The sequence below is a fragment of the Cannabis sativa genome, chromosome 3 (genome assembly GCF_029168945.1).
Source record: "Cannabis sativa cultivar Pink pepper isolate KNU-18-1 chromosome 3, ASM2916894v1, whole genome shotgun sequence".
Lineage (NCBI taxonomy): Eukaryota > Viridiplantae > Streptophyta > Magnoliopsida > Rosales > Cannabaceae > Cannabis > Cannabis sativa.
In genome coordinates, this window is record NC_083603.1 from 50,977,694 (window position 1) to 51,049,782 (window position 72,089).

The 72,089-nt window shown below is 37.8% G+C and overlaps 3 protein-coding genes across 3 annotated transcripts; all 3 read right to left on the minus strand.

Annotated features, from left to right (window-relative positions):
• Nucleotides 1-15,096: 15,096 nt before the first annotated feature.
• On the minus strand, nucleotides 15,097-17,902 carry LOC115711504 (protein NUCLEAR FUSION DEFECTIVE 4-like). The gene is made up of 3 exons (XM_061112070.1): nucleotides 17,355-17,902; nucleotides 15,639-16,794; nucleotides 15,097-15,302 (listed from the first exon to the last, which is right to left on the minus strand). Exons 1-2 carry the CDS (start codon nucleotides 17,823-17,825, stop codon nucleotides 15,667-15,669), a joined length of 1,599 nt encoding a protein of 532 aa, XP_060968053.1. The 5' UTR covers nucleotides 17,826-17,902; the 3' UTR covers nucleotides 15,097-15,302; nucleotides 15,639-15,666.
• A 671-nt stretch (nucleotides 17,903-18,573) lies between these two features.
• Nucleotides 18,574-21,780, minus strand: LOC115711503 (uncharacterized). The gene is made up of 2 exons (XM_030639848.2): nucleotides 21,050-21,780; nucleotides 18,574-20,209 (listed from the first exon to the last, which is right to left on the minus strand). The coding sequence occupies exons 1-2, from the start codon at nucleotides 21,164-21,166 to the stop codon at nucleotides 18,992-18,994; spliced, it is 1,335 nt and encodes a 444-aa protein (XP_030495708.2). The 5' UTR covers nucleotides 21,167-21,780; the 3' UTR covers nucleotides 18,574-18,991.
• Nucleotides 21,781-27,206: 5,426 nt separating this feature from the next.
• Nucleotides 27,207-28,837, minus strand: LOC133035794 (small ribosomal subunit protein eS25-like). The gene is made up of 3 exons (XM_061112071.1): nucleotides 28,464-28,837; nucleotides 27,960-28,349; nucleotides 27,207-27,495 (listed from the first exon to the last, which is right to left on the minus strand). Exons 2-3 carry the CDS (start codon nucleotides 28,170-28,172, stop codon nucleotides 27,382-27,384), a joined length of 327 nt encoding a protein of 108 aa, XP_060968054.1. The 5' UTR covers nucleotides 28,173-28,349; nucleotides 28,464-28,837; the 3' UTR covers nucleotides 27,207-27,381.
• Nucleotides 28,838-72,089: the final 43,252 nt, after the last annotated feature.

Genomic DNA, 72,089 nt, shown 5'->3' on the forward strand with positions numbered 1-72,089 from the left:
AATTACTGAATGACATAACCATGCATTTCTGAATTCCATAAATAACAGTATAATAAATTATTTAAATAGCTATAAATAATTTTCATAATTAATCATAATTAACTGCTAATTTCCAAATTAACCTAAGCGGGCTTTACATGCAATATATATTTATAGAAAATTAAATTTGAGTTGTAAATTAATTAATTTTGTAACAACTTAAATTGAATATTTTTCTAAATATTTATTGGAAATTATTACTAAGATGGAAATAATTCATGTTATTTTCATATCCATCAAAGTAAAATTTATAAATATTAAATTAAAATTTATATTTAGAATTTTTCATTCTAAATTGGAAATTTTAATTAAATAAATATATATTTAAAATAAATATATTAAAATAAGTATCAAAGAAAATACAACTCTCTTTAAATAATGAGCTTTATTATTATTAGGACATTCGATCTCCATTGTTGGTCTTACAATAGTTAAATGTTTTCAATATAACCTCGAGAAGCTAGACTTCGTCCCCCTTATGGATAGTTATTCGTTGAACGCATTTAACACCGTAAGATCTCATTTGATAAGTGTTTTGTAAGTTTTCGTCTCTATTAGACTCTCCCCTACGGTGACTACTTAGAGATAAACTTATAAAACACGAAACAATGGTGGAAGTGTTGGAATTTATTTTACCATGATCTTAGATCTACTCACAAGTATGTTTATTAACACCCTAAATATGAACTTTCTAAAACGATGAAATAAACACATATAAAGTTTAAGAAACCTTACATTGGGTGCAGCGGAATTAAATGACTCCTTCCGTTTAGATATCTAGCCCTTGATTCCTTTCTGTAGCAGAGCATTATCAATATCTGAACCTTGATCTCTTTCTCTGAATCTTTGATGCTGAAACCTCCTTCTTGCTGAAAGTCTTTCTTCACGATCTTCCTCACTATGATTGAGGTATCACTTGCTGTGTGTGGGCACTACTCATACACTAAGGATTTCGAAATCTCAATGAGAAAGAGAGAGAGAGAGAGTGGGTTCGGCCAAAGATAGGGAGAGAGAAGGCTCAGTTTTTTCTGAATCAGAAGTGTCAGAAGAAAAGTGTAATTTTCCTGAAGCCTTCACTATCTATTTATAGCATTCCACTAGGGTTAGGTTTGAATTATTTGGCATTAAAATAATGAAAAAATCAGTTTAAATTTCTTACAAAAGTGGTTGGCCCTATACAAGTGGATTTGGGCCTCACTTTTTGCAATTTTGCAGTTTTATCTTTTCTGCATCTGATATTTTCATTATTTTAATGCCAAATAATTCAAACCTAACCCTAGTGGAATGCTATAAATAGATAGTGAATGCTTCAGGAAATTTACACTTAACTTTCTACTTTTTCCTTCAGAGAAAAACCTGAGTCTTCTCTCTCTATACCTAGCCGCCACCTTCTTCTCTCTCTTCCCTCTTGAATTTCGAAATACTTAGTGATTAGAGTAGTGCCCACACACAGCAAGTGATACCTCAATCATAGTGAGGAAGATCGTGAAGAAAGACTTTCAGCAAGAAGGAGTTTCAGCACTAAAGAATCAGAGAAAGAGATCCAGGTTCAGATATTGATAATGCTCTGCGACAGAAAGGATACAAGGGCTAGATATCTGGACGAAAGGAGTCATTATATTCCAGTACACCCAATGTAAGGTTTCCTAAACTTTATATGTGTTTATTTCATAATCTTTTTAGAAGTTCATATTTAGGGTGTTAATCAACATACTTGTGAGTAGATCTAAGATCCTGGTAAAATAATTTCCAACAGAAACATATAGAGCGTTTTATATAACTGAGAGTGCAATTCCAAGTTCTATGTATGGATGCAATAAGGAATTAATAAGTCAGTGAATTTACCTGGTAAGTTCTTAGTCTGCTTATTGGAAGCTCGGATATATAGGCCCATGGTCCTCATACTAGTTGAAACAATACTACTTGTAAGACTCAGTTAATTGATTTTGATTAGGCAATTATAATTGTAAAATTGGACTATGTCTAGTTTATGAATTTTCACTAAGCAAGGGCTAAATTGTGAAGAAAGAGTTTCTAGGGTTTATTTGTTAATTAAGAGACTTTGTTTAGTCTAATTAATAAATATATTAAATGACAATATTATTTAATAATTAATTTTTAGTTATTAAATAATTAGAATTAGCATTTAAATGGTTAAATTGGATAATTAGTATTTTTGAGAAAATAAGATGTAGAAATGATAAAACAACAAAATTACGAAAGTGGGGCCCATTATCCTTAACCATGGCGGGCCACTTATGTAGGGTATTTATCATTTATTTTTTTATTATTTTAATGCCAAATAAATCTAACCTAACCCTAGGTGGTTGACTATAAATAGGTAGTGATGGCTTCAGGAAAAAGATGATGCATCTCATTCCTTCAAGAAATCTCAAAGCTTTCTTCCTAAACCTAGCCGCCACCTTCTCTCTCTCTTCTTCACTTCTGAAAAACTGAATCCCATAGTGAGTGAGTGAGTGCCCACACACATCAAGTGGTACCTCAATCATAGTGTGGAAGATTGTGAAGAATCCAGATTCAAGAGAAGGACATTCGGACTCAGATCTTGGTGATACTCTGCGACTGATTGGATACAAGGGTTAGTGGAAGGAGACATTATATTCCGCTGTAACCTCTGTAAAGTTTCTCATACTTTATATGTGTTTATTTCATATTGTTTTAGAAGTTCATATTTAGGATGTTAAACAACATACTTGTTAGTAAATCTAAGATCCTAGTAAAATATTTCCAACAACTGGTATCAGAGTCATGGTAATTGATTTACTTTCAAGAAATTTGGACTTAAAACGATTTGTGTGTGATTTGGATGGTTTCATGTTGATTTGTGTGTTATATGATGATTGATTGATGCTTGTGAAATTTTATGAAAAATAATTGAATTTTTGTTTCTAAAATTATTTTTGTTGGATATTTTGGAAAATATTAAGCAATTCACTTTTTTACACTATAAAATCCAAAGGGGGTGAACCACTATAAAATTTAAAGGGGGTGAACCACTATAAAATTCTTGTATTTGTCTTTGGTGAATTTACTTTTGCAAACTGGTTTACTTTGATTAACTATTGTTTGTGTTCATCTTGCTCATTTTACGATCTTTTTAGATCCGTTGCTGAAAAACCGCATCAACAGTTTGGTGCTTTCATTGAGAGCAATGAACACAAGTGTTAATCACCCCTTACTATCATGGTGAGTACGAGACTAAGGAACTATGAGAAGGCGGACCATGATGATCCCATGAACGAAGGGAACACCACGAAGAGTACCAACCCGCTGAGCCCGCTGGCGAGGGGACCTCTCGACGTCCAGGCAAACAACCTATGCCTGACGACAAAGAGATGCGAGAAGCTCATCATCACCATCCCATGGTGTACGACGAACTACCAATGTCCATGAGGTGTTCATGGAAAACGAGGCATTGCACTAGCGTTTAGATGAAACTCTCAGACTCAACAAAGAGTAGTAAGAGAGATATGGAGCCAAGGAAGCCACAAGGCCACAACGAAGAGGAACCCGCGGGCATCCCAAGACGGCAAGAAGGGACGACACCGTGGGAGTTGTTCGACAGGTTACCCTCTCGAAGGCCAAGAGTGATATAGGTCACGAACAACCCAAAGTCGTGATACTAATTGTAATGCCATACCACAACAACCTTGTCGTGAGAACGACAACCATGGCAGGAGGAGTGAGCGTCCTCCTTCACAATAACGACAACGCGTAACAACCTTGGGTTATGAGAATAGGAGGAACAATGCACCCCCTCCTACACAACAACAAACTAGGAGGGACACACAAGGACCTACTACCCCCACAAGATAATGCTACACATTCCCCACGAGGAGGCTCCCGTGAGGAGATGGGCACAACACGCAACAATGGAGTCCTGCCATCTCAACCATCTCCAGCTCTTAAGGGTATTGGTGTTGATGAGGGGGGAAGAGACCATGTTCAAAACCCTCTTTCACCAATCATGTTCCCCCCATCACTAATAAGGCATCCTGAGCCTCCACGTACTAAAGCACCAGCATCACATCAACCAACAAATTTTCATTCTTTCACAGAATCAAATTCTTCTTTCTAGTTTTTGTCATGTGCAAATTAATTCTTTTTGTCCATAAAAGTGATAAGTGGCAAAGGGAAAGAAATGGCATTTAGACTTTAAGTGAAGACTGTGTGGCACTTATCCCAAAAGTATTTTTGGAAATCCTTGGACAAATGCAAGTCATGGCCTTTTCTACTTTAAATAATGCCTTTCCCCTCATTTGAATTACACATACCCAAAATTTCATTCAGTGTTTGTTGAAATTCCTAAGTGAGAAAAATATGTGTTTTTAGTTACTTTACTTGTATAAGCTTGTATAATTTCTTTGAATATGTTAACTTGAATGCTTGTATTGTTGAATTGTCTTTGTCTTGATTAAATAAATGACACATCACTATAAGAGTATTTTCTTGACCGAGAACCCCAATAGTTTGCCAATATTGGAATACTCTTTCATCGCTTGAAATTTATGGACTTTCATGGTGGGCCATGTCACGTCACCATTAGTGCCAATGGTCATTTCTATGAGCGTGCCATACTGCCACATGAGCGAAAGTTGAATGTTGTTGAGCATAAAACTGCATGGGCAATTTTGTCTTTCTTCTATAACTTTAGGATCACACATGGGTCCCACTATATGTGTTGCATGACATTTTTTGTGAAAATGCTTCTTTCTTAGTCTAGTGCGTTGTGTTACCTTTTCCAAGAAAACGGAGAAATTATTCATGAGACATATATTCCTCTTCTAACTTGCAAAAACTTTCCTTCTCGGGTTCTAACTTCTTTTTTATTTTTATTAATTTTTTAGGAACAAAAAAGAAGAGTTATGGGACCGGAGTCACAAATCATGTAGTGTAATAATGCTCCTGCAGATGTAGAGGACTCGGCCACTAGGGATCCTACCCAAAAGATTAGGATTAAGACTAAAGCTGCGGGGGTGTACTTTGAGGCAAGCTGCATCACCACTCCATTCAAAAACATTGACCAAGTTCGACATTCCCTTAAAGTTCAAGAACTTAGCTTTGGAGTGTGAATGCTATGTAGAACTCCTGTACCTGATGAGCGTAAGTGTACACCACCACATAATGACATGTACGCATGGGCACTTCTCTTTTCATGGCGGAGGTCATGCTTCCACTAGCACCATACTTTTAGAGTATATTTGGAGCTTTGGGACTAGCTCCGTTTCAATTATCTTCTAATAGCTATAGAATCTTGGTTGGTTTCTAGTCTCTTTATCACACATGGGGCTATGAGACCAAACACCCAATGATTTTTTATTTATGTATCAACCAAGGGCTAGTCCTGCCGAAAATGAAAGGCGTGGAGATAGCTTCCACTACCTTTATTATGTGACGAACCCAATGATACTACATGGTCTTCCTAGCAAGGAACCAGGCAAGAAGCATGAGTTCTTTTGGGTATGGAGCCTGTACAGAGATTATGCCTTCAAGCATATTGTTATTACCCCTTAGCAATTCAGCTCCATTTGTTTTTCTTCACATTCATTGTTGATGTAAGTACTAACTTGTACCTTGGTTTTAAGGGCTATCCATATTCCGCCATTGGACTAGTTAAACGAAAGGGTGACCTTTCTTCAAAATGTTCATATTTGTCAACGAAACCTTCGCCTTCTTCTTCATGACGACTGTCTTTGGGAGTGCGATCTCTTAGAAGGTGTAAAGAATACCGTAGATAGCTCCCTCAAAAAGGTGTATAATTGGGAGAGCTTAGTTGATCTGACCCGCTCATCTCGAAAATGGCAGGCCAAATTGGTGTTAACTCTTAACACTCCTATTCAAAACTTATGCCCCAAACATACCGAATGCGAGACTAGCAACTCAGGAGGTAACATGTGTGACTTGTACCTTAGACTTTCAAGTAGAGTTGGGGGGGGGTTCCCCACACTTCTCTAAAGAGCTTTCCACTTACTCCCATAAGGACTATAAATATGAATTTTCAATATATAGTGGAGTAGATGGGAAAGTCCATAGGTGGGACCATTGAATGATGATTGGGGAGATGCTTTATGCGAGCAACCCCATCATTAAAGTATTGTACGCGTCGAAATTGGATCAATATGACTCCAACCTTATGTTTAAAAAAAGATAACACTTTATTACTTCCTTTGGAGAGAGAAAATAGCTTTAGGGAAAATTCGTTCCTTTGTTGCCTTGCTTGACTTACTGACTTGGATATATATTTGTAGTTGTGCTATGTCTCTATGTTGCTTTTTATAATTATGACTTGCACTTCATTTATTTTTACATTCTTTGTAATAGCTGACACGTGGGGTTTCCCTTTGATCTTTTAGGAAATATGGACAACTTGGCAACCTCCACTAAACAGACAATAAAGAGACAAGGAAATGGATAAAAAAAAAGAATATGTCTCCTCCTTCGGCAAAGGGAGCTTCTTCGATAGTCACTCTAACTTAGGTGGCTTAACTGAGCACCCCAAGTGTGCCCGCAAAAGAGGCCCCGACATCTAAGGGTCCCTCTCCTGCAGCCATGTCACCATTGGGCCTGGGCCCTACTTGTATGCTGCCTCCTTCTGCGACCGTCACTACTCCCACTTTGAGAGGTGGGGTTCTATCCCCGGTGACAGTAGTGGCTTTACCTACAGGCTCACCTATTCAATTGGTAGCCCCTCCTTTTGGGCAGCCTCAGCATCTAGTCATGGGACCATCGCCTGGTGTTGCGCCGAATCAGAATATCCTTCAGCAACTAGCGCGAAGTTTTGCACTTCTAGGAGAAGCTTCCGATGCCTTTAATGCCTGGAGTGGGCAGGTTTTGATGAACATTGGCTCAAGAATATCTTTCTTCAATGCACCGACTAGGAGAGCCTTTGAGAATGACACTATTTCTTGAGTAAGCTTACCCAATGGCGTCTTAGCTCTCTTGCCATGGTATTTGGATTTAATCATTTTAGCTTTTGTTTCTCCATGTAAATCTCCATAATGTAGCTGAATGTATTGTGTAGTTTTTACAATTTCTATTTGACGAATTTAGCCTTTTCCATAGAATTAATATTTCTCACAACATCTGTGGAGAAATTCAAAGATATGGAAAAGTGCCATACGGAGACCATGTTGAAAGTTAAGGAACTTGAAGGCACGCTTGTTTCTTCTCAAAAGACATCCGAAAAGAAATTAAAAGAGGTGGATGTTAAGTTGAAAGCTGCTGAGGATGAAGTTAAGGCTAAAAATAATGATCTTGGTACTTTAACCGCCAATCTTGCTAAACTTAAGGCTGATTGAAGGCTTTAAACAACAAGCATGTGGTAGCCATTAGCAAGTTGAATTTGGAAAAGAAACAAGCTTTGGACATTGTTGAACAAATGAAGATGGCCAACAAGCGTGAGCTTGATCATCTTGAGAAAATGGGCAAGGAAAATTCTTTTGGTGTTGCATACTGTTATAGGCATAAATCTACCCTCCCCGCGAGAAAGACTTGTCTATAGAGAACTCGCTGTATTGAAGGTGGCTCGCAATATTATAGTACTCGCAGTACCGAAAGAAAGGATCTCGCAATATTAACTTAAAGAGACCTCGCTATAGTAAGAAAGGCACACCTCGCATATTTGGTGAACTCGCAGTACTAATAGGGAAAGGTGCAAATACATACACCAATTAACGGAAGTCAACAGTCAAAACATTTAAGGAGCATTCATGACAAATGTTACATATATTTATAACCGTTGTAATTAATTTGATTAATAAGCATATTATTGTTATTATTTTGTAACAGTCTCATTATGGCCATTATTTGTAACCGATGCCTACTACCTATAAGTAGGGGCTTCCCCCTCCATTCAAAGAGGGGCTGATCTGAATAAAGAAACAGAGCGAGAGTACTATTTTCAACAGTGGATTAGGCAGGCCAAGCCCGAAGCTCCTGCTGAACCACTATATTTTTCTGTGTCTATTTTATACTATTCACAATACTCGCGTATATTATACACTATATTCTTTGAGTACTCGCCATTCTAAGTGAGTACTCGCATATCTATTTTTTGGTATCCAAGCAACCCTTGGATACTCGCACAAAACTGGTGTTGTCGAAATTTGCTCGACAACAATTGGCGCCGTCTGTGGGAAACGATATTTTATAATATTTCTATTATTTTTGGAGGAAAATCATGACGCGATGAACTTAGTATACACAGAATCAACCTCAGTTTAATCAGAAAAAATGTGAGCAATCTCAGCCCCGACACTCAGAGATCAACCAAAATCAAGAGATCATCAACAACACTGTTTAAAGCAACATAAAAGATCCCAAAAGAAAGAAAATTCACATCAGCAAAGTCAAATGAACATCTCCGTTTGAGATTATCCACAAATAACCCCAACCTGAGAAAAATTCCATATCAGCAAATAGAGAAGAATCAGAGATATATAATATATTCTCCTAGGAGGGAATGACTTCAACTGCTCTCTCGGATTTCGGAGCTGCCCAGATTCTGAGGACGCTCTTATTTTGGAGCCGCTCAAGCATAGATGCATTTCTGTGACCCGTATAAAAATAGAGCATATATAAAAACAGGGCATGATCGCACAATCAAAATTATGGCATAAAGAAGAAGGTCGAAATGAGGGAGCAACCCATCGTTGTTCTCGCAGCCACAAAGAAGCGATCCCAAAAATAGCAACGAAGGCTCCAATATTCGCAAAATCAAGGCGTACAGTACATTCCGCACTTCGCACTTCAAACTCCGACGTTCCATTAGAGAAATGTATCTGGTCGTCACTGGAGGTCACGAAGCTCTAAATCAATGAATTGCAGATCCGTTTAGGGTGAATAAAGTGGATATTCATCTGGTATTTGGAGAGCGCATGGAGAGATGGAGAATATGGCATCGAAACCCACCTGATGGACTTTTCTGTCGCCAGAAGATGAAGCTGATCAGAGAATTCCAAATGACACCGTTGGGTCAAACCGAAACGGCTCAATAAAATCCATCATAAATGAGAAACCAAACGGTAATGAGTTTTTGATTTCTTAATCTGTTGGTCTGCCTCTTCAATGAATTTTTTGACTTTAATGTACTGCTTTGATTGAGCGACTTTACCGTGTACAAAGAGGAAGAACTGGGAGGAGCCTGAGTATTGAAAGGCCATTACCTGCTGCTACAAAAGAAACAAAAAGGAGATTGAAAAATACAAAACCGTACAGGCTCGCTGGGCCTAGTCTTTTCATTAGAACAATGGGCCCAATTCTTTTTGCTATTGAAATAGAGTCCAATGGCCATACATTGAATATGAAAATTCCCATGAATTTTTGTCACCACCCGTATTGTGTGCACAATAGCTTTTGTATATAAATAAAAAGAGCACGTGGCTTTGTATGCAAGGAGTAGAGAAGCATATAATATTCGAAAGTCATTTCGTTTTCGGTGGACTAGTTTCATGGAGCCCAATACTTGGCCCAAGCGAATGAAAAGTCTCGGATATACAAATTATATTCAGGTGCACGTATACTTTTCTTCTTGTCAGTTCATGCTTTCAAAAATTAAATTAATATATGCTAAATTAATGAGAGAAAATCTAGTATGTATGTGAAATTAATTGGTAAACACTATCATATATCGAAGCTAAACTTTACTATATTTGCAAATTTGCGAGCCCGATATGTGCTCATTCTCGCATAATTACTTAGCAAATTTATTATTGCGCTTATCTATAATTGCAAATGGGCGAGCCTAATATAGTGCTCATTTTTGCGTTATTATTTAGCAAAGCCGCTATTTTATTTCTATTTGCAAATTGGCGAGCCCTACGTGTGCTCATTTTTTGCAAGATTATTTGACAAGTTCACAATTATGCTTATGTACTCTCAAAGAGGCAAGCTCAAACACTCATTTATGTATGCTAAAATACTAAGTATTTGGCAAGCTCGCGATAGTGCTCAATTATTTTTACCCATTAGCACATCGCAGGTATGGCCAATGCCTCGCTTAGGCACCACTCCGATTCAATTGGGCAACACAAACCCAAAAGGTTTGCTGGCTAACATCTCAAAAAAAATGAAAGAATCGAACCCTACTGAAAGGTTCGGGCGATGAATTAATTACCAAAGGCAAAAGACTTTTTTGTCTCATTTTAGGGCCCGATGGCCCACTTGGTAAATACCACACTCTTATATATCGAATATATAAAAGTGAAGAGGTACGATACTTTAGAGGAACGAGAAGGAATCAATCAACGCCTGGACGCTATATGTGCGGATAGCCCAAACGCCTACAGATTACCAGGTGCACTTTTTCCTTTATTTTAATCAAGTCCAACACTTTGGTCAAATAATTATTCTATATTTGATAAATTATTATCCGTTAACTTCTAAGGGGAATAGAAATGCATCTGAATGCATGATAAAGCTATGTGCTCATTTTACTTGCAAAGTAGAGTGAAACATGACACTTATTTCTTGCATAATTATTTATGAGCGTATTGCAATACCTATTTTTTTTTTCATAATCACAAATTGGCGAGCCCAGTGTGTGCTCATTTTTGCATGATACTTAGAGCCAACTATAATGCTCATTTTTGTATACGCTCACAAATAATTGGCAAGTCGAAAATAGTGTTCATTTTTGCCCACGATTATGCTTATCTAATCGCAAATTGGTGAGCACTGTCTGTGCTCATTTTTGCATGGCTATTTAGGAGCCAGGTATGCTCTTCATACATATATTCGTTCATTGGCGAGCCCAATGTGTGCTCATTTTTTGCATAATTATTTGGGCCAACTATGCTCATTCTTAAGTAATCGCAAATTGGCGAGCTACGTGCGTTCATTTTTGCTTAATTATTTAGTGAGTCTATTGCAATAATTATTTTAATAATCATAAATAGGCGAGTCCAAAGACTCATTTTTGCATGATAAAATAACAAGTTTATTGCAAACCCCTGATGGTGCTCGGTACTTTTAATACTAGCACATTGTATATATGGCCAAATCTATGCCTTATTTGGACGATTCATGAAAAAATTGCCTCTCCATCCTAACGGACAGTACAGACTCCAAAGAGTTCTGCTGACAGGGCATCTTGAAAATATAAATGATGATCGACAGTCATTATGAAACCTCGATAAGGTAAAACTAAAGATCACCTGCAATGTGACAGATCAAATGTCCCTCGAGAAAAGTTCAACGATTAGACAGCAACATGTCATCGCAAGAACTAGGGGCATGATAGGAGAGCAATTCCCACAGTATTTCCTTGCATGATCGAAACTTGCGAGAAGGTGCGACCGAGATAGGGTCTAGTCGCACACTATGCATCGCATAGTAAAAAGAATAAAAGCGGGACGTAGAGAGAAGTTAGCACAGTCGAGACATATATCGAGTATATGTGATGACCCGGTGTTTCTCCCTCAAGCCTATGTAAAGACTGCATCTTTACCAGCATTTGGTCCGGATGATCAATGTGCACGACAACTCGACCAGAACCTGGGAGTTCTATGTTGTCAGCACACATGAATGCCCGATACGTGACCCGTTTAATCGCAGGCATTCCATGAGGTAAGAACCCCGAGAGGTTCACACATGAATGCTCGATACGCGACGCGTTTAATCGCAGGCATTCCATGAGGTAAGAACCCCGAGAGGTTCACACATGAATGCCCGATACGCGACCCATTTAGTCGCAGGCACTCCATGTAATAAGAACCCCGAGAGGTTCCTACACGAATGCTTGATATGCGACCCATTTAGTCGCAGGCATTCCATGTAATAAGAACCCCGAGAGGTTCGTACACAAATGCTTGATATGCAACCCATTTAGTCGCAGGCATTCCATGAAATAAGAACCCCGAGAGGTTCATACACGAATGCCCGATACGCGACCTGTTTAGTCGTAACCATTCCATGAGTTAAGAACCCTGAGAGGTTCGCACAACAAAACAAACCTCGAGAGGTTTGTGCATTTATTTGAACCCCGTAAGGTTCATACATCAGTGCAAACTCTGAGAAGTTCATGCATCAATTAGAACCTCACAAGGTTCATAAAAACCCCGATAGGTTCATACACCGATGAAAACCCCGCGAGGTCCATGCATCAATATGAACCACGAGCGGTTCACACATCCAAAAGAATCCCGCGAGATTCACATTTTTATTGTGCGATGGTCTTATAAGAAACCTGCGAGTTTAGATAACCAATCGAAAATGTGACGCACAACATGAATAAGGCATCATGATCTCCGACAAACGCGGGCTTGGACTATTTTTAGTTCTCCAGCACAGAGCAAGCTATACTGAAGAACTAGGGGCATGTGTTATAGGCATAAATCTACCCTCCCCGCGAGAAAGACTTGTCTATAGAGAACTCGCTGTATTGAAGGTGGCTCGCAATATTATAGTACTCGCGATCGAAAGAAAGGATCTCGCAATATTAACTTAAAGAGACCTCGCTATAGTAAGAAAGGCACACCTCGCATATTTGGTGAACTCGCAGTACTAATAGGGAAAGGTGCAAATACATACACCAATTAACGGAAGTCAACAGTCAAAACATTTAAGGAGCATTCATGACAAACGTTACATACATTTATAACCGTTGTAATTAATTTGATTAATAAGCATATTATTGTTATTATTTTGTAACGGTCTCATTATGGCCATTATTTGTAACCGATGCCTACTACCTATAAGTAGGGGCTTCTCCCTCCATTCAAAGGGGGGCTGATCTGAAGAAAGAAACAGAGCGAGAGTACTCTTTTCAACAGTGGATTAGGCAGGCCAAGCCCGAAGCTCCTGCTGAACCACTATATTTTTCTGTGTCTATTTTATACTATTCACAATACTCGCGTATATTATACACTATATTCTTTGAGTACTCGCCATTCTAAGTGAGTACTCGCATATCTATTTTTTGGTATCCAAGCAACCCTTGGATACTCGCACAAAACTGGTGTTGTCGAAATTTGCTCGACAACACATACATGTGTTGGTGCCAACACAATGACTTGGACTTCAAGTTCTTTGATGCGCTACAGGGTGAGGTGGAGGAGTATATCTGCAGGACCCATGCGACCCCTGCCAATACTCAAGGTACTACTGCTGATGGGGAGCTTGATGAAAAAGGAGAAGAGGCTACTTCTCACCCGGTCCCACGGTCTTGAGGAGAGGAGCATGGGAGAGCTGTGCCGTGATGGTAGTGCTTTTTCTCTTGGTGTGACACGTCATACAAGGAGTGGGGAACTCTCTTAATGCTTGACTTTGTGTCTTTATTGTTTTCCGAGAACACATTTATATTTGTGTCTCTTTTTGCTATATACACTTTTCTTAGTTGTGCATTGACACTTAAGTCCACATGAGTGGGTTTATTTATGTCCACTTGGCATGAAGTGCTTATTAGTTAGGACTAACAAGTCTTTTTCACATCTTTAGAACTTTTTAAGCGTATATAACTTAGTTTATTCCGTATCTTAGTGACTTTAGAACTTAAGTTTAATATATTTTTTTGCACTTATTTTATTTTGATACTTATTATCTTTGTAACACAGGGTATTTAAGATAACATTAATTGTTGCCAATGGTAACTTGCATTTTGCTAGTCCGAGCAAGTTATCGGCATGGACCTTAATACTTTGGGTACTCGATTTTAGCACGCAACCCACTTGTCAAAGTCTCAAATGTAGGCCATTTGAGATGTCTTTATTAAGTGGAATTTTTTGAGCTACGGCTCCTTGGAGCACCCTCACTTGACATTTTTAGGAAGCTTTGACTTATTTTTTTTTTTGAAGGTGAATCATATTTTGGGAGTCTTGGTACCCCAAAACCTAAAAACCCTAATGGGAGATCTACACTATCTTTTGGTGCCAAAAGATGGCACAGGTCGGCTAGGGCTTATGGGAAGCCCTTTATGGTGTTTCCTAGTTACTTTAGTCATATGAATACCAGAAAAATACTTTGGCCACATTAGTTCTTGGCCAATTGGTAGGAGGGACATGTGTCATCTTTTGGGACACAAAGATGGCACAGGTCAGCCATAGGTGTTCTACACCTCTTTGTGACTTTTCTCACTTGTATTTGATACTTTGATGTTGGAAATATATTTTGACCAAAGAAATTTCACTCCAATTAATATGGTCGAGCTGTGCCATCTTCTTGTGCAAAAAGATGGCACAGGTCAGATGGCACAGGTCGGCTAGGTGGTTTCTACACTGCTTGGTTTTAATATGTTGATGATGAAAAAGTATTTTGGGCACAAATGTCCTTCCCATTTGGTGTGGTCAACCTGTGCCACTCATTTGTGCACAAAGATGGCACAAGTCAACTAACATGATTCTTGGGTGAAAATAGTTTTTTTCACTTGTGTTGTACTCCTTGGTATTGAGGGACCACATTTAGACAAATCTTATTTGGTGTTTCGAAAGTAGAGACAAGTGCATCTTTTTATGCCAAAAGATGGCACAGGTCGGCCATGCATTATGGAGTGACCTTGTGCAATTTTAACTTTATATTCAAGTTTTAGTCATGATATGCCTAAATATGTCAAGTCCTTGTTAGTTTCCAGATTAAGGTTTCTAAGATAAAAATACTTGTGTAGGGCCATAAACCCTAAGTTAGGCACACTTGGGTGTGTAGGTCCCAACTCCAAATGGTTGATTAGTGTTTTCATAAGTTTCTTAAAAATGTCATGAAACTCTCAAATAGGATGTCTCAACTTATTTGGCCTTTATGAGTGTAAGTCAAAGTCGCGAGGTTGACTTTTTTGACTTCTCAAAAATTGAATATAACACATTAAATTTATTTTTTGTCATTTACTTTCTTATAAAAATATATGCAATTTTATTTTTTTTGGGTGAATTCTACTATTTTTATTATTTATCACAAAATCGCTATCATTTTCTAAATTTTAAAAGAAGAAAATTATTTTTCTAATTTTAATAATATTACTTTATTTATAATACACATCAAAATATTATATTTTAGATTATATCAGTCAATAAGTACAATATATATATATTTAAAAAAAAAATTATAAAATTTGGGCAAAACGCAACTTAATTCCTTGTTGATATAAAAACATATATGGGAGGAGATTAGTGACATATCAACAATTTGTTTTAATACAAATGAGATAATTTAACACATGCAAGCATGCATGCATATTTACACCGATTAACAATAGAGGTGTTGCCGTCACAATCTCAAGCATGGTTGAAGAATTTCCCAGGTCAATCATTTTGCAACTGCATAATTTGAGATACCTTAGTATAAGAGAGCTTGGATCTTGGTACTCTGAATCCATATGGATTTGTTATTCTATAATGGGTTAGTTTATCATAAAATTTACTAATGTCAAACAAACTAATATTAGTCAATCATTTCAGTTAATATTACTCTCTCAAGTTCAAAGACATAGATGATTGCAGTCTATTAGCCAAGGCAAATTTGCAATCTCTTTAAAAACTATTGATTATTGAGTAAATGAATTTTTGTTTCAGTTAAGAGTTAATTGTGTTTATACTATATTAAGAGATATCAAGCTGAAATAATTTTTGAGAAAGAGAGATTATAGCAATTACCTTCTTATTATTAGTAGCAGGAACCTCATTACTCCCTCAGAGAATGCATCATCAATCTTCTAACTATAACATGATTATAGAAATTTCTGGTCCTGAAAAACAAGCCTAAGGCAGCAAGGGATCCCACAAGGGTAGCAAATGCCATAATAAGAAAAGACAACATGAAACAATGTCTTCCAACACATGTATTTCCATCAGCTGATGCTTCTTTATCGTATATATACCCAATAACTCTAACAGAAAAGATGTAAGATCCAACCGGACTAGCAATGGTGATGGTATTGAATATAGTCCCCAGATGTGCCACTCCAAATATCTCAGAAGCAATTGTGGGCATCAATGACCATTGAGAGCCATAACAAACACCAACCAGTACCGAACCGATATATAGAGCACCAGGCAAACCAGAAGCAATCACTATATGTCCCACACTCATGGCTGCTAAAGTGATCACCATGAACAATGGCCTGGCCCATCCTCTGACATGCAAGATGTAGTCTGATACATAACCAGCTCCGAAACGGCCAAGAAAATTCCAAATGCTCCACAAAGAGACCAACGAACTTGTCTCAAAATTTCTGTAGCCGAGCGATCCTCCTATCTGACTAATGTTGTTTACTGTAGCCAGCCCTGATCCCAAACCACAAGCCATGGCAAGGAACAAAATCCAGAAGTCCACGGCCCGCATTGCTTGAAACAGGTTTAAGTTTTCTCCTGATTGCAAAGTCCTCTTATGATCAGCATCCATCTCTTGATTAGAGCTGCTAGGCATATCGTGATACTCAGCAGGATATTGTGTTCCATTACTATCGAACTCCATTTTCCAAGCTCTAATTGCAATGCAAATAGGGGAGCCAATCAATAAGATTAGCACAGCAAATGTGAAGGCACGAAGTATTGATCCAAGTGTAAGAACGTCACCTAATATAATGATGACCATAAGATAAGCAGCAAGAAGTAGAGCAATTAAGGAGAAACTATTGAGGTGCTTATTCTCATTGCCTTCATTTGTTTCATGAATCCTCACAAACCACATGAGCAATAAACAATTGATAGTTGGCAATAATGCCAGCATGAGAAGAAATGAAGTAGGTTTGTTATACAATATTGTTTGATAAACTTGAACTAATATTGCTCCACTCAGACCAAGAAACCCCTAAATAGAAAAAAAAAAACTTGTTAGTCATAAACAATTAGCGTGAGAAAACAACTTAAACATAGCTGATGTGTTAAAAATACACAGCTTAAAAAGAAGCACAAAATTGAATTGATTGGATTTCATTTCTGTATGTATTTTGGATTAATTAATCCAACCATCTAGAATTTGACTTTTTATATATATAAATATATATATATATATATATATATTTTTCTGCTCAGTATTAATTATCTGTAAATGTCCCACCTCACTCAATCTTTCTTCTTCATATTTTATTTTTTTATCTCTATAACATGGAGTCCAATCTTAATAAGGACTAAGCTTTATCTTACATTAAAATCGTTATGAGTTGGGGTGATTAAATATATGATTTGAAAGCAGAGAAAACAAAGCAAAAAAAGGCCCTTTTTATTCCAATAGCAACTTCTATAAAAAAATAATAAAATAAATTCACATAACTGGGTTCTCCACAAGAGAAAAAAAAAAAAAACGCAAAAACCTTCTCAAGAAACAAATACAAACAGAGCCGAAAAAAAAATACTGAAGTTTACTAGTACCTTCATGATACCAACTATGGTTCCACTATAACGAGGGAAGTTCCGAACACCGGTGACAACGTTGGCAGTATTGAAGAAGGACTGGGCATGGGCTGCCAGGAGCATGAAAAGGCACATGACCGGCACGTGAGGCCGGGGAATGAGGCCGGAGACAGCAGCCCACATAAGGAAATAGCCCAAAAAGCACTGGCCCGCCCCAACAAGGAGGACAAGCCAAGGCCCACGACGATAGAAGGAGGTAGTAGCAGTATCACAAGTAGCATAGGAGTAGAGAAGACCAGAGAGGAGGCCGCAATTGACACCGATGTCCTTGAAGACGGCGATGGTGTCGAGCGTTGACTGGTCGTAGTGTTGTGTAGTCTTGAGAGCCTGAGAGTAGATAGAGAAAGTGTAGAGCGAGCCACTCGTGGTTTGGATCCATAGGCTCGCCACTGTCGATACCCATTTGCTATTCAACACACTTTCTTCCATTTCTTCTTTTTTTTTTTCATTAGAGAGAGAGAGAAGTAAAGTACTAAACTAGTAAAGACTGCACAAACATTTTATTTTTTTTGGGAAGAAACAAACATTTCAATAATTTAGATATTTTCGTTGTGCTTTAAATAATTTACTACGTAATAATAAGTGTGAAACCTACAAACTAACTCACACCTGTCTGCTGATTCATTCTCTCTCTCTCTCTCTCTCTCTCTCTCTCTCTCTCTCTCTCTCTCTCTCTCTCTCTCTCTTTAAGATAAATTTAGTCTCTTTTTTGAAGAAACAGTTTTCAAATACTTTGTCAAATTTAATGTTGATATGCTCTGTAAATAGTCTTAAACTATATAAAAAAGATTCAGCAAAATTAATTTTACAACAACAAATACTGTAAATTACAATCATAAACTTGGATTTTTCCTTTTGAAAAAAAAAATGTTGGATTTTTCATGAAGCTTGTGTACAGATAAGAAATAATTTTTTTAAGAATATTTTTTAAAAATAAAATAAAAGATCAAATTTTTTTTTTAAAATAAGCAAAAGATCAATTTTGAAAATTGAGTCTTTGTTATGTTTTTTGCTTAACTAAGTCTTTGTTATTAAAATTATTATAAAAAGTTATAATTAGAAAATATAAGGAATAAATTAATAAATTATTTGTACGGATAGTTACTTTAGAATAAGAAAATTGAGAAGATAGAAGAAAAGGAATCTAGAGAGAGGACAAAGTAAAGGGAAAAAAAAAAACAAATGCTCATTTATTCAGAGTATAGTCTACAAAAACAAATCGTATAACTAGAGCTGTACTTAAAGATACGCACATAACAAATCCTACATCAAATGTGTACCTGGTAACAGCAACAACCTTAGCATAGTCCTGAACTCCTGGTCTGATATTCTAAAACCAGAATGACAAAAAAACCTTTTCATACTGAGACATAGAGAGCTTGACATGACCATATTCAACTCCAAGAAAAGCCAATTTCACAATAAACATTAACTGGTCCACACATGAGAAACCTTCACTCTCCTTTCAAACAATCACAAATTGTGAACACAATAAATCAATAAATAGCCATTTGTAGCACTAATAAATATGACCCCCTCTGCCAAGTACCAGCACTTTTTGCTTGCTACACAGCGAAGTTTATGTACATATTTGATCACTGCTGCAATTGTCTTGATGAACTCTGCAATCTTTTGAGAACAACCAACTTATAGAACCTTCTGGTTCTAAGGAACAATGCCAAACTAATTAAACACCCACCACAATTAACAGCAGCCATGATGAAAAAAGATGTCATGAAGCAATGAGTGCCAGTACAAATGTTTTCTGAAGCTTCTTTGTCGTATATATACCCAATTATTCTTACGGAATATATGTAAGATCCAACAGGGCTGGCTATGGCAATGGTGTTGAAAATAGTACCCATGTGTCTTATACCAAATATTTCTTTACAGATTGTTGGCATTAGTGACCACTGTGCACCATAACATATCCCCACCAAGATGGAGCCAACATACAGATTTCCCTGAACACCGGATGCTATGACAATGTGTCCAACAGCCATAATGGCTTGAGTGATGGCAATGAGCAGTGGCCTTGCCCACCCTCTTGTATGGAGCAAAAAATCTGACAAGTACCCTGCCCCAAGACGGCCAAGAAAATTCCATATACTCCACAGAGAGACAAAAGATGTTATCTCTAGTGTTGTATAGCCAAAAGAGTTCCCCAATTGATTCATGTTGTTTATGGTGGCCACACCAGCACCCATTCCACTAAACATAGCCAAAAACAACAACCAAAAGTTAACAGTACTTATTGCTTTCAAGAGGTTCATCTCTACTTCTTCTTCTTCATAATGTTGCAAAGTGGAATCTGAGGCAACCTTCACTTGACCCTGATCAGAAGTAGGTAGTTCTTCAGGATAATTTAAAGAACTTTCTTCATGAGCTGAGCTAGTTGATGATGTTGAAGCGAAAAACTTTTCGAGTAGTGGATTAGTATCAGTTGAAGATGTTGCTGCAGCTAGTTTTGACTCCTCACACTGTGCTTTGATTGCTATTCCAAGGGGAGAGCTCAAGAGAATCAAAAGAAGTACAAAAATAGATATGCGTGACCACATTGATAGAGTTAAGACATTTTCCAAGATTATTATTATCATGAGATAGACAACAATGACCAGAGCAACCACAGAGAAAGCATTCAGATACTTTCTCTCATCTCCTTTATTTGCTTCGTGGATTCTTACCAATGACATTAGTACCATGGAGACCAAAGTGGGCAAAAGAGCAAGCATAAGAAGAAAATTGCTTGGATTGTCTCTGCACAATATGTTATAAAATTGAACCTGTATTGCGCTACTAAGACCAAGAAAACCCTGTTACCAAGAAATAAAACGTACAATCATATTTCATATGTATTTCATTATCATTTCTACAACATGAATTATTCAGTAAAACAAAATGTAGACTAATCATGCAACAGAGCAAACAAAAGGTACTGTGATTTAAAACTAAAGGGCAATAAACATTTGAGACTTCTAATGAAAATCAAATATGTAACATTGAGAATGTCCTTAGTGTGAAATGAATTAGGAATAAAAACATGTTATGAGCCAAAATGTTTTGGTCTAGACTCTAGAGTGAAAAATAAAAGACATATCGATATCAGTTGCTGTGAAAACTAGAAAAACTAAACACGGCCACTAGAGTCTTGAGATGTAGGTGTAAGCTGTAGAAGGATACCAAACCCATCAATTCAAAATGGTACACATGTAACTGTAATTATCTAACATTTTCTCTTCAACTTGTCTGGGAAGAATTTTATAACAGCTGGTGCCTGGTGGATATTAATCCACAACCTAATTTTCTCTTGCTTGTAAGATTCATACTACACATTTCAAGTGGGCCACCATGACAGAGACTTGAAAAGAAAAGAAAAAGAGAAAATAATCACCACTTCTTTCTTTCTGAATATTTATTTTTTTGTGCCAACTACTTCTTTCGTATTGAAATTTAAGAAATAAACAAATAATAATCTTCAAAATTTCCAAACATATCCATGATCATTTTTTTTAGTCTTTCACTATCATTAGAAAAAAAAAAAAAAAAAAGGAATAACAACTTGGAAAGAACATTTAGTTGTAATAAATATAATTTAATAACAAAACCTATACCTATAGGGGATGGATGAAGACCAGGCCGAGTTATAAATTTACCTTCATTATACCGACGATGGTGCCACTATAACCAGAAAAATTGTGGGCTCCAGTGACGACATTAGTGGTGTTGAAGAATGTTTGGCCATGGGCCCCAAAGAACATGAACAAACACATAACGATGACTGGAGGTCGGGAAATGAGGCCGGCGATGGAGGCCTACATGAAGAAATAACCCACGAAGAATTGGGCAGCTCCAGTCGCCAGGACCACCCAAGGCCCGCTGAACCACCTGCCGAGGAACGAGGAACGCCATCGTTGCGTGGTAACGGCATCGTAGAGGAGACCGGATAAGATACCCGCGTTAGCACCGATGTCCTTGAAAACAGAGACGGTGTCGAGAGTTGATTGGTTGTAACCCTGGCTTGACTTGAGAGCGGAGGAGTAGATTCCGAAGGTGTACGATGCACCCACGATACACTGGATCCATATGCTGGCCGCTGTTGTCACCCACTTGTTGTTGAAACTGAGACGCCTCACCTCCACCATTTCATTCATTTTTTCTTTTCTTTCTTTCTTTTATTTGCAAATAATTGCAATGAAAAGGGGCTTTTATTCCCCATTCCTACGATAAAGAATAATAATTATAATATATTATACTTATTTTTTTCATAGAATATTTTATTTTATTTTATTTTTGAATTATTCAAAAACAGAACAAATACAAGGCAAAGACGAGTTACAAAAGCTAACCACAAAAACAAACTACCAATTACTGACTAAACTTTATACATAATTATCTTTCTTTGAAATAAGTCTTGTAGATTCCCAAACTCTCAACTTTTATCACATTTTCAATCTCCATATTAAGAACAACACTACATCACAAACAACATTAAATATTGTTAAAATTTGAGATAAGATAATGAAGTTTCATCTCAAAATTAATTGGTAATAGAAGGAGTAGTTCATTCATTTTATATTTGACAATTTATTTCTGTACATTAACAATGTAGGACTAACTCTATTATACCCTCCTCACGTTTGGACCTAAAAAGTGTGAGTATTACGAACGACTTTTAAGAGACCACAGGACCGAACGTGACATTTGAAAGAATCTCACAAGGCCAAATGTCGGGAAATTTATGGGTATACACGTCAAGAAATTTATGGATTTTGAAACAGGTCAAAGATCACAACACTGGAAACTGGCACACATTGGTCGAAAGGTCCCAAATAGAGGTTAAAGGGGAGACAGTGAAAGTATCTTTTTGGACCGGAAGCACTTTGGCTCACAACAGATCACAAACGGCTTTTTGTACCGGTAGTATTTGGGCTCACAACAGATCATAAGTGGCTCTCATACCATGTTAGAATTTGGGATAAGATGAATGAGGTTCCATCTCAAAACCAATTGACAATGGGAGGAGTAGCTCATTTATCTTATATGGCAATTTATTTTCACACATTAGCAATGTGGGATTAACTCTAATAAATATACAATCATTCATGTTCTTCCAAATCAAATAACATGCAGTAGCAATGACCGCATTTAGAATAGTTGAACTCATATCAACCTTGGGGGACAGATTCCTTTGTTGAAGCTCGTAGAGGTCCTTTGGCCAGTTTAGACTCCCCACCCAACTCTCTAAAATCCCAATTAGCTTTTTAGTAAAGAAGCAATCCATAAATAAATGATTGTGAGACTGAGAAAAGTCTACTCAAATGATCTCGAGTAAGAAGTTGATCATTAAAGATTTGCCAATAACTGAATCTATCTTTTGGGACAATAAGCTTATGCAAAACAGTAACATAATAAGAAACTTTAGTAGCCCCAATCAAAGCATTATAGAACATGTTAACCTTGAATTTACCTCCCTTAACAGCTTGCTTCAACATGTTCTCATTTGTCAAATTTGTTATCTTCAACATCTTCTTAAAGTACCAACTCGTATCATGTTTCATGGGGAAGGATTCTGACCCTTTAGGTAAATAGAATTAATCCATTTGACCTAAAGGTTATCTTGTTTGCTTGAAACACCCCACAAATACTTAGCAATCATAGTAGTGTTCCATTTCTTACCCTCTCGAAACCTAATGCATCCAATCTGTTTAGAAAGACAAACTTTTTCCCAGGAAAGGAGATGAAATTTGCTCCTATTACCATTTAAATCCCATAAAAAATCTTTACATCTCTTATCAATGGGAGCAATAATCTTCTGAGGTAAAATGAATAGGCTCATCTAGAACTTCAAATACCAAGCAAAACGGAGTGAATTAGTTGGGCACGACCAGCAAAAGAAAGACTTCTACTAGCTCATCCACTAAGCTTCAAGTTGAGTATATCTAAAAAAAATACCACAATTCAAGGCCTTCCATTTAGTAGGTCTTAGATGAACTCCCAAATACTTAAGAGGAAATGACCTCTCTTCCATTTGGGAAATCTCCAAGATCTTACTCTTACTCTCCTCTTAAACCTCCCCCCCCCCCCCCCCAAAAGATGTGAGATTTCTTTTTATTGGCAACAAGACCTGTTGCATTACAAAACTCTTGAAGAGCTTCAAAAACTAATTTCACGGAGTTCACATTTCCCTTGCAAAAAATCATGAGATCGATAAAGCAAAGATCGGTTAATCTCATATTCTTACAAAAAGGATAAAATCCAAATCCTTTTTTGTTCGAATAATGAGCTAACAATCTAGAAAGGTATTCTATTATTAAAACAAATAAAAGAGGAGATATAGGGCCACCTTACCGAAGACTTTTTTCCCCTTTAAAAGAGCCTTGTAATCTTCCATTAAGTAACAGAGAGTACTTAGTACCTCTTAAGCAGACAAGGATCCATTGAATAAATCTCGAGGGAAAGAAAAATTGTTTAGGAGATCTTCCACAAATTTCTAATCTACTGTATCATACGCCTTACTCAAGTCTATTTTCATTATACAATGAGTAAACACATTCTTCCTTGTATATCCTTTAAGAAGATCTTAAAATATTAGAATATTGTGGGCCAAAAGTTTATTTTTAACAAAAGCCCCATGATTGTTGCTTATTAGCTTCGGGAGGACTTCTGCCAATCTACTACAAATTATTTTGGATATACACTTATAAAGTGTGTTACAACAAGTTATTGGACGGTTTTCACTTGGCATCCTTAAGATTTTAAACCTTCAAAATAAGAGTGATCAAAGATTCATTCAAGGAAAAAGGCATGCAATCCTCCTCAAAGAAAGTCAAAATAGCCTTAGAAACTGTTGGAATATGTTTTACCAGGATCTAGATTTACTACCATGTATGTTATTTAACATCCTAAATATGAATCTCTAAAATAATGTAAATAAACACATATAAAGTTTTAGAAAACTTACAGTGGGTGCAGCGGAATAATAATGGCTCCTTCCGCTCAGATCTCTAACCCACCCTTGTATCCTGTCTGTAGCAGAGTATCACCAAGATCTGAGCCCGAATCTCCTTCTCTTGAATCCAGATTCTTCACAGCCTTACACACTATGATTGAGTACCACTTGATGCGTGTGGGCACTTACTCTATCACTCAAGGGTATGAAAATATGAAGAGAGGAAGAGAGAAGATTGGTTCGAAAATAGCAAGGAAGATGGCTCAGGAAATTTTGACTGAAGGCTTGAATTTCATCATCTTTTAGTGTGAACCATCACTATCTATTTATAGGCAACCACCTAGGTTTAAGTTAGAGTTATTGGGCATTAAAATATTGAAAAAATTAAATGGTAAAATAAGGGTAAGTGGTCGGTCATGGATATGTGGGCCCCCACTTTGCAATCTTGCCATTTTTCCAATTTTTCCTTATTTTCTCTAAAAAATGCCAATTTTCCCAATTCACCCACTTTAATGCCAAAACTATTTATTTAATAATTAAAATTAATTATCAAATAAAATTGCCATTTAATATATTATTAACTAGACTTAATAAAGTCTCTTAATTAATAAATAAACCCTAGAATCTCTTTTCTTCACATTTAAGCCCTTGCTTAGTGAAAATTCATAAATTAGACATAGTCTAACTTTAGAATTATAATTGATTAATTAAAATCAATTATCTGAGTCTTACAAGCAGTATGGTCTCAACTAGTATGGGGACCATGGGCCTATACAACCAAGCTTACAATAAGAAAAACTAGAATTTACCAAGTAAATTCCCTAACTTATTAATTCCTTATTGCATCCACCATAGAACTTGTAATTGCACTCTCAGTCATATAGAACGCTCTATATGTTCCACGATATAGATACGCTATAAACATTTAACCATCGTTCTAATCCTTATAATCAAAGATCCTCTATAGATGATTTACACCGAGTGGGGATAACTTTACCGTTTCACCCCTCAATGTATTTTATCCTTAAAACACTTAGCTTCCTATAAATGATATTTCAGTGAGCTAATATAATTACTGAAACAAGAGCTCTTCCATTTATCTCTATTAAGCCAAGCTCGAAGGAAATCATCGCTTCACTTCTATGTCTAGATAGAAGCTATAGATTCCATATCTATGTTTAGCGCTCCAACTCAATTGTACTATTATGTTCCCAAAATGTACGTATCACCTTGACCAAAAAGTAGGCTTAACTAACAAATCAAAGAACATGAATAGCACTCCTGAGATTGAACCTAAGCATGTCAGGATTAAGATCTTTTGATCTAAGATCAACCAGTGATATTGACTTGGTAAGATACAACGGTAAGATTATAATATCTTTACCAAGATCAATATCGGTCTCAATCCAATGTATACTCCATACATCTGAAACTAGCATACTTTGCCAATGTTCTGGAAAGAACATAACACTTATCCAAGGTGTAAGTACACTTTATCGCTAATTATCACATCAGTGTAAATTCAGTGCACTGATGAATCAGGGACATTGTCTTTTGAAGCATATAATCACAATCACATTCCACTATGTTGACATCAATGTAATTGTGAATAACTATATGTTTTGGACTTAACAAATTTTTTATATATTAAACCATAAACATGAATACTACATGTAAACATAAATAACTTCTAATCTTATATTAATAACAAATCAGATTAGATTGAAATGGGTTTTGTTTAGGGCATAAAATCCCAACAAACTCCCACTTGTACTAAGATAAAACAAGTAGTGCATTTCAATTAATCAATTGTCTTGATATCCAGATCAAGTGTAGTATATTTGACTAAACCCAAATTACAGGAACTGTAAGTTTGTGGTAAGCTACTGCTTTCTTCACCATTACTTCCTTTGTGTTCATTAAACATTATGCAACATTATAAACTATATGCATTACTGATCTAGGGATACTAAATTCTTTACTGCTTGTGAAGTGCATCTGAATATACAGAAGACAGATTTCTAATTCTATCCAAAATAGAATATAGATAACACAGTGTAGAACTTTCTTCAGTTGAATAACTTTCAGGTGTTTTCGAAACAACAAAGTTATTTATCTTCACTGATGGAGCTTAAATTATTATAGATGGGTTTTTACATCCTTCTAGAATAATTTCTCCACCCCCAGAGTAACTACCGTCTCAACACTACTAGAAAAATGGGTTTTAGTGACACACATTGAGTAACTCTAAATCTGTTTAGTGACACTTCAACGTGCGTCACTAATGAGGGTGACTAGAAAGATAGTTTTTAGTGACACTTCACACGTGTCACTGAACCTTTTTACATTCACTTTCTGCGCGTCACTATAGGCATATAGAGTCAGGTAAAAAGGTAATAGCCACACACATAAAGTGTCACTATATCTTTTTTTTTCTTTCTTTTATTTTTTATTAATGTGTATATGCTTTTTATATGTAAAAAAATTAATATTATTTTTTTAAAATTCGGATTATATATTATAAATTTATAAAAATAATTATATTAATAATACAATTTAATTAACTATATATTTATCAACTATAAATTAATATATTTTAATTTTAGTTATAAAATTATTAATAAACCAATATACATAAATATTATTTGATTTTATTCTATTTTAATTTAATTTTATATTATTAATAAATTGATAATATATTATTTTTTTTATATAATTCTAATTTTATATAAATTAATAATATATTAATTTTATATAATAAATTAATAATATATTATTTTTTAGATAGTAATTACCAGAATATTTGAACTCCTAAACAAAATTATAAAATACATACATTATACTTTATATCAAAATGTACATTTTTCAAATTAGTCCAATATTAATTTTCAAATCAATGAAGACAACGGGTTTTCTAAAATAGAGCTCTACTCATTCTAAAGTGAAACAACTCCACATAACAAAAAGTATAGTAACATTCAAACTAGGCAAACACATGATGATTTAAACTAAATAAGTTGGAACAAATAAGAAATCTTAGGTGTTTGTTGCTCTTGTGTAAATCTGCTGGCTTGCATGAGCAGACACCATCCTGATCAAACCTCTCGCCATCAAATCCTTTATAGCCTTCCTTACGAGTGATCCATTAATCTATAACACCAAACAAAATCCATATGAAACTTGTGGTAAAAGAAAAATTATCACAACATTGGAAAACATCTTTTTTAACAGAATTTCAATAATGTAGGTGTAATTCCTTAACACTAGACCGAATGGGAACAAACCAAGTAAAGTAGAATTATTAACAGACCCAAATAAAAACAAGAACTAGAGACCAGCAGGTTTAGGGAATACATTAACCAGAAATGTTACATGTAACATACAGTGATTTTGAAGCATTTATAAGCTAAACAACGAACTGTAACTTAATAGTTTAGTAATATATAGCATCTATTTTGGGAATCAGGGACTGCTTCGGATTCATCCTACAGAAAGTAATCTTTTGCAAAACGATTTAGAGCGCAGAAGATTTGAAAACTGTGAAATTGATGATAAAGAAACAAACAAAACCATTGGAATGAAACAGATTTTAAAATTAATAGATAAACAAGTACCCTCAAACGATCAGAAAGGATAGATGGGGTGATGAGCTTGTATTTTGGAGCCTCAGAAAGGAGCTTGTCGTAGGTAGCCTGGTCGAACAGCACCATGTTGTTAACCTTCTCCTTTTGCTTTCCCTTGCTCCACTTCTTTTTCTTCTGCTTGCCACCACCGGACTTGGCGGGCTTGGAGGATGGGGGAGGAGCCTTGTCCTTCTTCGGAGCCATTGTTTCGAATCAAAACGAAATATATCACAGCCAATATAAATAAAAAACAAATCAGAACATATAACAAAAAAAACCTGAAAAACTTAAAACAAATCAACCATAAATCTAGAACCACCACCTTCGGCCATTAACCCAAACCACCATCCTGGCGAAAAACCCCAAATTCCCTCGGTCCACCTACACAGCAAAAGAGAGAGAGAAACAGAGAGACAAACAAAACATCAAATAATCATACAAATAATAAAAAAAAATCAAATAAACAGAGAAGTAGAGAGAGCATCGCCATCTAGCCTGAGCAGGAGCTCCACGGGAAAGAAAAATAAAGAGGGGAAGAGAAGTGTGGTGCTGCGCTGAGAAGAGGAGAGATTGGGGCTTTGTTCTGGGCAGCAAGACGTCGAACTGAGAGGAGAGATTGGGGCTTCGAGGACTGAGGAGGGAAAGGCAGGCTTCGATTGAGAGAAAGAAGAGGCAGGCTTCGAACTGTTGTTGGTTGTCGGAGAAGAGGAGCAGTAGCTCCGATTGAGAGAAAGAAAGGGAGAGGCAGGCTTCGAATGTGAGAGAGAGAGAGAGAGAGAGAGAGAGAGAGAGAAAGAGGTATCGACTGAGAGAAAGAGAGAGAGGCTTCGATTGAGAAAGAGAGAGAGAACGACAATATTAGGGTTTCTCTTTTACTGAAGAGAGAGAGAGAGAGGCAGACCTTATTTTAGTTTATTTTTCATTTTGCTATTTTTTTTTAAGAAATAAACTCTCTTTTTATTATTTTTAAATTATTTTTTATTTACTATAATAGTTGTACTTTTTTTAAAAAAAAAAAATAGTTGTACTTTCTATTAAAAAAAATTAAGATTATGATATAGTGACGTGCCAAGTGAGTCGAGACATATATACCCAGTCACGCTTGGCGTGTCACTATAGACCAATATTTTTTAAATTAACAAAAATTAAATAATTTTGGGTTTTACTTTTTAGTGACACTCTATATTTTTAGTGACCCACAATACATGAGACTAACCCCAAATATTTAGAGTCTTATTGTGCATGTCACTAAAAATTACTCCTAACTTTTTAGTGACCCACATTTTTGTGCGTGTCACTAAATAGTGTCTCTAAAAGCCCAAATTGTAGTAGTGCGAATTGATTATGAGTTGGTGTAGATATGAGGATTCTAATATACACCCCTATCATCTAACATGTAGGTCACTTTCAGAGATTTCTTGACTGTCTCCTAATGTTCCTTTGTTTGATTACATCTTAGATAGCTCCCACTCAATAGTAGGAGTCTGGTTAAATTCATAGATAGAAGTACATTTAACCTCTTACTATTATTTTTCAAGGATATCTTGTTGTGACATATTATCTTAGTCTGAAACTGTAAGTTCCTTCTAGACTAAGTCATCAACATAGCAGTCTAGTATTAACATCAATGTAAAATACTTGCTTAAGATTAAGTAATCATTAGAAATACCATAAAATATTTCATGAGGATTAGGAATTTAGCCTAAGTCATTCGAATAGACTTGCAAATTCTCCTATCTTATCCTCAAAATTCTGATAAGTTATTTCTATCCATATGAATGGTTAGATTTACTTTCTCAATTGAATTCTAAAAGTCCTTTCATGATCATAACATAGTAATATCGCAAGTGTCATCCAAATGAAGATGGGCTTAGAATTTTAAGAGGCGTTTGGTTGGGATGAATGAAAATATAGGAATGGGAATAGGAATGGAATGGAATAAAATTTAAAATGCATAAAAAAATTGATAAAAAAATCATTAATTTTTTTTTCTTGTTACATTGGAATGGTCATTCCTTTTTTTTAAAAAAAAAAATGGAATAGTCATTCCACCAAAATGGTGAAAAGAGCATTCTATTGGAATGCTATTCCAATACTTTAAAATGCAACCAAACAAAGGAATGGAATAAAAATTGTTTCCTTTCCATTCCATTCCATTTCATTACCTCCAACCAAACGCCACTTTAAAATTCTCCCACTCATATAAGGTACTGTGATGCTATGACCAAGAACTTTATTGGTATCAATTACTATTACAGCAGTAATATATTAATTGGAACAAAAATGAAGATCAAGAATAAGTTCTAATAATTTTGCTAATTTTTTCATTATATTACATCCATGTTTAATCAAAATTTGTGTGCCATAGAGTACTGTGGTGTATTGAGTATAGTCTAGAGTTCAAAATGAACTACATATGTCAATAGCTTTATCCACCCCTAAGTGTTATAGAGATCATGTGGAGTTATGAATATAATCCAGAGTTCAATAGATATAAAAGATCGTTGAACTGCATATTATTCTTAATTTCTTCCACCCCTATCAGATCAAAAGATTCTTGTGTGTCATAGAGTACAATGGTGTATTGAGTATACTCTTGATTCTTGTGTCTTTCATTTTGCTACAGTTTGAGATTATTGGGGTCATAGACCAAATCCTCCTAAGCTTTAATAAAAGCTTTTTTTCCCTGCTTTTTAAAATGGAATAGCCATTCCACCAAAATGGTGGAAAGAGCATTCCATTGGAATGCCATTCCAATACTTTAAAATGCAACCAAACAAAGGAATGGAATGAAAATTGTTTCCTTTCCATTCCATTCCATTTCATTACCTCCAACCAAACGCCACCTAAATGATTTATTCTTACTTTATACAGCCTTATTGATAGTTATTATATTAAGACCTCCGTACTCTTCCACGTTTTACTTTCATTTTACCAAATCACACATTAAACATTGCCATTATAATCATGTTTATGTTATGCTTTAGAGAAATGTTGGCATAACAAATATTTAATTTTATTTTATTAAAAATTAAATTTTTATTAATAAAATTATAACAACTATTGTTAATTAAAAAAATATATAATTTATTCTATAATGCACCCTTTATAAGAGATGTACAAATGTATCCCTATCTATTGTTATATCTGAAATAATTTTTTAGTCCATTTTTTCTCATGGTCGTGTATGTTATAGTTATTTAAGACATCCTACAAAATAAAATTTTAAGAAATACAAAAAAACTTTAACACGCCAAAAATATGGTTCAAATATTGTGTTGCACGCGTGGCTATTTTATTTTACACGCTTGTGAAATAGACTATTTGAACACTGTTTCTATATGGTAATTTATTTTAAATTTCTCAAAATTTTGTAGGATATCTTAAATAACTATAATGTAGGGGTGTTCATCAATTCCAATCTGCACTATTTTGCTCATAGTGCATCCGATCCGCACTAAGTGCGAATTTCATTTTTTGGATCCAATCCCATCCGCACAATAGCTCAAATCCAATCCAATCGAATTCGCAAAAGTGCGGATTGGATCAGTTACTTTTTAATATTAAATTAATTAATATTTATGAAAAAAAATATTTTTTTTCACATAACTAGCAACAAAATAAAATAAATTATAGTCATTTTATGTCTCCAAAAACACATTAAAATAATAACAAATAATTAATTCAAAGAAAGAAAAAAAAATTATGTATAAAAAATATTTAATATTATTTTAAATTGTATGTTAAAAAAATATATAAGAATAGAATATACATTTGATCTATTAAGTTTTGTAATATAATTGTATTATATGTATTAGACTTTTAAATTACTATTTTCTTTACATTAAAATGTTATTTGTATGTATAATTTTTTAATTTTTTTATAAATATGTGTGGATTGGATTGGGTCGGTTACTTTTACATGTCAATCAACATCCAATCCGCACAAGTGCGGATTTTGAATTTTTCAATCCAATCCAATCTGCACAAGTGCGGATATCCACACTTTGCGGATTGGATTGGATTGGATTGGATCGGTTATTTTATGAACACCCCAACGTACACGAATATAAAAAAAATTGGATTAAAAAATTGTTCTAGATGCTGAAATAGGTAGAGAGTGTATCAGTGCATCCTTTTTAAGGGGGTGTGCTAACCCCAAAAATTAGCACTGCTAACCCTCGAGATTAGTTGCCTCATAACCCAAGGATTAACAAGGACGTATTCGATTCACCTACTCATTCAATGTGCATTTCTCAAAGTCACTAACAGTACTGGCAGGCATCGAGATACATTTAAGCAGATCCTAGGCAAACACCGTGAGTTGTGCGCATGCGTGTATGTGTGTCCGCGTGCGTGTGTGCAAGTCGGGGGCTCGCATGCAAGCCATGTATGTGTGTGTGTATTGTCGTGTTCGTGTGTGTGGGTGCGGGTCGAGGGCTTGCATGTGAGCCATGCGTGATATGTGTGTGCGTGTGTTTTTTGTCCGTGTGTGTGGGTGTGGGTCGATGGTTCGCATGCGAGCCCATGTGAGGGCTCGCTTGCGAGCTATGCCATGTGTGTGTGTGTGTGTGTTGTGTAATAAGTGTGTGTACATGAGTTGGGGCTCATGTGCGAGCCCCTGTGGGGGACTCACGTGCGAGCCTATGTGGGGGGCTTGCATGCGAGTCATAGAGTGTGTGTATGTTACGTGGGTTGTGAGTGTAAGGTGAGATTTGAATGCACATTAAAGAGTGTCATTGGAGGAGAAATCCAAGGACAAGGCGTGCAAGGAAAATACGTACAACCACGCCTATTACAAATTCTGAAAGCAAGGAGGTATGAGAATTGGAGGCACCGCACCTGCAAGGTCTAAGGACCCGACCAAGGGTACATTGTAGCCACAACTTCTGCATCTTGGACCACCTAACACCAGACAAAGGTACAAAGCGTAAGACCACCTCCTGTACCTGTGGTTTGCAGCCCGAAAGCAATAGCTTGTCTATTTAGGACCACTATGTAACTCAGGCCATTATGACTTATAAATACCTCATTCTTAAATGTGAGAGGGGTTGGAAATCCTATGGTGTACCTCAGATATTGAACACAATAGAAAGAAATCTCTTATCCATAAAAATATATATTTCCTTTCATCTTCCTCATCATCTTGTTTCTGAGTTTCACTTAGATTTTTCGGCCACAAAGCTAGTTGACGAGTTCTCACCATCAACAGTTTGGCACCGTCTGTGGGAACGACAAGCTCGAGTCAAGTTGTTTCTTTGCATAAAATCATCATAAAATTCCTAGACGCTCTGACCATCTTCAAGACATTGAGATTTGCCTCAATGCCAATCAGTTGATCGCTTCAATGCAAGACCCACCACCACCTGTCGTTTTAGAAGAGGGTGTGAATGACCACATACCTCAAGCAATGGAGGAGGATGTGAACATGGGCAAACCTCAAGCAAGGAGTGAAGGCTCAAGTAGGAGAGGGTCTCAAGCGAGGCGAGAAGGTAATCACCATGAAGAAGTCTCGACAGACAAACAACGTGACAGGGTGTCTTGATTACAACCACGGGAGAATGAGTGTCGCAAAGACGGAGAGTCCCATTGCTTATGAGACATCCTCCGCCACCAGCACCAAAAGATCTCGAGACCTCACATCCTATGATAGGGAAAGAAAAACGAGTTTACTCCGTAATGTCAAGCTGTCAAACTTGCATACACAATGAAGAGATGAATGAGTTGAGAATGAACAACTTAAGGCGGGAGGAGACTGTTGTAAACATGCAGAAAGAGCTAGATGAACTCTTAAAAGGATGCTTTAAAGTGCCCCTATTCATGAAAAGAAAGCCAAAGGTAAAGAAAAAAGGTATAGGTGAGTTAAAGAAGGAAGGAATGTCTAAAAATACATCCAGTAACATGTCGGAATCCTTGCCATTGAAGGCGCAGTCTTGAAAAAACCCATAGCCCTCATTGTAAGAGAAGAAAATTGACTCAAAGGTGGTCCCAGGTGATTTGAGAGAAAAACTCAACCAAAAAACTACTGTCGAGAAGCGAGTGCCATCGGTGACAATGCATCACTGCAAGGAAGGTCCAAATCATGCACCGCAGGACTCTTGAGAAAAGCTAAACAAGAGGAGGAAAGAGCTTGACAAGGAAATGGAAGAACTCCACCGAAGAATAGCCTCAGTTGCGTCAGAGGAAGGTAGCTGGGACGAGGATGATTGTTGGAAATTATTTTACCACGATCTTAGATCTACTCACAAGTATGTTAATTAACACCCTAAATATGAACTTTCTAAAATGATGAAATAAACACATATAAAGTTTAGGAAACCTTACATTGGGTGCAGCGGAATATAATGACTCCTTCCGTTCAGATATCTAGCCCTTGATTCAGAAGAAAAGTGTAATTTTCCTGAAGCTTTCACTATCTATTTATAGCATTCCACTAGGGTTAGGTTTGAATTATTTGACATTAAAATAATGAAAATATCAGAGGGAAAACCCTACAAAAGTGGCCGGCCATGCAATGTGGATTTGGGCCTCACTTTTTGCAATTTTGCAGTTTTATCTTTTCTGCATCTGATTTTCTCAAAAACGCCAGTTTTCAAATTCAACCATTTAAATGCCAATTCTAACTATTTAATAACTATAAATAATTATTAAATAATATTGTCATTTATCATATTTGTTAATTGAACCATACAAAGTATCATAATTAACATATATGCCCCTAAAACTCTTTCTTTACAATTTCGCCCTTACTTAGTGAAAAATTCACAAATAGACATAGTCTAATTTGAGAATTATAATTGATTAATCAAAACCAATTATATGAGTCTTACAAGCAATATTATCTCAACTAGTGGGGGGACCATGGGTCTATATAACCGAGCTTCCAATAAGCAGATCAAGAATTTATAACCTAAATTCACTGACTTATTAATTCTTCGTTGAATCCACGCATAGAACTTAGAATTGCACTCTCAGGTATATAGAATGCTCTATATGTTCCACCATATAGACACATCATTAGTTATCCATTGTTATAATCCTAATTTGATCAATGATCCTCTATATGAATGATCTACACTGTAAAGGGATTAGATTACCGTTACACCCTACAATGTATTTAATCCTTAAAACACTTAACCCCGTATAAATGATATTTCAGCTTATGTGAAATGAGATCTCCACCATTTATTTTCGTTTGGTGAAGCTCGAAGGAGATCATCCTTTACTTACTATTCGCCAGATAGAAGCTATAGATTCCATGTTTATGTTAGCGCTCCCACTCAATTGCACTACCGTGTTCCCAAAATGTACGTATCACCCTGACCCAGAAGTAGGCTTAACTAACAAATCAAAGAACATGAATAGCCTCTTGAGATCGAGCCTAATCATAACAGGATTAAGATCATTTGATCTAGGATCAACTAGGCGATATTGACTTGAATAGATATTACGGTAAGTTTAATAAATCTAAGTCAAAGTTCAATATCGGTCCCTTCCGATGCATACTCCATGCATCCAACCTGAGCTTTACTTTAACCAATGCTCTAGAAAGAACATAGTATTTCTCCAAATGTAAGTAAACTATGTTGTAGATTATCAAATCAGTAAAACCCTGTGTCTGATAAATCTAGGAAACTTTATTCACAGTCATGTTTACTTTCCAATGTGTTGACGACACAATAAACAGGATCAAGTATGTGAAAAGGGTTTCAGATGAATTCATACATTATGTACATATAATCATGAAATAAATCATGAGAACCATGCAACATTAAATGTTATTTCTGATCTATATTAATAAGTAAATCTGATTATATTGAAATGAGTTTTATTTAGGGCATAAAACCCAACAAACTCCCACTTGCACTAATATAAAACAAAAGGTGCATTTTAAATAATCTCAACACCTTGATATACAAATCAAGTGTAGTAGTAGTAAACTCCTCGTAATAGGATCTGAAAGGTTGAATTAAACACAACCTTTTCTCCACTATTACTCTTCCTTAATCACAAAATCATTGATAATGTGAAATTCCTCTCTATATGTCTACTCTCTTGGGATACTAGATTCTATACCTTTGGCAACTACTTTTGGTTAATCAGGGAATTAACACTAGTAGTTAAGGCAATTTGGAATGGTGCCAAAATTGTATAGAACTTTCCTTAGACTTAATAAGTACCTTTCCTGCAACTTTAACATTCAGTCCCTTTCTGGTAGACCTAGAGACTTCAGATAGGTTTTTACACTTCTCCAAAATCACTATTCCACCCCAAGAGTAATCACCATCTTATCAAAAAGATTTTCTAGCACAAAGGCAAATTTTGAAATCTGATGAGGTGTAGTCTAAGAGTTTTAAACACACCCTTATAGACTAACATATAGTTCCTCTTCTTTATCTTAAGATTTACTTGATTGTCTTCCAATGTTCTTCTCCTGGATTAATCTGATACCTACTCATTACTCCCACTCAATAGCAGGTGTCTGGTCTAAGGCATACAAAAGCATATCTAAGACCTCTCACTGTCGATTTAAGAAATTCTTTCATGGCTTTATCTTTTCTGGAATAGTTGAGACTTTTCCTTAGATAAATAAAATCTATGCCTAGAAGTCGAGAAGCTTCTATAGATTGCCATTAGAAAGAAAATGCTTCAGCATCTTACTAAAGTAAGTTGCTTGCATTAGAGTAAGTAATTAACCAGGTATACCACAAGCCATAGGTTTAGATAAAATCAAACCTAGGAACAGGAAGTTTTGTTAAGTCCATTGAATAGACTTATTAACGAAAATTTCCTTTTATGTCCTTGTAATAGAAAAATTTAGGTTACTCCATGTGAATGGATTAAACCATAGTTCTCTTGGCTTTTCTTCTTAGTTTCTTATCTTGACAATCCATTACTTGTTTAAACTCACAATGGATTTTAATCACTAGTGTCTTCCAAGTCATAAGAAGGTGAGTTCTTAGAAACTCTCCCACTACGATTGTAGATTATTTCTCCAAATGCAAGTAAACTCTGTTGTAGATTATCATATCAGTAAAACCCTGTGTCTGATAAATCTAGGAAACTTTATTCACATAGTCATGTTTACTTTCCAATGTGTTGACGACACAATAAACAGGATCAAGTATGTGAAAAGAGTTTCAGATGAATTCATACATTATGTACATATAATCATGAAATAAATCATGTGAACCATGCAACATTAAATGTTATTTCTGATCTATATTAATAAGTAAATCTGATTATATTGAAATGAGTTTTATTTAGGGCATAAAACCCAAAACTGATTTTGACGATGAGTCACCTTTCCAAGAGAAATCCAATCCAAATAACTACCCCCAATTTCAAAGAGCCTAATATACTTCCATACGAAGGAATCATCGACCCAAAATATCATTTAGATGCCTTTGATGAAATCATGAAAATGAAGAGGGTTTTACAAGCTTGAGAAGTATTCAGGCGCGTATTGCCCCACTAGCCATACTCTACGTTCTCCAAATCTTCGGGAGTATTGGTTCTTTTACACTGGCTTCCTAGTGAAGACGGTGCCCACCCTTCCTTTGGCCTTCAAAACCCTAGGTAAGCACTCTTATTATTATTTATTATTTTTTTGTTCTTTATTTGTAAACTTTCTGAGTTGATTATTAACCAGACTTTTATTATCTTATCTCTAGTAGAGCCTGTTCCTCGAAGCCCTAAAATTGAGCAACTGAAGAAGAAAGTAGCTCAGTACAAGCCCTTCTATATCGAGGAGCTAAAAGTTGAAGGCTTGGTCACCACCAAATTGTTCCACGAACATGGATTGATAGTTGGCTTTCAAAGTATTGACAAAGTGAGAGGTAGGGGCCAAAGCCAAGCTTCCAAAGAAGCTAAAGAACAAATAGCCCTCGAGATTTCCAAGATAATAAGTGAAGTTGTCAAGGAAGATAAGCTCTTGGAGGGTGACTGGGCAATCCGCCACCCTAACCCTCTGTCAGAAGAGGAGGAAATCATGGAGAGGTTTGCTACAGCATGCCCAGATGAAGGTGCCCCTAGAGCCAGCACATCTAGAAGAGGTAACAGGCCCTTCCATGTGTTTTGCACCTCTAGTCTCTATCGCATGTCTCAGAAGGACCAAGGGGGATTTGATAGTTACTTTTTAGGTCTAGACACTCTAAAGTATCCCATGAAATCATACATCAATAGGGTAGATGAGATCGCTAGGAATTCAAATAACCTAGGAATGTCTCCAGATGCAATTAGAGTGGAGCTACTCTCGACCATGTCCTTCCTAGACTTCAAAGAGTACAAAAGTTTCATTGGACGGGAGGACATAACCTTCTTTGCTCAGGGGGAACCATATGATTGCTCACTGAATGGTTGTACCCACCATAACACCTTCAGCTTATGCTGTCACATGCTAATATTTGTTTAATTTGATATTAGAAGGCTATTTTCTAATTGTGTTGTTGATTGTCGTGTTGCAGAAACTCCAGAATAAAAGATAATGAGTTCAGTGATGGATAGGATTCCCAAGACAGTGGCTAAGACGGAGGGAGACAAAGGGAAAGGGAATGCCAAAGTTAGGACCAACAAGTCCCGCAAGCCCAGGCTTCCTAGTTCTACTTCTTTTTTAGGGACCCACAAAGTACCTCCTCCGGCAAAGGCTCCAGGTCTCCAGCCTCCTACTGGGGTAGAGAAAACCAAGGTTACAATAGGGGAGGCTTCCTAAGACCTGGTAGCCCCTGGTAGGAAAATGGTGAAAGTGGGCCAATCCCAACAGCCAGCTCCGAGAAAGGCTTTATCCATGATTTCTTTTGAGGAGATAACCAAAGGGTTGTGGAGACTGTTACCGTGTTTAATGGCAGTTTGGACGGTCTGGTCTTTTCAAAGAAGGTTATTGCTGTAGCTGCTAAATGTTCCAACCTTCCTCACCAATTTGTGAGGAAAGCCAAGAAAGCTATACTGACTTTGGAGAGGTAGCGGTCTCCAAGAGGAGAAGGAGACTTCCGAGGATTTATCACCCCCCGTCAACAAGATCCAAGAAAAATAACACCACCACCATCATCATCACAATAACAACAACAATCCCAACAACAACAACAACAAAGACAACAATAACAAACACAGCAACAACCACCTCAACAACGACAAACCCAACAACAACAACAACTTCAACCACTAAACCAAGAAAAACTACAACAATAACTACCCAAGTCGATACTGCATAACCAACCTAAGGTTCTCTAGCCAACCCTGTCAAAATCCATTCAGCCATACTAGCCCTAACCGTGGAAGGGAAATCCAACTTCATCAAGCTAGTAGTCAGGGCTTTAGGCCCTTAACTGCTTTGTCTGAGATTCCAACCTTAAACTTTAGGCTGTCGTTGAAGCCCACTGCTCTAAGCACTGAAATTTAAAAAAAAAGTAAAAGATGTAGAGTGGTCTCTTTGGAGGTGCCATGGGAAGGAGTGGATAATGCTTCAAAAGAGGGTTGATTTCCTTTCTTCCCTAAAAAGGCTAAGATAACAGAGGGGTACGTACTGCCATTCTTGGACCAGTGATTGATTTCGTGGCACTTGGGAAATAACTGGTACCTAAGGTTCGGATAGACTTGGCTCACTTTGCTGCAAAGCTTCTGGACCAAGTGAGAAACATTGTGTGTGAACTAACTTTTGAGAAGTGGGCAGTCTCTAACAGCACTGACCTTTTTACGCTGGCTTAAGCAGCTAAGCAATAGGTGGCAGGGTGAGCATAATTTTGGTTCTTGTGGTGCCACTTCTTTTGTTATTATATTGCATTATTGTCTTACATCTTTGCTTGTGCTAGATGGCTTTGATCATTGAGATGACTTCCAAAGAGGTAGGAGTCGTGGTTGTGGAGCTTGACCGGGTTCAATATAGGACCTGGTCTTTATCTGAAGAGAAACAAGCTCTATCCTCTAAACTTGAAAGGACTAAGACTGAGGCCACTACTAAGGTGGAAAGGATTAAGGCAAAGGTATAGGCTATGATGGCGAGGGTCCAAACAAACGCTGAAGCTGATATTAATCACATTAAGGGTGAGGTCGTGGATTATCGCCAAAAGGCATTCCAGGAGGCCTACAAAAAATACCATCAGATGTACCTCGATCATAAGGCTAAGGATGATCAAGAGCATACGGATGAGCATGACTGCTTAAACTCTTAGATAACATCCCTCACCAAAGAGCTCCCCCATATAAAAGATGAAAGAGACAAGGCTAAAGCTCGAGAGTTTATAAAGAACAACACCATCATTGAGAAACTTAAAAAGATCAGCAGCTTGGAGTTCCAAATCAACCTCAAAGAATTGGTGCTTAAAGGTTTCCAGTCTGATGTCGAGAAGCTAAAGGAGGAGCTCAAGACGAAGCATGACGAGATCAATTCCCAAGTTGACACCTTGCGATGCGCCTAGGAGGAGCGTGATCTTCATACTAGTGCTAAAAGGCAGTTGGAAAAAGAATCTGAGTTCTCGCTAGCCAATGGAAGCTATGCAAAGGATTAACATGACTATTGGCAAAGTCATAATGGACACCGCTGAGCACATTACGGAAGTGGAAGCTAGGGTGAAGACTGAGGTGGAAGCTCACGCAGATAAAGTTTGCCTTCGATCTTTGAACTTGGCCCACTCCATACTTTTCCATATGCTATGGAAAAACGATCTTACAGTTCTTATGTAACACCCTAACTAGCATAGGCGTATTACGTGATTTTTAAACATATTGTGCAGCTCGTTGCTAATCAACGAGGTTTATGGGAAAACGTGATTACTTAAAATTTTTGCTTTTTAATTAAACTTGTAAAATATTTATACAAAATACTCGGGATCCCGATTACAAAACTATTTACAAAAGTTTACTGTCTATACAAAATACTTGTCGCCTAGCGACTAATTACAAAAATAGCCTCGCTGTCCCGATGATCGTACGCTCCAAGCCTAACCGCCCCAACATGTACAATCTTCACCGGCTCGCTCACGGTCCATCAGCTCTAGCCTTGCCCTTACCTACACATAAACATAGCACTGTGAGTCGACAGACTTAGTAAGAAAAGCATAATAATACTCATACATAAATCCCGGTCATGATCAGACGCCCATACCCCTGACCATAACCCTAACTGCCGTGTCCAACACGATACTGAGTCCTGAACGTTCATAGGGACGGTACTATTGACAAGTAACAGCCTATACTTGGTCGAACTGGTCATACTCCAGCTACTGGTCATACTCCAGCCTGTACCGATGTGTTACAGTATCAGCCTATACTCGGTCGAACTGGTCATACTCCAGCTGCTAGTCATACTCTAGCCTGTACCGATGTGATACGTCAAATAGTACGGAACCACCAACCTAAGTATCAGCCTATACTCGGTCATACTGCTCATACTCCAGCTGCTAGTCATACTCTAGCCTATACCGATGTGATACAAAGTTGTCACCTATACTCGGTCATACTGGTCATACTCCAGCTGCTGGTCATACTCCAGCCTATACCGATGTGACACAGTCGGATGGTTCGAAGCCAACATACATATCTAATGTAATCTAACAGGCTTCCTACATGCACGCTAAACATGTAATCTATATATGCATACTGTTATACTAATCTTACCTCAATTCTGAATTCAGGTGTGCCGGTCAACCTGACTGGAACTATCTGCGTGGCGGATTACAGGCTCCTAAACCATAAAAATCACAACACTATAAGTGATACGCTAAATCACTTCCTGGTGACTTAAACTAGGAACTAAAAGTTTCCCTATCAATAAAAAGCATGGCAATACCCCAAATAACATAAAAACGAGGAAAACTAGGGTTTCTGAAATTTCCCCAACCGGCAGACCGGTTGTCCAACCGGAATTCCGGTTCTGGGAATTTTCAAAACCCATCCGGAATTCCAGATGCACAACCGGAATTCTGGTTCCTCGCAGAAATTTTTCAAAAATTCGCACAATGCTCAAATCCAATCCAAACAATGCCAAAACATCCAGACCTGTTCTAAATCACCCAAATAACATTTCTAAAGCAACTACACAGCCCAGAACACCCATAAATCAAAAATGCCATGAAAGCCCAAGCTTTGAGTTCTAAACTCAAACTTGGTTAAATCCAACTAACATGCATCCAAATCAGATCAAACCTACTTAAACATGCATATAAGAGCTTCTGAAAACTACTACAAACATCAACAAAATCACAGCAACAGATTTTAACCATTTCTCTTTGAAAACCATGGTTTTGAGCTAAAAACTTCCAAGCTTGAATCAAAGCAATTATCATGCATTCACTAGCTCTAATTTACTTAAAATAACAAGATTAATCCTCTGAAAACAACTACAAAACACAGCAGCAAGCATCACAACAAATCACATGCAACAATCATCTTTTTAAACATTTTTTTTCATAAATTACAAAAGGGAAAGGTTAGAGACCTTACCAAAGCTTGAAGAACACTTAGATTGAAAGGAAAAGGGCTTGAAAATCAAAGGAAAATTCCAAGTTCTTGCTGCTTCAAAGAGGTCGAAAAAGAGAGAGAGGTTGAGAGGAAAAAGCTTGCTTTCCTTGTAATTTTTCTAACTTAGTAATTTTTTTGAAACTTTGAAAAATGAAGGTAAAGAAATCCATTTATTCATTTCAGCCAAAAAAATATAATAAAACACATAATAAACTTATTTTCTAAGTCCACTAAAGGACAAACTAACAATGGAGCAAAATGACCATTTTGCCCCTTCACACTAAAATCACATAAATAACACTAAAGGGGTATTTTTGGGAAATTCTAAATTCCCGGCCATTCCCGACATTCCCAATGTCTAATAAACCATCCCAAACTACTAACATACTAAGTTGTGATTTTACTGAGCCAAACACCGAGTTCCATGTTACCGGGCACCGAAAATTCAAAATTATGAAAACTACTGAATGGCATAAAATGCATCTCAGAATTCAATAATAACAGTATAAATAATTATTTAAATAGCTATAAATAATTTCATAATTAAACATGATTAACTTCTAATTTCCAAATTAAACTAAGCGGTCTTTACAACTATTCCCCCCTTAAAAGGATTTCGTCCCCGAAATCTAACCTGAATAACTCTGGATATTAAGCTCTCATATCTGATTCTAGCTCCCAGGTGGCTTCCTCCACCTTGCTGTTTCTCCAGAGAACTTTGACCAACGCTATGGTCTTATTCTGAAGGACTTTATCCTTTCTATCCAGGATCTGCACTGGCTGTTCTTCGTAAGACATATTTGGCTGCAGTTCTAGGCTCTTATAACTGAGTATATGAGAGGGATCTGAAACGTATTTTCTCAACATTGAGACATGGAATACGTTGTGAACTGCTGATAAAGCTGGAGGCAATGCTAACTGGTATGCCATTTGACCTATCTTCTTGAGAATCTCGAAAGGTCCTGTAAATCTAGGGCATAACTTGCCTCTTTTTCTGAAACGTTTGATCCCCTTCATTGGAGATACCGTAAGAACACATGGTCCCCTACTTGGAACTCAACATCTCTGCGTTTCGGATATGCGTAACTTTTCTGTCTACTCTGTGAGGCAAGCATTCTAGCTTTTATCTTCTCTATTGCCTCATTGGTCCGCTGCACTGACTCTGGACCTAAGTATTTTCTCTCCCCTGTCTCATCCCAGTGGATGGGAGATCTACACTTCACCGTACAACAGTTCATAGGGAGCCATCCCTATCGTACTCTGATAACTGTTGTTGTAAGAAAATTCTATCAACGGTAGATATTTATTCCAAGAGCCTTCAAAATCCATAACACAGGCTCGTAACATGTCCTCCAATATCTAAATTGTCCTTTCGGACTGACCATCTGTCTGAGGATGGAATGCTGTACTAAATTTCAGTTTTGTACCCATTGCTCGTTGCAAACTCTGCCAAAACTTGGAGGTGAACTTCGGATCCCTATCCGAAACTATAGACTTCGGTACCCCGTGAAGTCTTACAATCTCTCTGACATACAATTCTGCCAACTAATCCACTGTAAATGTTGTTCTAACATGCAGAAAATGAGCAGATTTCATGAATCGATCCACCACTGCCCAGATGGAATCAAACAAACCCGCGGTTCTAGGCAACCCGACCATGAAATCCATCGTGATATCTTCCCACTTCCATTCAGGTAGGGTTAGAGGCTGCAACAACCCTGCTGGTCTCTGATGTTCAGCCTTAATCTGCTGACAAGTGAGGCATCTCGATACGAGTTCTACCAAATTCTTCTTCATACCGCTATACCAGAAGTACGGTTTAAGATCTTGGTACATCTTAGTGGTGCCGGGATGTAGAGAATAAGGGATAGAATGAGCCTCCTCAAAGATCTCATTCCTGAGTTCCACACTATTCGGAACACAAACCCTAGCTTTATACAGAAGCATCCCGTTGTCTGACACTGAAAAATCCCTGGCTTGACCAGCCAAAACCTCATCTCTGATCTTCACTAACTCTGGATCAGTCATCTGAGCGGCTTTAATTCTTTCTAATAGATCAGATTGCAGCGTTAAGTTGTGAAGCTGACCTACCACAAACTCAACGCTGGATCTAACTATATCCTCTGCTAGCTGAGGTGAGATCTGAACTATGCTAGCTACCTGCCCGGGACCCTTCCTGCTCAGGGCATCGGCCACTACATTGGCCTTCCCAGGGTGATAAAGAATCTAACAGTCGTAATCCTTCACTAATTCCAACCAACGTCTTTGTCTCATGTTCAAATCTTTCTGAGTAAAGAAATACTTGAGACTTTTATGGTCGGTATAGATTTCACACCTTTCTCCGTAAAGGTAATGCCGCCAGATCTTCAATGCAAAAACCACCGCGGCCAACTTTAGATCATGAGTCGGGTATCGCTGTTCATAATCCTTTAACTGACGGGCGGCATAAGCGATAACCCGATCGGCTTGCATCAGCATACACCCCAGACCCTGTCTGGATGCATCGCAATAAATTACGAATTTCTCGTTGTCTGAAGGCAAAGCTAGCACTGGAGCGGTAATCAACCTCTGTTTCAGCTCCTGAAAACTAGCTTCGCACCTGTCTGACCAGACAAACCGCTGATTCTTCTTTGTAAGTTCGGTTAAGGGCATTGAAATTTTTGAAAACCCTTCCACAAACCTACAGTAATATCCAGTTAAACCCAAAAAGCTTCTGATCTCTGTCACTGTCTTCAGTCTTGGCCAATCTCTGACGGACTCTATCTTCCCGGGATCCACCTTGATCCCATCTTTGCTCACAATGTGCCCTAAGAAGGACACCTGAGATAGCCAAAATTCACATTTCTTGAACTTGGCATAAAGCTTGTGTTCCCGAAGCCATTGCAATACCATCTGGAGATGTAACTCATGCTCCTCTTCTGACTGAGAGTACACAAGGATGTCGTCGATAAACACAATCACACAGATATCGAGGAAATCCTTGAATACTCTATTCATCAAATCCATAAACGTTGCAGGAGCATTGGTTAGTCCAAACGACATAACCAGAAATTCATAATGTCCATACCTAGTGCGGAAAGCCGTCTTCGGAATGTCCTCCTCTCGGATTTTCAACTGATGATAACCCGAGCGGCGATCAACCTTAGAAAAGACCGTCTTCCCCTGAAGTTGATCAAACAGATCATCGATTCTAGGTAGTGGATATTTATTCTTCACTGTCAGCTTGTTCAATTCTCTGTAATCGATGCACATCCTCATAGTTCCATCTTTCTTCTTGACGAATAAAACCGGGGCTCCCAGGGTGACACACTAGGCCGAATGAACCCGATGTCAAGCAACCCCTGGAGCTGAATCTTTAATTCCTTAAGTTCAGCTGGAGCCATTCTATATGGAGCCTTGGAAACCGGTTCCACTCCTGGTGCCAAATCTTTTACAAAGTCAATCTCCCGCTGAGGTGGTAACCCTGGAAGTTCTTCGAGAAAAACATCTAAAAATTCCCGAACCACCTTGATGTCCTCTGGCCGAATGGTATCTGGCCGAGTGGTGTCCACCACCACGGCCAGAAACCCTAAGCATCCACCATGCAATAATTCTCTAGCTGACATGGCCGAAATCACCGGGATCCGAGATCCCAGAATTGAACCAACAAACACAAATGGTTCGTCACTTTCTGGCTGAAAGATCACCATCTTCCTTTTGCAATCAATACTCGCCGAATATTTAGATAGGAAATCCATTCCTAAAATAATATCAAACTCTACTAGGCTCATCTCTATCAAGTCAGCCCTTAACTCTCTACCATCTATTCTGATCGGCATAGACCTAATCCAACTTTTGGAGATAACTAACTCTCCGCCAAGTAATAGGGTTCCAAACCCTGATTCATATCTATCATATGGTCTATCCAATTTACTAAAGATTCTGGCTGCCACATAAGAATGTGTAGCCCCAGAATCAAACAGTACTGAGTAAAACGAGTTATTAACTGAAAGCTGACCTGTTACAACTGATGGGCTGGCATCTGCATCAGCCTGAGTGATAGCGAACACCCTAGCTGGAGTGGGTATCGCCGGAGCCCTCGGTGCCTCTGATCGGAGATGGGGATAATCCCTCTTGAAGTGTCCGGGCATGCCACAGTGAAAGCATCCCTGACCTTTGCATTCACCCCGATGGTGCCTTTTGCAGCTGGGCACTCGGGATAGGAGAACCGGGTCTCTGCACCACTAGGACGACTACCTCTATTCTGGTTCCCCCAGAACCTCTTGTTCTGACTTGAGCCACCGGATGCAGTGGATGCTCTCTTCCTCTGGTCCATGGCCGAACCACTACTCCCCCTGCTAAAACCTGATGCAGTAGGGATAGAAAATCAAAGGAAAATTCCAAGTTCTTGCTGCTTCAAAGAGGCCGAAAAAGAGAGAGAGGTTGAGAGGAAAAAGCTTGCTTTCCTTGTAATTTTTCTAACTTAGTAATTTTTTTGAAACTTTGAAAAATGAAGGTAAAGAAATCCATTTATTCATTTCAGCCAACAAAATATAATAAAACACATAATAAACTTATTTTCTAAGTCCACTAAAGGACAAACTAACAATGGGGCAAAATGACCATTTTGCCCTTCACACTAAAATCACATAAATAACACTAAAGGGGTATTTTTGGAAAATTCTAAATTCCCGGCCATTCCCGACATTCCCAATGTCTAATAAACCGTCCCAAACTACTAACATACTAAGTTGTGATTTTACTGAGCCAAACACCGAGTTCCATGTTACCGGGCACCGGAAATGCAAAATTATGAAAACTACTGAATGACATAAAATGCATCTCAGAATTCAATAATAACAGTATAAATAATTATTTAAATAGCTATAAATAATTTCATAATTAAACATGATTAACTGCTAATTTCCAAATTAAACTAAGCGGTCTTTACATCTTAGGCATCTCAGAGTAGATAGGGAGGAATATACTCGAAGGGTGGAGGCGATTGAGTCAGATAGACCTTCAACAATGATGTTGTAGAAGACGTAGCTAAAGAATCCACAGATGAGCACTCGGAAGAAGTTATAATCTCTTCAGGGAATGGTGCACAAGATGTCCGAGATCCTCCACAAGACCAACTTCAAGATCTCCCTCCAGGCCAATCCAAAGATCTTTCTCAGCCATAACTTTATCCTTCTTTTTTTATTCATTAATTAACTTTCTGTTTTGCAGACACATTTATGCCTTAACCGCGAGGGTTGTAATATTTTGAGATAATTTATCATGCTTATGTCTATTTATGCCATGCTTGACTTGCTTAATTTTTGCCTTATTTTGTTTGTTAGGCCATTTAATAGGTTTCCTTAGGATATTTAAAGCTTCTAGTTCCAACGACAGCTTTAAACCTTTAGACTTCTTAACCTTAGGTTAAGTATATGAATTGCAAATTCTTCTTCCAGATGTCAATATTTCCAAGGTTCCTTCATGGTGCTTACAAATCTTAGCTAGTTAATCTATAACTATCATAGAGGGATTGCTAGCTTGTTCCCGAATTACCATAAGGATCAAAGAGCTTGAATCCTTTCTAGGTACTTTAAAAATATTTGCCTCAAGTATGCTGCTTTAGCAATGTTCATTAGTGAGGGGAAGGGGCTGAATGTGCAACAGAGTTCAAGTGAGGTTTATTATCGTGAAACTAGGCTGAAAATGCATCAACACTCATACTATATTCCCCTATTGTAATCCAAAGTAACAAAGCTGGCTAGCAATGCAGTGGGTATTTTTCCAAATCGTGATAAAGGAGTGGCTAAAAATGCAAGGGATTTCAGCCGAGACACCTCATTTTCACACTTTGGAAAAAACTTAAAAATTGGTCAACAGACCAATCTAACAATGTAATAGATTTTAGGCATCATTTTCCTTCCAGAAAAGAGGCTGAAAACGTATCGATTGTGCACTTGATGAAAACCAAGCAGAATATGCAAAAAAATTCAAGTGACACTTCCTTCTAGGAAAGAGATTAAAAACATATTGAAATTCAGCGATATTTACATGCAAAGTTAAAGAGATTTTAAAAAAATTTAATACAAACAAAATTAAAATAATAAGTGGGCACTATATGTTTTTGAGAGCACATAGCTAGGTATACTACCCCCCAAGTGAGCTGGAAATTTAGGACGTCTCCAAATTCTTGGTTACTTGTTTAAAACATAGCTTGTGGCCTAGAGACAAAAAATGTGACTTCTTTTGTAAATTTTTTCTGTTTTTATTTTATTATGCCTATAGGCTTACATTAAAAAGGAAAGTTACAAAGATTTACAAGTCATCCAAAGGGACATCTAGATTCAGATTGTAAAGCCCTGACTCCTAAGGTTGCCACGTGTGTACTTTTATAAATTAGTTTATAATAAAAAACTAACGGTTTAAGTAAAATTTGTGATTTAATCAAAAAAATTCTAATTAATTTGAAACATAAAATATCTTGGCATAACTCTTTAAGTTTGGGGATCCCCTTTGAAATATTACAAGAGATGCCATTACATTATTTCAACAAATTACACTTTAAAGTTCAGAATATTCTGAAATATCAATCTTAACAACTCAGCTCCACTTGCTGGATCAACTGATATGTACATTTGCTGGAGAAGATCCCTGACTCATGGTTGCCCTAATCGAATCATTTCCTTACATACACCACGTAGCACTCGTGAGTCACAAAGACTCTACAAGAAAAACAAAGCATTATAACATACATTCAAGTACGAATAATAATCAAACATAAGCATGAAACCATAATCAAATATCACTAACTCAAATAAATTCCAATAATAACAAACAACTAACATAAATAATTCAATATACAAGCATCTAATATTTCTCAAGTATTTGTCTAATAAGACAAGCTAATACCATTACTTTATAAAGTAACTATCCCTATTGTTCCTAATAAAGCAAACATGACAAGCCTAACCAGGCATCTAATGTCATTGTCATTACCTAATGAGGTAACCAACAAGTAAGAAACCTAATAACAATTTCTGATTGTAGTCATGACTTACATTTGTTCGATGAAACAACTTTTCCTACATTTGCCTAATAAAACAACCTTTCTACCATTGTCTATAAAACAACATTTTCATTACATAATGATAATTACCATATATATATAATCGATAATAATCGATTCACAAACGAAAATAATCATAGCTTATTTGATATGCTAAGTGGTACGAATGTACTTTTCTTACCTTTAATTTAAACTCATCCATGCCGACCAACCTGAATGGAGAAACGCCCGACGATCTCGGCCCTTGATCTCCCCTTAGCAATTCAACCTAACTTAGCTAAAATCTAAGAGGAAAAAGGAAAAGATTTAGCTCTAAAATTCTTTTGTTGATGAGGTTTTCTTGGGTGGTTCTTGGCCAAAAGAGAGGAAGGAGAAGAGAGATGTTGTGTGAATTTTTTTTCTAACTTAATAAAAGGATTTAATGATATTAAGAATAACCCATTTCCCACCTAATCCAATCAGCCTAGAATTCACTAGGATTTCACTAAGGATAAAAGAATAGAAATCCCATCAAAATAACCTTTATACCCTTACTTCATCTCTAAGCTACCTCTAGGGTTAGGAATAAAATGGGCATAACCACTTACCCAAAACACCCCGAGTAAAAAAAATACCAACTAAACTCCTCAATTAAATAAGCTTTCACGTTCATTACCATTGTGATATTTTTGGCCACCAATTGGGTGTCCACAGTTGCCGAACTTGAAAATATTTTATTTCATCAATGGTATATACAATATTCATATATTTCCATAAAATTTATGTATTAATAAATTACGATCATTTTTATAACAATCCCTAATCACAACATAATTAGCTTCATAAGATTATAATCTTAATAAGGTGTGTGTTCTCATCTTCTCTCTTCCATAGCGAAAAAGAAAAGAGTGGGACAAAAGCCTGTGATCAAGGTGAATCTTAAGGATCCCCCTTCAATTCAAGTTGAGATTAATGGTGAGAACATTTGATCAGATGGTCTAAATCTAATTGCACATGTTAGCAATCAGGTGAAGTCAAAAAGGTCATTCATGTACCTCTGAATGGGAGTTACGATGAAGATGATTTCAAGGGAGAAAAGGAAAGATGGGCTGAGGAAGTTGAACGGGAGGATTTCAGGTCGAATTTACAACAATAATGGAAGTAATTTACTGAAAGTAAGTCCCTATCTAGATGTTAAACTCACATATACTGAACCCACTCTGAGAGATGGGATAAAAATTGCTCAAGTTGATGTTGATGATGTCCAAGAACAAGCTGCTAATTGGAATTCAACAGTTGTGTGTATGGTTTTAGGGGCTAATCCCCCAATTAAGGTGTTCGAGGGATTTGTCATATGAAAATGGGGGAATCTTGGAATTACTCATATTGTGAGGATGAATGGTGGTTATACCATTGTCAAGTTCAATGATGTTGCGACTTGAGATCATGTTTTAGAGGAGGGGGCTTCGCAATTTGATCATAAGCCTGTAATAGTTTAACCTTGGACGACAGACCTTACAGCCTTAAGATTAGTTAAATCGGTTCCACTTTGGATTCATTAACATATTTTTGGGCTTCATTATTGGGGAAATAAATGCCTCAGTGCAATTGTTAGCACTATTGGGAATCCTGTATTGGTAGATAAGGTGACAAAGGAAAGATCTATGGTTAAATTTGCTAGGGTGTTAGTTGAGATAGAGATAACAGATAAGCCACTGAGGGTGCTCCATTTTTTAAATGAACATGGTCAACTCATTGAGCAGGAGGTTGAGTAAGAATGGCTCCCAGTGAGATGCAAAACTTTTCAAGGCTATGGCCATATAATGGTTTATTGTAGGAAAGCTCGAAAGGACCCTAACGATAAGAATAAGAATGAAAAGATTGAGGCCAAGGAGAGTGAGATAGCAGGTAAAGGGAAGGATGATGTTATGAAGAGTGGTTCAGAATGTGTTATGGAAGTTACTAAGATAGTGGAACACAATGGAAATGATGAAGAAGTAGAGGAGGTTGCAAAACAGAGCGTTAAAGCTGTTGGTGTAACTGTTGATAAAGGAAGCAGGGTGTTGAAAAAGCCAAAGAATGGAAGTTGGCAGACTCCTAAAAAATTATTGCATTCCAGAAAAGTGGGAACCAAGACATAAGGGAGTTCTAATCATCCTAATGCTATTGAGATTTTTCATTTACAACAAGAAGGTGCTCAAGCTGAAAATGGTTTAAATTTATCTTTCCATGGTCAGCAGTAACATACTTAGTTGGAATGTTGGAGTCCTCAATAATATTAAAAAACAAGAGGTTGTGGTGGATTTGTGTCAGATTAGGACGATTGGTTTAGGTGCCTTATTAAAGACTAAAATGAGGGGAAATAAAGTTAAGGGTTCTCTATTAATTTTAGTGGTTGGAATTATTATTTTAGTCCAGTCATAGAAGGTTAGATATTAGTTATTTGAAGAAATAAATTTGTTAAGGTCTTGATTTTGGAGGAATCGAGCCAATCTGTTCACTGTCATGTGAAAATTCTTTGTCTCGATAAAGAGTTTTGTGCTTCTTTGTTTATGGTTCTAACTCTCTTGAGGAGAGAAAGAACCTTTGATTTGGGTTATCCAAGCTTCAGATGCCAGTTAAACCCTGGATGATCTTAGGGGACTCTAATGCAATGTTTGAGTTTGGTAATAGGAATGGGGGTCATAGGGTGTCAAAAGTTGAGATTGAAGGTGCTACTAATTGGGCTTCTTTGGGTATGGCTAATGCTCTACATAGAATAGGCTCTTTCTTTACTTGGTCGAATAACCAAGATGCCAAAGATAGAATCTTTTCAAGAATTGACCATGTCCTCAAAAATGAAGAGTGGTTAGATACTTTTCCTAGCTCCTCTGCTAATATGAGTTGGGAAACTCTTTTCGACCACTATTTTTGTGTGGTCTCTTCTATAGAAGCTACTGATATTAACATTAAACCTTTCAAGTTTTTTAATTTCTGGGTGGATCATAAGGATTACAAACGTGAGGTTATGGAAAGTTGGAATAAACCTATTAGAGGTACAGGGCTGAAAGATATGTTCCTAAAGTGTGTGAGACTTAAACATTGTTTAAGGAAGTTTAATAAGAAGATAATTGGGGATGTGGAAGTTAATTTTTGAAGAAGCAAAAATTTTTATCTTGAACCAAGGCTTGCAGCTCCATCTAACCCTGAGAACTTGGTTATTATTCAAGAGGAAAAAAAGGCAACAAAGGACTACAGCGAAAGGGTGATGACGATACAACCTACTTTTATGCATGCATAAAGAAAAGGAGAGAAGACAATAGAATAGCTAGCTTCATCAATGAGAAGCAACAACTTGTTGAAAACTATGAAGAGGTCATTAACCATTTTCAAAACTACTTTAAGAGTTATATGGGAAGTGAAGACTCCTCTACAACTAATCTGAATTTTCACAATTTAAAAGGTAACAAGCTATCCCTCGACTTGTAGCTTAAACTTTTAAAACCTTTTTCTAAGAAAGAAGTAAAAAGGGCTCTGTTCAGTATTCCTAATAGTAAAAGTCCTAGTCCGGATGGGTTTAATTCTAATTTTTTTAAATCTATGTGGCTGGAGCTAGGGGATGAATTTTGTCATTCAATTCTCAGCTTTTTTGAAACTGGTCTGATTCCAGCAGAGCTCAATGAAATTGTTATATCCTTGATCCCAAAGACTAAAAATCCTTCCAGGGCAATTGACTATCGCCCTATAGCCTACTATTCCACTATTTAAAACTGTATCTCCAAGCTTATCTGCTTATGTCTTGCTGAGGTTTTCCCTGTTGTGGTTAATCAAAGCTAGGGAGTCTTCGTTAAGAATAGATTTATAGCATATAATATCGTTATCTTCCTAGACTTAACAAAAAACTATGGAAGGAAGAATGTTTTCTTCTCGATGTGCTATCAAAATAGACCTAAGCAAAACTTATGACATAGAGAATTAGGTGTTTTTAGAAGCTTGGATGTATTATCTTTGTTTTCCATCTAGGTTTATGAAATGGATAATGTTGTGTATTAGAGGAACTTCTTATAATTTGATGATTAATGGAAGAGTACATGGTAACTTTGAGGGGAAGAAAGGCTTAAGGCAAGGGGACCCCATGTCCCCTCTATTATTTGTTCTTGTTATGGAATTTCTTACCAGAAGATTGTAAAAAGAAGGAGAAGCTAGTTCCTTCAGGTATCATCCTATGTGCAAAAGCCTCAATTAATTAATCTTAGCTTTGTGGATGATTTGATGTTGTTCAGTAAAGGCAATGTGGTAGCTGTTCGATACCTCAAAGAAGCTCTGGAAGATTTTTGTCTTCAAGCTGGTCTTTCAGTTAATAAATCTAAATCTCAGGTTTCCTTTGGAGGCGTGTAGATAGAGGAGAGAAGGAAAATAGCTCAAGAATTTGGGCTTGAAGAGGGTTAGTTTCCTCTAAAGTATCTAGGAGTGCATTTGAGACCCACTAAATAGAGAATGGAAGATTGTGGGGTTATTGTGGACAAAAAAAAAAAAAAGAATTCATCCTTGGGCTTCTAGACATTTATCCTATGCAGGGAGGATGCAACTAATTCACTCTGTATTGTTTGGATTAAGGAATTATTGGATGAACATCTTCATCCTTCCTCAAAGCGTAGTCAAGGAAATAGAAAAGTATTGCAAACTCTTTTTATGGGGTCAAAGCGAGAACAGAAGTAAGATTCATTTAGCTGCTTGGGAAAAAGTCTGTTGCCCTAAGAAGTTTAGAGGGCTTGGTTTTAGAGATAATTCTAAATGGAATCGTGCAATTCTTGCTAAATATTTGTGGGCAGTTATGGAGAAGCATGATGTCTTGTGGGTTAAGTGGGTTAATATAATTTATCTAAAAGGGGATGATTCGTGGACATACAACCTTATTAAAGACACCAGCTGGTAATAGAGGAAGTTATGTAATTTGAGACAGAATTTTAATGAGAAATATTTGAAGGCTGCAGGCAGTTCAGATAAATTAAAAGCCTCACTGTTGTATAATAGTTTGATGAATTATGACCTAGTTTTGAATACTAGAGTCGTTTGGTGCAAACTAAGCTTGCCTAAGCATAGATTCATGCTTTAGCAAGTTGTAAATAGGCACTTGTTTGGGCAGGGGGATTGTGCTAGTCTGTTATGATGTAACTTGTTGTTTTATTTACTTGGTGATTAATGGATTTCATTTTTCTTCGATAAAAAAAAAAACTATAATCTTATTTATTATTTCCTAATTATACATAATTATATTTTTGAGATATTACAACTATCGCCTCTTTATAGAAATTTCATCCTCAAAATTTAAGTGAACCATTCGGGAGATAGTTCCTAAATCTGCGACTCTAACTCACAAGTCGCCTTCTTAACCTTGTTGTTACATCATAGCACTTTCAACAATAGAATCATCTTGTTCTGTATTTCTAAGGCATGTAATTAAATCATAAACATGCTTTAACATTGTCCTACCTTATTTACCTTTCTTTCTAAATCTCTAAACTCCTTTCAGAGAATCACAAAGTCCCCACTTGGAACTCATTATCCCTACGTTTCAATTCAATGAAGTTTTTTTCTGTTTACTCTATAAGGCGAGCATATGAGCTTAGATATTCTCAATAGCCGTATTAGTTCCATGGACCCTCTTGGTCTAATGTACACGTTCTCATTGACTTCATTCCAGTAAATCGGTAATCATTGTTACCTTTCATACCATATTTCTAAGAGTGCTTGGCCAATGGCACTTTAATGACTACTATCAAAGAAAAACCTAGTTAGAGAATAAATTTATTCCAAAACACTCTATCATCTGCCATACATGCTCGCGACATGTTTTCTATTATCTAAGTAATCTTCTCAAAATGTCTATCCATTTGCATATGAAGGAATCCATTGTTAACCCTTGATTTGATACCCATTCCTTTCTCAAAAATTAGAGATATACTTAAAATCATAACTCAAAACATTTGAATTTGGAATTTCGTGAAGTCGAACTATCTCCTTAAAACCTTATTCAAGATTTTAACTTACTACACATGTCATCCACATTGACAGCAAGTGCATTGACCTAGTATATCTTGTCCACTATCATCCTGGTAGAGTCATACAACTCTATAATTTTTGGCAATTCTATTACCAATTCCATAGTTATATCTTCCATTTCATTTGGGGGTCTTCTAAGATTGACGTAATCTTGCCCGTTGTCAATACTCTGCTTTTATTTACTGTCAATTACACATGTTAACACCTGTCCAATCATATCATTCTTCATTGTTGGCCATTAATACATTCTCATTCCAATATACATTCTTATTCCAATACCTTGTGCCATACACTACTCTCAATTGATTCTTAAGAACGTCACTAGTCTTCCAATATAATATCTTTCTAGCGTGCTCTGTCCTCACTTGCACGCTTCTAGAAAAAAATTCTTAAGAGATCACCTATCCTGAGATTACTCTAAGTTAAGTACGCTTAACTCTAGAATAAACTCATGGTGGGCTAACTGAATGACAATACATCTTGTTGTTCCCAAATGTGACAAGTATGGCGTAACGTAAAACTTGTCAAGTATTTCTCACTTCAATCTTTTCATCATTTGAAACCTAAAGTTAATCTTTATTCTTCAATTATCTTTCTCTTTGCTACATCATATTAATCCCTTCCAATAAATCTGACTGTCCAATAGTGTTAATTACTCTTTTCAATACTAAACTATACTCCTACACTAGTCATACCCTTTGCCAATGCCAGATAAATTTCTCCAACCATTAACCTTTCAATTGCATTGACATATAGGCAATGCCGTTTTCGAACCATTTTAAAACTCAATGTAGCACCATAATCAATCTCTGTTTCAACTTAGAAAGCTTTACTCGTAAAACCTTATTTTTACGAATCTTCTTCCATAATATCCAATTAACCCATGAGAATTTTTGTCTTCGATAATTGATTCATACCTCGCTAGATTTCAAATTATTTTAATCAACACCAAATGCTTCAAGCGTAGGAAGGCTTCGATGACCAAACGATCATTGTGGGGGAAATGAACGTGTTTGGCATTATCCTCCGTGAATGTGATGGGAAAGTTCATGGTTCTTGGACGTTGTGCTGGTGAGTGTACAACTACACACATTTCCCCCTCACCATCTAATTTCCTCAAGTATATCTTTTGGGAATTCCTTATAAATCCTGTAATATGTGGTCCTCCTAAAATCGTGGCTACGTGTTCATCTACTCGTGGCGGAGCTAGACCTGGCAGGTATGGGTTCCTAGGTCCCAGAGCTATTACTGATATTGCAGCTTGAGTTGGTAGAGTAGGTAGGGCTCGTAGTTGTGTTCTAGGAGCTTGAGGGTGGACCACTCCTTGCGGAGAAACTATGGCACCCTACTATCCTGGAACGATCAACAGTCCATGAACAACCTTCTGTCAAGGATAAATAATGGGGATATGCACCCATTGGCCTACGTGTCCAACTCTTTCTAACATTTTGATCTCATCCTTTAAGTAACCACACTCATTGGTTGTGTATCCCACATCTACGTGATACTAACACTTTTTATTGTAATCTCTTTTGTACTTCCCCCCAGAGGCTTCCTTGGGGCCTTCCTGTAGTGGATCATATTGCAGGTTCCCTTGTACACATTTTCTCATGTATCCCCTAAGCTGGTGTACTCGGTGTACTTTGGCTCATAATCCTTCCTTGGCTTTTTTCAAAATTTCACTTCGACTTTGGTTCTTTCCACTTCTCTTACTCTGGGAATGACTCACATTCTATTCTAGAACTTCTAATTGTGACTTTGACTGTTGGGAGTGATACTACATCCAATTTGTGTCGCTTTATACCCAGAGAAATGGGTATGAGTAGGTACCTACACAGGTGCAGAAGGTCCATAGACAGCTAGAGTGTACTAAGTTTCGAGAACAGGGACTTGCGAAGCATATCTTGAAGTAGATGTGAAAGGGGCCAATGCCAAAGGGACTTCAAAGCTTATTGGTCAGCATCTTCTAAGTTGATGCAACCTTGTGCTCTTGACATAAACTTAAACAAAGTCTCAGCCCTTTGCATCTCTCCCATAACAGAGAGCCAATTGTAAGTCTAGATTGCGGGGTTACAAGTTTCATGTTGTCACTCACCTTTGTCTTAGTCGCTGCCCCCATCATTTGTTGAATGAAATTCTTCAGGTTCTCTCCTACTTGTTGTTTGACATTGGTGATCGACCCCACTTCCATATCATAGTCTGGGAGACTATGGTTTGCTTTCAAAAGGCGGACTACATCTCTTTCTAGCTATGGATCAATTTAGGAGCCAATCACTTCCACCAATCCTCAGTAGACTTGGTGAGTGTTAGGGAAAAACATAAACACTTGGCATCATCACTTACTCTGGCCACCTACATCATCTTGTTGTACTTAGTAAGGTGGGTCCTTGGATCTGTTCGTCCATCATAAAGCTTGGGAGCGGCGCTTTTCTGATCCTTCTGACACACGGCTCCTGGTTCTTATCTTCAGAATCGGTGAGGACCCCACTCTAATTCTAGACAAGCCTTGTCAGAGTATAAATTTGTTCTTCTAGCCTCTTTGTGTCACTGTTTAGGAGATCACATCTGCGAGCTTTATCATTCAAGTGGTTTTTGAGGTCATTCCCACATGGCCTCGCCTTCTCTCCCTTGGCTTTTTCGTACTCAGTGTCAAGACACCTCCGAAGATCTATAGTGGACCAACTGTCATCAGAATATTGTCCCCTGGTCCCACCATCCTGGATAACGAAATCACTGAGGCAGTTTTTCCTTCCCCTAAGCTTAGGTACATTTGCACCAGTCCCTTTTTGCACAGCAGGACCTTTCAAAGCAAAAGAGCATACAAGCCCAGAGGCATCAGTGGCCTTCTGCGACTGTGTAGGTCTGAGAGTCACCCACCTTTGCCTTCCCCTTATCCTATACTGGAACAGAGGTTCCAACATCGATAGGATTTTCCCTATTGTTTCTGTTGGCACACTCCATTAAAGGAGCATCTTTAGAGTCTTCTTCTAGATCTCCAAATTTGTCTTGGAGACGAGCCATTATTCTCTTCTTTTTTTGAGAAAGCTTCTCCTGACGGGCTAGCTTCTCTTGGGTCTCATGCAACTCCTTAGACACTCGAGCCACCTCTAGATCTTGTTCATAATGATAACCATCTTTGTGGTACCAGTCTTTGACGTATTCTCTATCATCATCTATTTCCTCCTCTTTATCATTTTGGTTTTTGTTAACATTCTTACAATGCTTTCTTAGGTCACCCTCTCAATTGTCAACTTTTGATGTACCTCTCTCACATTGCTCGACTGAGCGTGCTCTGGGAAGAGAGGGTTTACATCCTACATGACAGTGTCGAGGCCACCTTGAGGAGCCTTCTTAGTAACTGTTTTTTGTGTATACACCATGGTTGCAGTAGCACCATGGGCTTAGATCTTTCTTCAGCTCTCAATAAAAGCACCCAAAATGTTTACCAAGATTTTTTGAAACTGATAACATAAGAGCTTAAGAAATAATAAAATACAGTAATAAAGAGGATATGGGTTTTTACATGGTTCAGTCGTCAATGAGTCTTAGTCCACGAGTTAGTCTATTAGCCTTAAGAGGCTTGTATAATGTTTTTACAATAGTGTTTGCAAGAAATCCTAACTCTACCCTCTTGGTTTCTTTTGAAGAAGAAGAAAGCTCAGAGTAATTTTAGCAGAGATTCAGCTATTTATTTTTCGTCCCCCCTTCATATGAAGATAAAAGGGTATTTATAGGCTAAGGGAAGGGTATGGACATGCCCATTACTCGCCTAGGGTTTTTGCAATAAATCCACTAATGGGGTAAAATACATGTAAACGAACTGACTATTAGGCCTAAAAGAAGGTTTTGTGCTCGTGCATAGAAGCAGCTAGACAATTGGGGACTACAATTTGTAAAGAACACATGTCACCAAAAGATTTCACCTTGCAAAGTAAATGCCTGAAATAACAATCTGACAAAAAGGTGTATGGGGTGTACACACTGCTATGGTCTGACATAGGGAAAAAGATCTGATCTTGTGTCAGAAAAAGTATAACTGTCGTTGGGTGATCTGGGTTCTTCTTGAAGGTAGACATCCGTGTCTTTTTTGGGCAGTCAACATTTGAGATAACCCCTTCGAGTAACCTTCCAGGTATCGTTTGTGCACACTTTGAACCTAATCATTTCCGAACCCCAAAGGGATAGTAAGCCTTCCGTATCCCGGATGGCATAATAAGACAGGATAAATCTTCGTATGTCCTTTGGTCTTGATCTGTTCCTGGATCAGCAAAGCTTCTCTGTGACTTAGTCCAAACAGGGGGACTTGTCTAGTGACTATTTAAAGTTGTACTTCTCTTTTCAAGCCACGTATCTTTCGTCCGAAAATACGGATAACAGCTGAAAGTTCTTCTGTGTTGACAATTATCATAGTGTGTTTTAAGTTAATTTAAAAAAAATAAATGATCATGTGATTTAACTAAAAAAAGAAGTGAATTAAGTTTTAAATTAGAAATTATGTTTTAACTAGTTGATCTATTTCTTTTCACTTAATATTTAAATAGAATTTCTTTTATATATAGAGTGACAATTATTGAGAGAACTATTTCTTTTTTTAAAGAAAATTGAGAGAACTATATTGGAGAAATCATTTCATGCATTTCACGTTCGCACAAATCTCTCTCTAAACAATTCAATTGATAAGTTAGTACATGTACAAAAATATATAATATTTGATCACAAAATACATGCATATTTACATATTTTATATACTTATTTAAAATGTGATACTATTTATTTATTATAAGAGATATGTTCAGCCACAAAACTTTGATTCGGTCCAATAATAAGATATGAGAATCCATTAATTAAACAGAAGAAATTGTACATATCATTTTCCTATTTGGGAGAATGTATTATTGGAAGTTTTCTATATGAAACTGTTATTATAAAATAATAATATATAACGGAAACTGAAAGAAACATTAACTGTACAGCTAAGATAATAAAATTGACATAAACATAAAGTTTATTATCAAATTATTGGCTCTTATTTATTTATTTATTTATTTATTTTCTTCACAAATTGGCTCCTGTTTTATCCAACATAAAGCTAACCATTGTATGCAAAAATAACAAAAATTATATGGCTAAATTAAAAAGAATAACTAAAAACACAAAATAACATGCTACAATTGGTCAATAATTGTCTCACCATTTCCCTAAAAAACAATTCCGGTCATGTTACATAATAAATAATGGATAAAAGTAATACTAATTAATTAAGGTAGCGTTTGGTTAGAGGTAATGAAATGGAATGGAATGAAAAGAAAATAATTTTATTCTATTTCTTTATTTGGTTACATTTTAAAGTATTAAAATATCATTTTAATGAAATGTTTTTTCTACCATTTTGGTAGAATGACTATTCCATTTTGAAATAGAAGGAAAGAGCATTCCAATGTAACATGAAAAAAAAAAATTAATAATTTTTTTATTAATATTTTTTATACATTTTAAATTTTATTTCATTCTATTCCTATTTCCTTCCAACTAAATGCATGTTAGAGAATAATCTTAATGCAAATGAGAAAATTAACAAGCTCATGAACCTTTATTATATGAGGAAATTACATTATGTATGTCGTTTTTGATATTTTATTTATTTTTAGGAGAATAAAATTTGTTATTGTTTGTTTTTTTTGTAAATCACTGCATTGATGGCAGCAATTACCCTCCTCTTTTAAATTTGTCATATCTACTTCTTCTCACCTAATTCTACACGTGTCGAAATTTTACATCTTGCAATTACATTGAATCCAATCCTATCTAATACTTTCTCCATTCAAGAAGTACTAAAAAAACAATTAAAGAATAAGTGTTCATAGCTCTCTTGATTATATGTGTACTAACATGAATGAATATATAATGTCAGATGAAGGATAAAAGTAAACGCTTTCACTTTGAAAATGTTTGGTTAAAGGATCCTAATTGGAGCCAAGTGTTTGATCAATCCTGGACCGGCCCCTCGGCCCACCTCGAGGCTATCCCCAATCTCATTGCATCTCACGCCAGATGTGCTAGCAGTCTTAGCAATTAGAATCACAAAAAAGATTTCAATTTTAAAAAGCACATTACTAAGATTGAGAAAGATCTGGAAAGGGCCCGCTCATCTCCTGTCTGGGATGACCGTACTATAGCAAATATCAAAGACCTCCAATCCAAACTTGAGACTCTTTTATACAAGGAGGAAACTTACTGGAAACAGCGCGCTAGGACTCAATGGCTAGCTTAGGGGGACAAGAACACGGAATTTTTTCACCGATACGCCTCTCATAGGAAAAAGATCAACAAAATTCACAAGCTCCATTTGCCAAATGGTGGCATTATCTCTAATGAGGAGGGTATCACTCGGGAGATAGAATCTCATTTTGACCAACTATTCTCCTCCTCGCAACCTGCTGAAGAGGATATGCAAAGAGCCTTGGAAGGCATCTCGTGTTCTTTATCTGACACGGAAAAAACTCTTCTGATTGAAGAGTTTACCCCTGATGAAATTGAAAAAGCATTTTTTCAACTTCCCCTGGACAAAGCCCCTGGCCCGGACGGATTCAACTCTAACTTCTACAAAGCTACCTGGTAACCTGTAAGAAATGACGTCCTTAACGTAGCCTCAAGTTTTCTCAATGGTAACGGTGAGGTGGCTCCCCTGAACACCACTCTCATCACGCTAATCCCTAAAGTCAAGCAACCCACATCTATTTCTGAGTACCGGCCTATTAGCCTTTGCAACATTGTTTATAAAATTATCTCGAAGACAATAGCTAATAGGCTCAAACTCGTCCTCAACAGCTTAATCTCTCCCAATCAGAGTGCTTTTCTCCCTGGTAGACTCATTTCGGACAACATCATTATTGCCCAGGAGGTAGCGCACTCCATCTGTTGGAAATTATTTTACCAGGATCTTAGATCTACTCACAAGTATGTTGATTAACACCCTAAATATGAACATTCTAAAACGATGAAATAAACACATATAAAGTTTAGGAAACCTTACATTGGGTGCAGCGGAATATAATGACTCCTTCCGTTCAGATATCTAGCCCTTGATTCCTTTCTGTAGCAGAGCATTATCAATATCTGAACCTGGATCTCTTTCTCCGAATCTTTGATGCTGAAACTCCTTCTTGCTGAAAGTCTTTCTTCATGATCTTCCTCGCTATGATTGAGGTATCACTTGCAGTGTGTGGGCACTACTCATACACTAAGAATTTCAAAATATTGAAGAAGAAAAGAAGAGGGAAGTGGCGGCTAAAGATAGGGAGAGAGAGAGAGAGAGGCTCAGTTTTTCCTGAATCAGAAGTGTAATTTTCCTAAAGCCTTCACTATCTATTTATAGCATTCCACTAGGGTTAGGTTTGAATTATTTGGCATTAAAATAATGAAAATATCAGTTTAAATTGCCTACAAAAGTGGCCGGCCATGCTTAGTGGATTTGGGTCTCACTTTTTGTAATTTTGCAGTTTTACCTTTTCTGCATCTGATTTTCTAAAAAACGCCAATTTTCTAATTCAACCATTTAAATGCCAATTCTAATTATTTAATGACTATAAATAATTATTAAATAATATTGTTATTTATCATATTTATTAATTGAACCATACAAAGTATCATAATTAACAAATATGCCCCTATAAACTCTTTCTTTACAATTTCACCCTTACTTAGTGAAAAATTCACAAATAGACATAGACTAAATTGAGAATTATAATTGATTAATCAAAACCAATTATATGAGTCTTACAAGCAATATTATCTCAACTAGTGCGGGGACCATGGGTCTATATAACCGAGCTTCCAATAAGTAGATCAAGAATTTATTACTAAAATTCACTAACTTATTAATTCTCCGTTGAATCCACGCATAGAACTTAGAATTGCACTCTCAGTTATATAGAATGCTCTATATGTTCCACCATATAGACACATAATTAGTTATCCATTGTTATAATCCTAACTTGATCAATGATCCTCTATATGAATGATCTACACTGTAAAGGGATTAGATTACCGTAACACCCTACTATGTATTTTATCCTTAAAACACTTGACCCCGTATAAATGATATTTCAGCTTATGTGAAATGAGTACTCCACCATTTATGTTCGTTTGGTCAAGCTCGAAGGAGATCATCCTTTGCTTACTATTCGCCAGATAGAAGCTATAGATTCCATGTTTATGCTAGCGCTCCCACTCAATTGCACTACCGTGTTCCCAAAATGTACGTATCACCCTGACCTAAAAGTAGGCTTAACTAACAAATCAAAGAACGCGAATAGCCTTTCAAGATTGAGCCTAATCATATCAGGATTAAGATCATTTGATCTAGGATCAACTAGGCGATATTGACTTGAATAGATATTACGGTAAGTTTAATAAATCTAAGTCAAAGTTCAATATCGGTCCCTTCCGATGCATACTCCATGCATCCAACCTGAGCTTTACTTTAACCAATGCTCTGGAAAGAACATAGCACTTCTCCAAATGCAAGTAAACTCTGTTGTAGATTATTATATCAGTAAAACCCTATGTCTGATAAATCTAGGAAACTTTATTCACATAGTCATGTTTACTTTCCAATGTGTTGACGGCACAATAAACAGGATCAAGTATGTGAAAAGGGTTTCAGATGAATGTATACATTATGTACATATAATCATGAAATAAATCATGTGAACCATGCAACATTAAATGTTATTTCTGATCTATATTAATAAGTAAATTTGATTATATTGAAATGAGTTTTATTTAGGGCATAAAACCCAACAAACTCCCACTTGCACTAATATAAAACAAAAAAGTGCATTTCAAATAATCTCAACACCTTGATTATTTGAAACAGATATTCAATTATTATCCAATAAAAATAATTCCACAAACAGATATTCAATTATTTTTAACGAAAATTCATAAACACCAATCAATCATCAAATAACACTCAATACAACATGATACCATCCAAAAACAAACAAACAATCGTTTTAAAGTCCAAATTTCTTGCAAGTAAATCAATTACCATGGCTCTGAGGCCAGTTGTTGGAAATTATTTTACCAGGATCTTAGATCTACTCACAAGTATGTTGATTAACACCCTAAATATGAACTTTCTAAAACGATGAAATAAACACATATAAAGTTTAGAAAACCTTACATTGGGTGCAGCGGAATATAACGACTCCTTACGTTCAGATATCTAGCCCTTGATTCCTTTCTGTAGTAGAGCATTATCAATATCTGAACCTGGATCTCTTTCTCCGAATCTTTGATGCTGAAACTCCTTCTTGCTGAAAGTCTTTCTTCACGATCTTCCTCACTATGATTGAGGTATCACTTGCTGTGTGTGGGCACTACTCATACACTAAGAATTTCGAAATATTGAAGAAGAAAAGAAGAGGGAAGTTGTAACACCCTAACTATCTTAGGCGTATTACGTGATTTTTAAACGTACTGTGCAGCTCGTTGCTAATCAACGAGGTTTATGGAAAAACGTGATTAATTAAAATTTTGCTTTTTAATTAAACTTATAAACCATATTATAAAAAGTCTCGGGATCCCGATTTATAAAAATATTTACAAACGTTTTTACTGTTTAACTTTTACATCAAAATAAAGTCGTCTAACGACATTTACAAAATCTCAGCCGTGCTGTCCCGAGGATCGTACGCTCCAGGCCTAACCGCCCCGACATGTACAATCCCATAAGCTCGCTCACGGTCCATCAGCAACTGCCTTGCCTTTACCTACACATGCACGTAAACTGTGAGTCGACAGACTCAGTAAGAAAAGCATAATAATATCATACATAAAACTGACTGCCGTGTCCAACACGATACTGAGTCCCGCTACTGCCATGTCCAACATGGTACTGAGCACTACTGCCATGTCCAACATGGTACTGAGTTTTGAACGTTCAGGGGACGGTACTATTGACACGTAACAACCTGATCGGTCGAACCGGTCATACTCCGGCTGCTGGTCATACTCCAGCCTGTACCGACGTGTTACTATATCCTCCTGATCGGTCGAACCGGTCATACTCCGCCGCTGGTCATACTCCGGCTGTACCGACGGGATACGTCAATAGCACGGAACCACCAACCAAGTGTCGACTGATCGGTCAAACCGGTCATACTCCGCCGTCGGTCATACTCCACTCGTACCGACGTGACAGGGTTGGATGGTTCGAAGCCAACATACAACTAATGTAATCTAATAGGCTTCCTACATGCACGCTAAACATGTAATCTACATATGCATACTGTTATACTAATCTTACTCGGATTCCGATTTCAGTGTGCCGTCAACCCGACCTGAACCGAAGCCGAACGGCGGACATCGGCTCCTAAACCATAAAAATCACAACGCTATAAGTTGACACGCTAAATCACTTCCCGGACTAAAACTCGAAACTAAAAGTTTCCCTATCGATAAAAAGCATGGCAATACCCCTAAAAACCCAAAAACGAGGAAAACTAGTGGTTCGGAAAAATCCCCCATCCGAAGTCCGTTGCCCAACCGAATTCCGGTTCGGGAAAATTACGAACCCCCATCCGAATTCCGGATGCTCAACCGAATTCCGGTTCCTCGCACAGAACCAAAAATTCCCATAACTTGACCAATTCGAACCCAAATGGTCCCAAACTTTCCAGACCTCCTACATAGGTCCCAAATGACCATTCCAAGGCCTCAAACCTACCCAGAAACCTCACAAGCAAAATTCACCATTAAAGACCAAGCTTTGAGTTCAAGAACTCAAACTTGGTTAAACCCACTAACATACACCCTAGCCTAGTTAATTCTACTTAACTAAGCATATAATCACCTCGTAAAACATACGTAAACACCCAAAGAATATCACGAACATAATCACACATTTCCTTCAAAAATCATACTTTTTCACATACAAATTAAGAGCTTGAACAATCCTAACTAACAAGCATCAAACAACTCAATCATCATCAAAATAATCATGCTTTGAACCCTAGAAAAATAACAAAACCACAGCAGCAACAATTACTCAAAACTCATGCATGCATCATCATTTTACACATAGTTTTTCAAGAAATTAAAGGAGGAGAGACATGAACCAACCTAGCTTGAGATGAACCCTAAGAGATGATGAACAACTAGCCAAAATCCAAGGAGAAAATCCCCTCCTTGCTGCTCAAGGTTTGGCCGAAAGAGAGAGAGAGTTGTGTGAGTGTGTGAGTTTTTGAAATTTCCTTTAAAATTGCCTAAGTGTTGAAATTTTAGAAAAAGAGAATATAACACATTTACTTCAGCCAAATAATCACATAAATAATCATTTATTTTCCAATTAATAAATCATACAAAACAAAACACTAATGGGGCAAAAAGACCATTTTGCCCCTCCACCATAAAATCATGCAAAACATACTAAAGGGGTATTTTTGGGACATTCTAAATTCCCGGCCATTCCCGACATTCCCAATGTCTAAACCCGTCCCCAAAATACTAACATACTAAGTTGTGATTTCTACTGAGCCAAACGCCGCGTTCCAAAATACCGGACACCGGAAATGCGAAATATAACAACTGCTGATAACATACTCATGCATATCTGAATTCCATAATAAATTATTTAAATAGCTATAAATAATTTCCTGATTAACATAAATAACAGCTAATTTCCAAATTAACTAAGCGGGCTTTACAACTATCCCCCCCTTAAAAGGATTTCGTCCCCGAAATCTAACCTGAATAACTCTGGATATTGAGCTCGCATATCTGATTCTAGCTCCCAGGTGGCTTCTTCCACCTTACTGTTTCTCCAGAGAACCTTGACCAACGCTATGGTCTTATTCCGAAGGACTTTATCCTTTCTATCCAGGATCTGCACTGGCTGTTCTTCATAAGACATATCTGATTGAAGCTGAAGGCTCTCATAACTGAGTATATGAGAGGGGTCTGAAACGTATTTTCTCAACATTGAGACATGAAATACGTTGTGCACTGCTGATAACGCTGGAGGCAATGCTAACCGATATGCCACTTGACCTATCTTCTCGAGAATCTCGAAAGGTCCTGTAAACCTAGGGCATAACTTGCCTCTTTTCCCGAAACGTTTAATCCCCTTCATCGGAGATACTCGTAAAAACACATGGTCCCCTACTCGGAACTCAACATCCCTACGTTTCGGATCTGCGTAACTCTTCGTCCGCCTCTGGGAGGCAAGCATTCTAGCTTTAATCTTCTGTATTGCCTCATTGGTCCGCTGAACTGACTCCGGACCTAGATATTTCCTCTCCCCTGTCTCATCCCAGTGGATAGGGGATCTACACTTCTTACCGTACAACAGTTCATAGGGTGCCATCCCTATCGTACTCTGATAACTGTTGTTATATGAGAACTCTACTAACGGTAGGTATTTATTCCATGAACCCTCAAAGTCCATAACACAGGCTCTCAGCATGTCCTCCAATATCTGAATTGTCCTTTCGGACTGACCATCTGTCTGAGGATGGAATGCTGTACTGAATTTTAGCTTTGTACCCATTGCCCGTTGCAAACTTTGCCAAAATTTGGAGGTGAATTTCGGATCCCTGTCCGAAACTATAGACTTCGGTACCCCGTGAAGTCTCACTATTTCTCTGACGTACAGTTCTGCCAACTGATCCACTGTAAACGTTGTTCTGACCGGCAGAAAATGAGCAGATTTCGTAAATCGGTCCACCACTACCCAGATGGAATCAAACATACCCGTGGTCCTAGGTAACCCGACCACAAAATCCATCGTAATATCCTCCCATTTCCATTCTGGTAGGGTTAGAGGCTGCAACAACCCTGCTGGTCTCTGATGTTCAGCCTTGATCTGCTGACATGTGAGGCATCTCGATACGAATTCTACCAAATTCTTCTTCATACCGCTCCACCAGAAGTACGGTTTCAAGTCTTGGTACATCTTGGTGGTGCCGGGATGCAGAGAATACGGGGTAGAATGAGCCTCCTCAAAGATCTCGTTTCTCAAGTCCACACTGCTCGGGACACAAACTCTGGCTTTATACAAAAGCATTCCACTGTCTGACACTGAAAAGTCCTTGGCTTGACCAGCCAATACCTCATCTCGGATCTTCACTAACTCCGGATCTGACATCTGAGCAACCTTTATTCTTTCCAACAGATCAGACTGCAGCGTTAAGTTGTGAAGCTGACCTACCACAAACTCAATGCTGGACCTGACCATATCCTCTGCTAGCTGAGGTGAGATCTGAACCATGCTAGCTACCTGCCCGGGACCCTTTCTACTCAGGGCATCGGCCACTACATTGGCTTTTCCGGGATGATAGAGGATCTCGCAATCATAATCCTTCACTAACTCCAACCAACGCCTTTGTCTCATGTTCAAATCTTTCTGCGTAAAGAAATACTTGAGACTTTTATGGTCGGTATAGATCTCGCACTTCTCACCATACAAGTAATGCCGCCAAATCTTTAGTGCAAAAACCACTGCGGCCAATTCTAAATCATGAGTCGGGTATCGCTGTTCATAATCCTTTAACTGACGGGAGGCGTAAGCGATAACCCGATCGGCTTGCATCAATACGCACCCCAAACCCTGTTTGGATGCGTCACAATAGACCACGAACTTCTCCTTGTCCGAAGGCAAAGCTAGTACCGGAGCAGTAATCAACCTCTGTTTCAGCTCCTGGAAACTAGCTTCGCATTTATCTGACCAGATAAATCGCTGATTCTTCTTTGTAAGCTCGGTTAGGGGCATTGAAATTTTGGAGAACCCCTCCACGAACCTACGGTAGTACCCGCCTAATCCCAAAAGCTTCGATCTCTCGTCACTGTCTTCGGTCTCGGCCAATCCCTGACGGATTCAATCTTCCCGGGATCCACCTTGATCCCATCTTTACTCACTATGTGCCCTAGGAAGGACACCTGAGACAACCAGAACTCACATTTCTTGAACTTGGCGTAAAGTCTATGTTCTCGAAGTCGTTGCAGTACCATCTGAAGATGTAACTCATGCTCCTCTTCTGACTGAGAGTACACGAGGATGTCGTCGATAAACACAATTACACAGATATCGAGGAAATCCTTGAATACTCTATTCATCAGGTCCATGAATGCTGCAGGAGCATTGGTTAGTCCGAATGACATAACCAGGAACTCGTAGTGTCCATACCTAGTGCGGAAAGCCGTCTTTGGAATGTCCTCCTCTCGGATCCTCAACTGATGATAACCCGAACGGAGATCAATCTTAGAAAAGACCGTCTTCCCCTGAAGCTGATCGAACAAATCATCGATCCTAGGTAATGGATATTTATTCTTCACCGTCAGCTTGTTCAACTCTCTGTAGTCGATGCACATCCTCATAGATCCATCCTTCTTCTTCACGAACAAAACCGGGGCTCCCCAAGGTGACACACTGGGCCGAATGAACCCTATATCAAGCAACCCTTGGAGCTGAATCTTTAATTCCTTAAGTTCACCGGAGCCATCCTATACGGGGCTTTAGAAACCGGATCCACCCCCGGTGCCAAGTCAATCACGAAGTCAATCTCCCGTTGAGGTGGTAACCCCGGAAGTTCTTCGGAAACACGTCCAAAAATTCCCGAACCACACCGATGTCCTTCCGGCCGGCCGATGGTGTCCGGCCGAGTGGTGTCCACCACCACGGCCGTAAACCCTAAGCACCCACCGTGCAATAAATCTCTCGCTGACATAGCCGAGATCACCGGGATCCGAGATCCCTGAACCGAACCCACAAATACGAACGGTTCTTCACTTTCCGGGTGGAAGACCACCATCTTCCTCTTACGAACAATGCTCGCCGAATATTTAGATAGGAAATCCATTCCTAAAATAATATCAAATTCGGCTAAGCTCATCTCTATCAGATCAGCGCTCAACTCTCTACCATCTATCCTGATCGGCATAGACCTAATCCACCTATTGGAGATAACCAATTCTCCGCCAGGTAACAGGGTTCCAAACCCTGACTCATATCTATCATAGGGTCTACCCAACTTACTAAAGATTCTGGCCGCCACATAAGAACGTGTAGCCCCAGAATCAAACAACACTGAATAAAGCGAGTCGTTAATAAGAATCTGACCTGTAACAACTGATGGGCTGGCATCTGCATCAGCCTGCGTGATCGCGAATACCCCGGGCCGGAGTGGGCATCGCCGGAGCTCTCGGTGCCTCCGGCCGAGCCGGGGACATTCCCTCTTGAAGTGCCCGGGCATGCCACAATGAAAGCATCCCCGCCCTTGCACTCTCCCCGATGATGCCTCTTGCGGATAGGGCACTCGGGATAGGAGAAGCGAGTCTCATTACCACCAGACGACTCCCTCTCGTTCGGTTCCCCGAACCTCTTGTTCTGACTCGAGCCGCCGGAAGCAGTGGGTGCCCTCTTCCTCTGATCAATGGCCGAACCACTACTCCCCCTGCTAAAGCCTGATGCAGGAGGGGTAGGAGCTCCGCCACCAACCGGAGTACTGGCTGAATCTGACATACATCCCACTGCGCCCTCAGCTCGCAGTGCCTTCTCCACCATCTGAGCGTAGGTGGTGCTGTCGTCAGTGGTAATCATCAGGTCATGCCTGATCTTGGGATTCAACCCGTCCAGATACTTCTCCTTCCTACTGAAGTCGGTCGGCACAATACCCGAGGCTAACCTCGCCAACCGGTCAAACTGAGTGGTATACTCAGTGACACTCATGTTCTCCCGCTGGGTCAGGTGAACGAATTCCTTTCTCTTGGCGCTTCTAACCGCCTCATTGTAGTACTTCGCGTTGAAAAGTTCCTGGAACCTTTCCCAGGTCATGGTGGTGACGTCGTGAATCTGAGACACCATGTCCCACCAAACCAGGGCATCCTCCTGGAACTGAAATGTGGCGCACACCACTCTGTCGTTGCCGGTGACACCCATAAAGTTCAAGATTCTGGTGATCACCGTAAGCCACTGCTCGGCTTTCGACACATCTGGACCTCCCAGGAATACCGGAGGTGCTTGCTTCCGGAACCGCTCATATAAAGGTTCCAATCCGTGGGCCGCCACTACCATCTCGGCCCAGGCGGCAGGGGTGTGCCGCCGGAACTACCGCACCGGAACCGCAGGAGCACCCCGTCGTCTTAACCTCTCGTATCTCGAGGTCTTGCTCTTCGATTCGGCTTGCATCTCCGCAAACCGTAACTCCCCCGGGCTCCCCGATCGGCCGGGAGCTGGGCAGCCTGTGGCGGGTTCTCATCACCCCGACCACGAGCCCTGCCTCGGGGACCTCTACCTCGGCCCCTAGCAGGTGGGGGAAACCGAGCTCCCTCTCCCTGATTCGACCCCACTGAGTTGCCTCGACTCCTGGTAGTCCGCCTGGCGTCCATCTAGTTAGAACCGCCTGCGAAACCAAGAGTTGGCATATCAGGTCGTATTCAAGGCGAGCTTACTAATGCCGCTTAATTTGGAAATTAGAAATGGAACATGCGCCTATTCTACTATCAGGCTACTAACATGCTTCCTAACAGGCTTTTCTTTTTCATAACTGAATAAAATAAACTACTAAAGCAATAAAGGCTTACTGAACCGTGAGCCGAGC

Bases quoted from the DNA above. Each gene is read 5' to 3' on its own strand.
- LOC115711504 (XM_061112070.1), bottom strand. From the start codon at position 17,825: ATGGAAGAAAGTGTGTTGAATAGCAAATGGGTATCGACAGTGGCGAGC. The intron at 16,795-17,354 runs GTACTAGTAAAC...TTTTCTATTTAG, and splicing joins CCATAGTTGGTATCATGAAG to GGGTTTCTTGGTCTGAGTGG.
- LOC115711503 (XM_030639848.2), bottom strand. From the start codon at position 21,166: ATGTGTTTGTTCATGTTCTTTGGGGCCCATGGCCAAACATTCTTCAAC. The intron at 20,210-21,049 runs GTAAATTTATAA...TCTTGGTAACAG, and splicing joins CCATCGTCGGTATAATGAAG to GGTTTTCTTGGTCTTAGTAG.
- LOC133035794 (XM_061112071.1), bottom strand. From the start codon at position 28,172: ATGGCTCCGAAGAAGGACAAGGCTCCTCCCCCATCCTCCAAGCCCGCC. The intron at 27,496-27,959 runs GTACTTGTTTAT...TTGGTGTTATAG, and splicing joins TCCTTTCTGATCGTTTGAGG to ATTAATGGATCACTCGTAAG.